The sequence below is a fragment of the Pelodiscus sinensis genome, chromosome 1, assembly GCF_052426305.1.
Source record: "Pelodiscus sinensis isolate ZL-2025 chromosome 1, ASM5242630v1, whole genome shotgun sequence".
In the NCBI taxonomy this organism is placed as follows: domain Eukaryota; kingdom Metazoa; phylum Chordata; order Testudines; family Trionychidae; genus Pelodiscus; species Pelodiscus sinensis.
Window position 1 is genome coordinate 248,802,815 of NC_143052.1, and position 72,089 is coordinate 248,874,903.

Genomic DNA, 72,089 nt, shown 5'->3' on the forward strand with positions numbered 1-72,089 from the left:
GGCTATTTTTACCAGGCAGAGTAAAGAAAGACTTGTGAAGACATGCGTTACGTAATTTTTCATCTTTTCAAAACTTTACTATATGTATATTCACTGTAATTTTTTCCTCCATACTTTACTTAGGTGTCATGAGAGAATATTTTATGTAACATGCACCAGTATTCATATTTTTGTCATTTGCTTATTATTGTTTTATTTTCTGTGTATAATAATGCTTGGTTTCTTTTATGATGCTCAGAACATTTTAGGGAGCAGGAAGAATGTAAAGTATCATTTCCTCCATTTCACAGATAAGGCAAGAATTCCATTTTACAAAAAATCCCAAAATACTCTAGTTTTGAAATTTGATTTTGTTCTGCATGTCACCTTTTGAATGTTTTTTAAGTGAATAAACACTAGAGAAAGATCCTCACCCCAGAATAGCCAATGTCCCACTGCTGAGAGCACTCAGTCAAGGTGTGGGAGATCTGAGGCAAGTTTGTGCCCAGAATCAGGCAGGGAATTGAACCTGGATCTCCCACCTCTCAAGTGAAAGCCTACCCCTCACTCTGGTTTTGACCAGAAATTGTACCCGACACCTGAGAAACTTTTCTAGTGAAAGGTTAGTCAAAAGTGATACATTTCTGCAAAAGATTTTGGTTTTGGCAAACTGTTTTTTTTTTTTTTTTTGACAAAAACTAAACAAAATCCTGGTCAGATATAAGTGGAAGAGACAGGCACATATTTCCACATCAGGCTCATGGCAAAGATGGGAATTGAGTTCAGAGACTATGCCTTCCAGTCCTGTTGACCTACAGGGCCAACTACTTTGCCGTTTTTGTGGTATGACACTCTATCCATATGTGGAACTTTCTACAGATTAAGGAAACAGTCTCTTCCCTCAGGTGGTTGTATTGAAGTGCTAGATCATGCATGTTTGACACAGCCCAGAGTAAGGGATGGAGAAGAAACCATACTGCCTGAGGGGAGCATAAAATAAAATGCTTCTCTAAAGCTGAAAGAAAGCACAGCCATTAGTGACTTCTTTCTTTGCATTAAGTCTTCCCTCCCCTGACTCCACAGTACTACAGCCACAGCTCCTTTTCCTGTATGATCTCTTTGAACCCTCTGAAGGACTATTCACTGATCTCTCTCCTCCCCCCCCCCCCCCCAGTATAGGAATTGCAATTCTGTCTACCCCCAATGTTGGCTAAGCAAGTAGGATGGGATCTGAGATCTGATCTTAAGGCCTTGTCTACGCTATGCGGTAGAACAATTTAGACTGCTATAAATTGATCTCTGAGCGCACTCCTGTTGACACCAGAATTCCACCAAGGTAGAAGAGTAACCAGTATTGATGGAAAAGCAAAACCCCCACCAAACTTACCTTGTGCAAGATGCCATGGTAAACATGTAGATTCTGTGTAGATTTGCATAGCTGAAGTAGATTGATAGTGCCAGTAAGGATTGAAGAAGGCCTAAGGAAGAGCCAAGAAAATTTAATACTTGGAAAGACAAGAGGAAAAATAAATTTACATAATGTAAGATTATGGCAATGTTATCACATGACTCAAATTGTGTTGGTTCATTAGAGTATTTCATTAGCTCTTTTAACTCGGTGTTTCTCCCTTTGTGTGTGTGTGTGTACATAAAAGCCACAATAAAAGAAGATTAAGGATGAAAGTAAAGTACTCAAAGCTTAAGATGTTATCAGTACTGCTACACATGACTGTGAAATGAAGAGAATGATACTTCCCAGCCCCCCAGAGGTGGCAGGTTTGCAAAATTTTTGGTGGTGCCCAGAATGCCCAAAGCCCTCACTCCTCCTCCACTCAAACTCTTCTGCCCCCCCTCCACTTACCTAAGTCTCTGAGGCTATCTCTACACTCACAGCTTCTTGCATCAGAAGTATGCAAATGAAGCGTGGAATATCGCCAAGCCTCATTTGCATACCTAATGAGCTGCCATTTTTGCAGAAGAGGCTCTTGCACCAGAAGGAGCTGTCTACACTGCCCCTTCTTGCGCAATAAAACCCCTCTTGCGTAATGCCGTTACACCAATTATTTTCAGGAATAACGGCATTGCACAAGAGGGGCTTTCTTGCGCAAGAAGGTGCAGTGTAAACAGCTCCTTCTGGCGCAAGAACCTCTTCTGCAAAAATGGCAGCTCATTAGGTATGCAAATGAGGCTCAGCAATATTCCACGCTTAGCCTCATTTGCATACTTCTGACGCAAGAAGCCATGAGTGTAGACATAGACTGAGAGGGGGATTGGGTGGAGGAAGAGTACCAGCTCTGGGATGGAGTTGGATGCTGGGAATAGGCTCTGGATGGGAGCAGGGACTTGGGAAATAGACGGGTGGCAGGCTGTGAGAGGGAGTTTGGGTAAAGCAAGGATGAGGAGTGGAGAGCTGGGAAGCTTAGGTGTAAATGGAGATCTGGGGTGTAGGCTCTGGAAAAAAGTTTGGGGTTGGGCTGCCGGAGAGGTATACAGTACAGGTTTGTGAGGGAATGTGGGTGCAGGACAGGATTTGTGGTACAGGCTCTGAGAGGGAATGTGTGCTGGCTCTGGCCTGAGGCTGGAGGTGGAGGTTCTGGGTGCAAATTCTGGGATGGAGTTTGAGGAGTGAATGGGGAGAGAGAATTTGGGGTCAGGACTGGGGGAGGGTGCAGACTTGGGAGGGAGTGGAGTACATTAGGAGGTATGGCAGGGAGTGGATAGGAAGTACCACACACTTCCCTAAGTGCACCCCGCTCTGGCAATAGCTCCTGGGAAGATGGAGGTCTCCAGTTGCCTCTGCCACCCAGATCCCCTGGACCCTCTGCTACCCCACACAATTCCCTCATGTGTCCTTTCTCCCTGCCTGTTGCCCTGGGTAACTTAAAATACCCCAAGGGGGCCCCACTTAACCTGGGGGAAGGGAGAACCACAGGGGTGCACATATCAGCAACTGGAGTGAATGAGTGGATGGAAGCTGCTCTAACCCTGCTATATGGCAAGCAGCCACCTCCCCCGGTCATTTAAAATTGCAGGAAGTGGCAGGTGGGATGGAAGGAGTGAGCAGGGTGGCAGAGGGGCCAAGGAATGCTGGGGGCAAGTGGCAGCAAGTTATCATGAAGCCCAGCTCCAAGTCAGGAACATTCCTGGTACCAGGGATCCACAGGGCCGCCTGTGCCAGCTTCCAATGGTAGGAGTATGAAGAACATAAAATTAATAACACTCAGTGAAAAAAATTAAGACTAGACATTATCCTCAGCTCCTGACTCTGCGCCCAGTTTACTTTCTGATAACTCAAAGCAAGAGGTAGCTGTAACCACTGCATCCCACAAATCTGAAACTCTAAGTTCTCTCTCTAGCACATACAACAGAAGGGAGCAAACTATGGCCTCTGCTGGCCTTTCTCTCTAGCCCCTGAACGACTGCCAAGGGATGCTAACCCCTGGCTTGTACTCTTCTGTCTCCCCTCCCCTGAAGCCTCATCTTCCTCAGTGCCTGGGTGACACACTCATCTTGCTACCAGCCCCAGTGCTCTGGGCAGCATGGCTGTGAGCTCCTGTGGGGCAGTGTGACCATAGCAATGCCAGCCCTGGTATTCCTGTTTGCATGTTGAGGGGGCAAGCAGGAGAGGTTCCAGGGGGCACTCAGAGGGCAGAGAACAGAGGGGTTTGCATAGAGGCAGTTATAAGGGAAAGTGGGACAACTTTAACTTTTAAGCATCACTACCCAACTCTACATATAGGCTGTGTCTAGACTGGCAAGTTTTTCTGCAAAAGCAGCTGCTTTTGCGGAAAAACTTGCCAGCTGTCTACACTGGCCACTTGAATTTCCACAAGAACACTGACGATCTCATGTAAGAAATCAGTGCTTCTTGTGGAAATACTATGCTGCTCCCATTCAGGCAAAAGTCCTTTTGCGCAAAGCTTTTGCGCAAAAGGGCCAGCATAGACAGCTCAGATTCGTTTTGTGCAAAAAAGCCCGGATCGCGAAAATGGTGATTGGGCCTTTTTTGCGGAAAAGAGCGTCTATATTGGCACACAAAAGTGCTTTTGCGGAAAAGCGTCCATGCCAATCTAGATGCTCTTTTCCGCAAATGCTTTTAACGGAAAAGTTTTCCGTTAAAAACATTTCCGGAAAATCATGCCAGTCTAGACGTAGCCATACTATTTACAGTTGCCGTATTGGTAGAAATATTACTGACTCAGCATGGAGATTAAGGATATTAGTGGTAGTGATGATAACACCAGTATATCCCTTTTCCAGTGACTTTATAGTCCAGTAACTTCTTAGTGCAGGGTGGCCTTTTTATGGGAAACTTTTTCCCAGTCTTCCCTTTTCTGGCCCAGTCCCTTTAAATTCAACAGAATCAAGCAGCTTCAGGCCTAAAGGGGCCATTTGTAACAGATACCTGCAAATGTTTTTCTTCTAGCTAGTAAGTACCTGCTATGTTTCCCCTTTCTTACTGCTGAGGATAGCATTCGCATATGGAGAGCCCACAATAATACTATTTTGAAATAACTATTGCCCAAGGAAAGCAGGAGTACAGATTTTGAAATAACCAGCTCATTATTTCAAAAATAACAGGTTGGTAGTGTGGACACTCCACTCTTATATCAAAATAACCCCCCTTATTTTGAATAATTCACTAGTGTAGACCAGTGCATAGAGACTTGGGGAGAATCTAACTTAGAAGAACCAGAGGACTTGAATCAGCGAGAAAAAGGAGTTACTGCTTTCTTTATTCAAAGAAATATTTAGAGAATGTCACTTCAGTTTTACGGGTACCCTTCATAAATACAAACTTTTTCCTGTTTCTCTCTATTTTTATAGCTATATTTGGCAATACTTTTATTATAAGGTATCTTCCCATATATTGTGTGGACAAACAAACTGAAGCAAACAAACCTAGTCATCCATATAAATCCATAGTGATATATTCTATCACAGATTTTTCTTATATTTTTGAAGTTTAATTTATCATTTTTCAATATGAAGAATCTTTCTTGACCAAAAGGTGGCATTTCAAAGCCATTCTCCATTTTTATTTTTAATTTTGTGCAACACAGTAAATGTAAAAGCAAAATGATAAGTTTTCATTTACAGAAATCTGTCTGTCATCATGTTCATTATTTACAATCTTATTTGATAATCCTAATGTTAAAGTATCAAGAATAACTGTTGGAATAATAACAGAAAAAAGTATTTAGTGAGTGTTTTTAGAACAAAAAGTTTTGTTGTAGGGGGTAACTGATTAGCTCTTTGTGAATATTTTGGTAATCACTGTATGTTCATTCAAGTGTCTGTATTCATTGTTATAGCTGTGTTAAACTCATAATACTAGAAGGTATGTCTACACTAGCTCGCTAGTTCAAGCTAGGTAGGCAAATGAGGGCAACCGGAGTTGCAAATGAAGCCCGGGATTTAAATATCCCAGGATTCATTTGCATCTTCCCAGGCACCACCATTTTTAAATCCCCCTTAGTCCGAACTCCGTGCCCATGGCTACACACGGCACGGAGTAGGTAGTTCATTCTGCGGGCACAGAGTTAAATCCCAGGCTTCACTGGGTGTAGACATACCCAGCGAGACAAAGAGGTTGAGATAATACCTTTTGTAGGATCAACTTCTGTTGGTGAGAGTGACAAGCTTTGGAGCTTACAAAGAGCTCTTCAGATCAGTGAATCCTAAAATGTCTAAATCCTGAAAAAATCTTGAATTGTCCAGCCACACGGAAACAAGAACAGGAGAAAGTCTGGAGCTTGGGCTCTCACAGAGTTTTAGAACCCAAGTTCCATCCCAACCCTGAAAGTCCACAGTGGAATTGTTATCCCCACTAAGCCAGATGACCCAGCTCACCCATGGCCATGCAATTGTTCTTTTGTACCAGAGTAGACATACCCTTTGTTGTTGTGTGCTTTTTAAATTTTTTTTTTAACAATGTGAACTAAATAGAGAAGCACTTGATGGAAGGTTTATGGGTAATATAATAGAGCATGATGAAAGCTTTAAGGCAGGCTATAAGTTAGAACTGGTCAGAAACTTTAATTTCTGTCCTATGGGAAATTTCCAAAAATGTTCTTGGATTAGGAGAAAAAAAATTCAGAAATGCAAAATTGCAGGTAAAAAGGAAATTTAAAAAATCAGTTTTTTAGGAAAAAGAGAAAACAGAATTAAAAATAAAAGTCTAAGCGGGGAGTAAATTAGCTATCTGGTTCGATAGCTGACTTACTGGATCACCTATCACAAGGGCTGTCTGGTCAGTCAGGGTACATCTACACTGCGGGTTAAAGTCGAGTTAAGATACGCAACTTCAGCTTCATTAATTGCATAGCTGAAGTTGAAGTAGCTTAACTTGTTTTTTGACACTGTCCACACTGCAAGAAGTCGAAGGAAGAGTGTTCTTCCTTCGACTTCCCTTACTCCTCGTGAAATAAGGTTTACAAAAATGGAAGTAAGAATCCTGTTATTTTGAAATTGGCATCAGCTGTGTAGATGTGCACTCTGTTATTTTGAAATAAGTGTGCAGTGTAGACATAGCCTCAGAGAGCACTGGGAGCTCATGTACATGGATGTAACTTTACTCATGTGTATGAGACTGTGAATAATTAGCAAGTTTTGTGTTGGGAGGTAAGAGATTTCAGAGATTTAAAGGATGGGACAGTGCTTAAGATATCAGATTTGGGCAGGAGGTTAGTGGGAGGAAGGGAGAAATCCCCGAGGGCTTTTTACAGTTTGAATCCCTTGTATATCACAGATTTGATGCCACTGGAAGAATATAGTTAAAACACTGAGTCTAATTATACCATTTTGCTAGCTGGTAAGAGGCGTATAGCTATATCCTTGAAACATGCATTGAATGGAGCCTTGGAGTATTGCCGTAATATAAACATTTTATTAATTTCAATAATACAAGATTTTAGTATGATGGTATATCACATTAATTGTATCTCATTACTGTTGCATATAATGTAGCATAGTCTTGTATACTAACTGAGCAACACATTAGCCGATAATTATCAAAATATTGCCATTGTGGATTTAAACAACATATCTTTTATACAGTAATTCAAATCCAATGTCCTGGGATTTTGGTAGAACCATCTTACCTACCATGCTCGTGTATGGGCTGACTATGTATTTCATCAATAGAGAAAGTGTGCATAGATTTTAACCTTATGCTATTTTGAAAATAGCTGAAATGAGCTATTAAAAATAAATACATTATTCAATAAGATTACATAAGACATGTGAATATTATTGGAATGTGACTTGCTTAGAATTGTTAACTGTAATAAATGCAAAAATATCACAAACTCATTTTGGAAGTTAATCTATTTGTGCGTGTGCTGGAAACATACTTCTTCAATTCGTCTGGTTTCTTCTTGTCTGCCCAAAATCCTCTTTCTCTCTCTCTCTCTCTCTCTCTCTCTCTCTCTCTCTCTTCCCATGGACTACATAAAGATTGCCTCTTGATTCAGGAACAATTTACAGCCTTTATTATTCTGTGGTGACCATTAAAATGACAAAAGTTAACAAATGTTAATGCACGGGTTAGATCTGAGTGACATAATAGTTCACATATCTCTGATACCATTTTATGGAAACAGTAGATAAACATTGACTTTTAATGGTTGACCTTGGAGTAGCAAAATTTAGATAAATCAGTATATACCACAAAACTACTAGATCACGTCTGTCCGAACTTCACTGTCGGCATGTGGCCCATTCTGCTGTGTCTTGTTGGTTTTTGACACTTCTAAATGTTACAAAATTTGACATCCTTATACTTGTTTGCTATTTCATGGCTGTATCTTTTTCATTATTCATTTCAAGCTACGTTAGCACTGTATTCTATTAAAAAAACTGGCACTTAGATATTTTAAGATTTCTTTTTTAATTTCATCATCTGGAATTTAAGATGGTGTATATTACGTCAGAGTAGTAGTAATGCTCTGACTCAGATTCGTTGAAAGGTAGTTTTTCTGTGAACTTGTTTAATGTAATTGCTCAGTTAATATTCCTGAGAAATAAATGTATTATATGTGTTCATACATACACACATGGACACACAATAATATTTAGTTTATTATTCAGTCTGAAAAGGCTTCAATTCCCACTTATTTGTAATCAGTTTGTGATAGTAGATGCCCAAAATATTGACATTGGCTATTTTAACTACTGGTAAAATAGATTGTGCTATTGCAGGGCTTCTGAGAAGTAAGCTCCAAATGATTTTGAGAGCTCCCATTTCCCATAGCATATACATCAAAGCCAACTTTATTTTTGGGGGGAAGGAGGGAAGAGAGGGCAGTGTTTACAAATTTTAGACGGATTTCACTAACATGTAACACGCATATTTCTACTGTATATGTCGATCTTTGTAATTTGACTTTTATTTGCATGACAATGATCTTCCCCCAACACACATACCATTTTCTTTACTTATAACTTTCTATTTAACTATAAGAAGTATTGGTTCATTATTTGTGAAATGGAAAAGGCTCATTTGAAAAAATCTGTGTTGTGTCTTTAATTTAGAAACTGCCTCAGGGCCCTATGGGGTATATTAAATCTGTCTCATTGCCATATATCTTGGTGTACATTTTACTTGAAACCAGGTGTTTTGTATATTGAACTTTTTAACACTGCGGGGAGGTAAGTATTCACAGCTGGAGTTTTATGCTTCGCACATTTTCATGTTTCAGAACAAGAAGCAACCCCTAGGAAAAACTCCTCTAGCATGAAAAGAAGCAGAACAAAGCGCTTCTGTATCTGGTGGCAGGACATGGATATGATGAAGTCACAGATATAGGACTTACATATAAAATAGATGCTAGAAAAACTGAGACAAAAAGTTGCTAGCAATCAAAGTGTGTAGGTTTGCAGATCAATCACAACCTATGTGGTTGTCACTGTGGAGTGGAATTCTAAAAATGAATTATAGGTACAAAAGCAGGGAGACAGTCTTTGTATTGTAGGCTAAGTTTTGAGTGTTTTTATTTTTAAATAACATTGGAAGCCAGCATGCATTAGTTGTGAGTCACTGAGTGAATCTTTTAATATGGGTATTGTAAAATGTTATTTGCCCTGTATCATTTAAGAGAAACAAATATGTTGACTTAGGAAATACAACTTTTTTCCAAATGCATGGAAAATTTCAATTATCTTTAACAATATAACAAAGATAATTGTCCTCCCTCTTCCCCTACCAGCTCCCAAAGCAGTAGTTTACAGAACAGCACCTTTTCTTTGCCTCAAATACATACATACATTAAGGAAGTCCAATGAGTTTGATTTATTTAAAAATAAAATCAACTGTTCTTGGTGGCATTGTATGTTTTTGTTTGTTTGTTTTGTTTCTGTGGAATTGGTTTACTCAAATGAAAATGGATTCCCAACAGAAAATATATCCTAACAATAGGCACCATATGGTAATTTGACAGTTGAGGGAGAGGATTTTTGTTTTTTGGTGGGCAAGAGACTGACTCCTGAGGACCCAGTAACTGATCAATCACTGTTAGAATCAATGAGTTCATTGCAGAAGTCTGAGCTTCGAGTCTTTGGTACATCAAATTGACGCATTTCCCTCTGTGTTTGCTTTATATTGACAATGAATATAATTGTATTATTTCAAAGACTTAAGTAAATGACTTCATACAAATTTTAAGAGTGCAAGTGTCAATTAGGTTCTTCTTATCTGCTGGAATGGGAAAAGCTTCTGGCAGTGTGAAAATCAAATCTTGTGAGCGTGAGTCAAATGATGGAATTCCACTCATCAACTATAATGGTGTACTTACCGAGACTGTGGGAAGACTGCATCTCTTGTTGATGTCTTGATCGGATGCATGGAATAGCTGAACACTTCCTGACAGATGTCATTAACACGAGACACTATTGGATTTCCTGAACAGTAAACGTAATACACAACTAGTTAAAAAAAGACTATCCAGTAAACATCAAGCAGTAAATGTCATGGTTCAAAAGTGATGCAGTGGCTGGTGATGGGGAATATGGATGAGGTACTGCAATGTTTGTTTTATTTTTCAGTAATTTAATCCAACATTTTTGTCTCTCAGACTCTGTGCTTCCATTTTCATTTGGAATCTGATCTAAAGCCCATTTAAGCCAAGTGAGAGCTGGGTTAGGACTCGCTCTCAGGAGAAAGAGACTTTTTATCAGTGCCAGCTTTTCTATGGAAAAACTTCCAATGGCATTGTTATACTGGTTTGCTGCTGTTCCTGGATGTTGCAGGCACAGCAGGAAATTGGCTTAGGGGAGGGAGGGAGCAAACACAATGATAAATAGTTGTGTGGTCAGTATTATTTCTTCTGTCATGTAGTGATTTATTACCCATAATATTTTACACAAATGGAACTTTTAAAAATAGAAGTGGAGGATGTAAAATGAACAATTTGATCTTCTTATGCTAGAATAGAATTGAGTGCAACTCCACTGAGGACAATGGATTAATACCAGAGATTAATTTGAATCCATGTATAAAAGACTGTTCTTCCTACAATTCAAGTCAAAAGCAAAATTCCCTTGTGCCCTGAGGTTCAAGAATAAGTGCAAAGTCCAAAAACTTCAACCTCAGTCTTTCTATTGAGTGACATCTTCATACATAAGAATGTAAAAATAATAAGGAAAAATAGGAATGTTAACAAACATTTGGATAGACTGAAAATAACTTTATTGTATATATCACAGTGGTTCTCAAATTTTTTGGGCTCCAGAGCCCTTTACATGCGTAAAAATTTATGCAGCGCTCCAGCGGTCCACTGATTGTATGTGTTGTACCTATCGATGTTTCCAGTTTGTCAACCTCGCGGAGCACCTGGAGATGTCTTGCAGAACCCTGGGACTCCACGGAGCACAGTTTGAGAAACACTGATATATCATAATGTTTGGATACAGTGGTTTGATTTGCTGTGACTAGTTAGAGGATTTTATATCAGACTACAAATTCAAAATTTCAATAAAGATGAAAATGACCCTATTGATAGACTCTCCATTAATATTTAACCTTTGCTACTGTCTTGAAAGAGGCTTGTCCACAGTTCAGAATCAGTGGCCACTATTTTCTGCTTTAGATTGAACCAAGAGCTGCAGCCTCCTTATTTACTGATGGGCTAGAGGATGGATTTCTTACTTCCTGTCCTTGACAGTGATCTCTGCATAAAGTCCAAGCCTTCAAGGTTTGTGTAGGGTGTGTATATACAGGGTGGCTACGTCTACACTGGCCCCTTTTCCGGAAGGGGCATGTAAATTTCAGCAGTCGTCGTAGGGAAATCCGCGGGGGATTTAAATATCCCCCGCGGCATTTAAATAAAAATGTCCGTCGCTTTTTTCCGGCTTTTAAAAAAGCCGGAAAAGAGCGTCTAGACTGGCCCCGATCCTCTGGAAAAAGTGCCCTTTTCCGGAGGCTCTTATTCTTACTTCAAAGTAAGAATAAGAGCCTCCGGAAAAGGGCACTTTTCCCGGAGGATCGGGGCCAGTCTAGACGCTCTTTTCCGGCTTTTTTAAAAGCCGGAAAAAAGCGACGGACATTTTTATTTAAATGCCGCGGGGGATATTTAAATCCCCCGCGGATTTCCCTACGACAACTAGTGAAATTTACATGCCCCTTCCGGAAAAGGGGCCAGTGTAGACGTAGCCGGTATGTCTCTGTGTTGGCTTCAGCTAGAGTTTATAAATCTGAGGGGTAGCCGTATTAATATGTATTTGCAAAAACAAACCAAAACAAGAAGGCCTATGAAGAAAATGTATGCCCTAAAAAATCTGTTAGACTCTTAGGGTATGTCTACACTACAGAGAAGATTGAAGCTGTCACTGTTGATCATCCAAGGTTCAAATTAATGGGTCTAATGAAGACATGCTAATTCAAACTGAGAGGGGCACTCAATGATGGGAGTCCTGCTTCCACGAGGACTAAGGGAAGTTGAAGGGAGAGTGTTCTCCCTTTGACTTCCTGAAGTGTACTTACTTACTTACTGCCCATTACGCCAATGGCGCATAGGGCAGCAACAAAGTCCTTCCACTTCTGTCGGTCGCAGGCCAAAGCGCCTATTGTTCCCCAAGTGTGTGGGGAATGCAGGGGCAAGATTAGAAAGGCAAAGGCACAAAATTAGATCAAACTAGCTACAGGCATAAAGGGAAACAAGAAGACCTTTTATAAATACATTAAAAGCAAGAGGAAGACCAAGGACAGGGTAGGCCCACTGCTTAGCGAGGAGGGAGAAGCAGTAACAGGGAACTTGGAAATGGCGGAGATGCTCAATGACTTCTTTGTTTCGGTCTTCACCGAGAAGTCTGGAGGTGTGCCTAACGTAGTGAATACAAGCAGAGAGAGGGTAAGTTTAGAAGATAGGATACACAAAGAACAAGTTAAAAATCACTTAGGAAAGTTAGATGTCAGCAAGTCACCAGGTCCTGATGAAATGCATCCCAGGATACTCAAGGAGCTGATAGAGGAGGTATCTGAGCCTTTAGCTATGATCTTTGAAAAATCATGGCAGACAGGGGAGATTCCAGAAGACTGGAAAAGGGCAAATATTGTGCCCATCTATAAAAAGGGGAATAAGAACAACCCAGGAAATTATAGACCGGTCAGTTTAACGTCTGTCCCAGGAAAGATAATGGAGCAGGTAATTAAGGAAATCGTATGCAAACACTTGGAAAGTAATAAAGTGATAGGGAATAGCCAGCATGGGTTTGTGAAGAACAAGTCATGCCAAACTAATCTGATAGCTTTCTTTGATAAGATAACGAGCCTTGTGGATAAGGGAGAAGCGGTGGATGTCATATACCTAGACTTTAGTAAGGCATTTGATACGGTCTCGCATGATATTCTTATTGATAAACTAGGCAAATATAACTTAGATAGGGCCACGATAAGGTGGGTGCATAATTGGCTGGATAACCGTAGTCAGAGAGTTGTTGTTAACGGTTCTAAATCCTGCTGGAAAGGGATAACAAGTGGAGTTCCTCAAGGGTCTGTTTTGGGACCCGTACTATTCAATATCTTCATCAATGATGTAGATATTGGGATAGAGAGTACTCTTATTAAGTTTGCAGATGATACCAAACTGGGTGGGGTTGCGACTTCTTTGGAGGATAGGGACATAATTCAAAATGACCTTAGCAAGTTAGAGAAATGGTCAGAGGTAAACAGGATGAGGTTTAATAAAGAGAAATGCAAAGTGCTCCACTTAGGAAGGAACAATCAGTTCCATACATACAAGATGGGAAGCGACTGTCTAGGAAGGAGCATGGCGGAAAGGGATCTAGGGGTCATAGTGGACCACAAGTTGAATATGAGTCAACAGTGTGATGCTGTTGCAAAAAAAGCAAATATGATTCTAGGTTGTATCAACAGGTGTGTTGTAAGCAAAACTCGTGAAGTCATTCTGCCGCTTTACTCTGCACTAGTTAGGCCTCAGCAGGAGTACTGTGTCCAGTTCTGGGCGCCACATTTCAAGAAAGATGAGGAGAAATTGGAAAGGGTACAGAGAAGAGCGACAAGAATGATTAAAGGTCTAGAGAACATGACCTATGAAGCCAGGCTTCATGAACTGGGCTTGTTTAGTTTGGAAAAAAGAAGATTAAGGGGGGACATGATAGCGGTTTTCAAATATCTAAAAGGGTGTCACAAGGAGGAAGGCGAAAATTTGTTCCTCTTGGTTTCTGAGGACAGGACAAGGAGTAATGGGCTTAAAGTGCAGCAGGGGAGGTTTAGATTGGACATTAGGAAAAAATTCCTAACTGTCAGGGTGGTCAAATATTGGAATAAATTGCCAAGGGAGGTGGTGGAATCTCCCTCTCTGGAGATATTTAAGAACAGGTTAGATAGACATCTGTCAGGGATGGTGTAGACGGAGCTTGATCCTGCCTTGAGGGCGGGGGGCTGGACTCGATGACCTCTCGAGGTCCCTTCCAGTCCTATTATTCTATGATTCTATGATTCTAAGTGTGATGATGGTCTTTTAATTCTTGTTCTACCATTCGGCGCCAGGTTGTTTTTGGTCTTCCTCTCTTTCTCTTCCCATCTGGTTTCCAGTGAAGTGCAATTTTCGTAATAGATCCATCTTCTCTTCGTAACACATGACCTATCCATCGCCAGTGTCTTTTCATAATTATAGTGGCCATGTCTTCTTGTTTACACTGAGACAGTAGATCTTCGTTGGAAATTTTATTTGGCCAAAATATCCTGATTATTCTTCTAAGATTCTTGGTATGGAATGTAGACAATTTAGTAAGGTCTCGTTGTATCATGAAGTGTGGACAGCGCCAAAAGTTGAGTTAAGGTACTTCAACTTCAGCGACACAATTAATGTAGGTGAAGTTGTGTATCTTAATTCAAACTTATTCCATAGAGTAGATGTACCCTAAAGTGCCATGGAACTAGAGTTTATACTTATTCAGGCAAATAGTATTCAAGTCATGCAGCTCCTTCCTAAAGCAAAACTCTCAGGCTATGTCTACACTGCCCTGTATGCAAATGAGGTAATGTGTGGAATATCGCCATGCCTCATTTGCATAATTAATGAGGCTCCGTTTTTGCGTATGAGGCTTTTGCACAAAAGTAGCCGTCTACATGGCTCCATTTTTGTGCAAATCCCCCCTCTTACTCAAGAGCTGTTCTTCCGCATTTTTTTCATTTATGCTCTTGCATAAGAGTGGAATTTTGTGCAAAAAGGAGTCGTGTAGATAGCTCCTTTTCTTGCAAAAGCCTCTTGCACAAAAACGGAGCCTCATTAATTATGCAAATGAGGTATGGCAATATTCCACACTTTGCCTCATTTGCATATTTTTTGCGCAAAATTGGGGGTAGTGTAGACATAGCCTCAGGTATTTCTGCACTATAGAATAAGGTTACATTAATATATACAATTTCAGCTATGTTAATTGCATAGCTGAAGTTGAAGTACCTTAACTCGGCTTTTGTCCACACTTTTGGAAGCAGGACTGCCGGCACTGACCAGAGTGCCCCTCTCAGTTCAAATTAGCTAGACCCACTAATTCAAACCCTGGAAGATCAACTGTGGCAGCTTTGATCTTCTCTGTAGTGTAGACCTGCCCTCACTGAATTATAAGGAAGTTTTGCTTGCATAAGGGCTGCAAGACCAAGTCCTAGTTAACTTATAATGAATACTGAGGCCACCCAACTGTTCAGCTGCATGGGTATAAATCTGGAATAATTTCATTTGCTGCACCAGTGTTATTGATATCACTGCAAAAGAGAGCAGAATTTGATCCCCACATTTTCCTCATCCGTATAGTATCTGAAACTGTATTTTGTAACAAATACATGTTCTGTAGGAATTACTGAAGTCTGAGACACCTCCCATTCTAAGCTCTTTTTTATAGATTACAGTGATTTGTAAAGAGGTATTAATAATAAGCCCAAATGTACTTGAAACTGCAGCAGACTTGTATTTGAGTGATTCTTATACACTAGACCCTGAGAGCAAAATAGGCACTTAACAAAATCCATAACAGGAAATAAAATGGCTTCTTTCTGACATGGGTTCAGCTCATTAAATCTCCAGCAGTCTTGTTACCTTAGCAGAAGTGATATTTTATGCAAAAATTACTGTCGATACCTTGGTAAATATCATGGGTCTGTACAAAAGGACAGCTTCATCTGCATAAGACAATGGAATGTTTCCACAGCATCTGACCCAGAGAGCTCTGCATGTGGTTTTCTGAACAAACAAATGGTTGAACTGTCTGAGGGGCACCATTTATTAGACACTGAACATTGTCTGTTCAAATCTTCAGATATAAGAGCTTGTGTCAATCATTCACAACTGAGTAAGATTACCAAGATAAGATGTCTAGAGTGCTAAAATTATTTTTTCAACTATTTTCACACATCTAAAGATGACTCCAAATTTGTCTGAATTTTGGATTCTTGCCATAATTATGCCGCTTTTGTTCACTGCCAACATCTAGGATTTTCTTTTACTTTGTTACATATAATAAATACACACACTGAATATATATATTAAAATTAAAGTTAGTGCTGATTGCAAAGAATAAGCATGAAATCTTCACCGTGTGGGGTGTTTATCTTGCTCCAATCATGTTTCACTTTAGATGGAAATCATTTGAATTTTAGCTACAGCGTCTCAGCTTAACTGGATTTTTCATGCCTGCTTTAGTTTCTAGGAAATCGGTGACATTCATTGTTCAGAGGGGCAGTTGATCTTTTTGAATCATTATGTCCTTGGAATTTAAGATTTCCACTCCTGCAAAAAGGCATATTTCACCCCGGTAAAATCACTGTAGCTGAGTGCTATGGCCTGGTAAACTCCCTAAAGATAGAATATTAATAGGCACCAAAATTACACCTCCAAAATAACTTATTGTGAAGTTTTATATATGTTTACAGTGTCATTACCCTATGTACAAATCTTTTAAACATTGTATGTAACTAGTTTAGTGACTTGTTGCTATATCACTTTTTAAGGTCAAAGCAATGAAAACATGCACTAGAAGGACTCTTCAACATAATCTATTGACTACACTTTGGCTATATCTAGACTACTAGCCTCTTTTGAAAAAAAGCGTCTAGACTGCAACCAGTACTTTTGAAAAAGCAAGCTGCTTTTTCGAAAGAGAGCACCTAGGCAGTCTGGATGCTCTCTTTCGAAAAAGCACAGTTTGCATTACATAGCACCTTTTTTCAAAAGAGCACTTTCGAAAAAAGGCATTATTCCTCATAAAATGAGGTTTTCTGCGGTCGAAAAAACTGCCGTGTTCTTTCGTTTTACTTTCAAAAGAACGCAGCAGCAGTCTAGACACAGGGGAAGTTTTTTTCAAGACAAGGCCACTTTTTTTTCGAAAAAACCCTGTAGTCTAGACACACCCTTTGTGATAGCTTTGGTAGGAATGGAAGGTTTCCCAGTTAATTTCTGAACTTGGTTAAATGGGTCTGGAAACAGAGTTCATGACAAAGTAATGAGCTTGAGGAGGCTTTCCAAACAGTACATGTGCTATATTGAATCTCTCTATTATAGGCCAAAGGTCAACATTAAGTATTTACTATTGGATACACGTGCCATCTTGTTGGGATATGATGATTTCAAGATTTCATAACCTGGTTGGTGAAAGGACTAAAAAGCTGTTTACTTTTTAAAAATATATCTTTTAAAAAAAACACCAGAATAATATTTGCCTACATGGTATACAGAAGACAAGGTATGTGAGGTAATATTTTTTATTAGACCAGATTCAGGTTGTAAGAGAGACAAGCCTTCAAGCTTACACAGAGCTCATCCTCATATATGGGAAATGTTTGGAGAATGCACTCTGAGTACATTTCTCAGACTTGAAGATGAACTCTTTGTAAGTTTGAAAGTTTGCCTCTCTCACCAACAAAAATGGGTCCATTAAAAAAATATTACCTCACCCACCTTGTTTTTTAATAGCCTGGGACCAACATGGCTACATCAACACTGCATACATGCTATGTGTGCCTCACTGGTCCTGTAACTATAAATATTGCCTACAGTTAATTGCAAAAAACACTTCAGATGAAATGAATGTTGCGAATTTCCAGGGCTACAAGTATGAAAATGCCTTAATTTAATACATTTTATGAGCTGAAAAACTCTGCTGCCCCCCCTCCACACACAATCTTGGCATATGACATTGTATTTGTTAATATATTTTTTCTCATAATGAAGTGAAATACAAAATGGAGAGCACCCACAGATTTAATCATATATTCTCTAAATTATCAACAATATAGCAAAATAGGTTTGATTTGATTCATGTTGGTTCTTTTCAAAATATTACACTGAATGACAGTCTTAACAACAGGAAATAAAACTGTTAAGGCTCATTAAGGGAAACATTTAAAGAACTATAAGACTGAATTCTTAAATTATGAACAGAAAATAATTGTGTTTGACATGTTTTAATCTGGATCTGAGACAATCGTGATTTTTTTCCAGTCTGAAAATTTACATTGCAATTTGTCCAGGTAATAAAGAAAATATGGAAAATGAATTTTGTATTTTTTAAATTTCTTCTAAAGTAGAAAATTACAAACTAAAACCTTAGGTGGTATAAATCAGCATAGCTCTCTTGAATTTAACAGCTATATTGATTTCTGATTCATGATCTGGCCCTATTGAGCTTATAATCATAGTTAAAATGTGCATCATTATAATCATAAGAGACAGCTGGTGAAAAGCACTGACTGTCGGTGGTAATTAATCCATTTTTTTACATAAACTTATATTAGACTGCAGTGTGTCTTAAAATACAGTGTGAGAGGTTATGATGTTCTACAATAATTCATTCTAACTTACATTCTTAACAAGGTGCAGTTCATTTGTAATTGTAGCTTGTTTTGCATTGGAATGAAAAACATACTTTCAGTAATCGGCCCATCTGCCTTTCAACAGTTAACCTTGGCTGTGGGTCTGTGGTGGTAGAAAGACTTCCTGGAAATGAAAGGGTTGAAGGTTCCCAACCCCTGCTCTGCTCACTTGTCTTAGTACCAGCCTGTTCAACACAGGAAGTAGGTGGAGATGGCCACAAAGGAGATCTAGGTAGTGAACCTGAGAGATGTCCTATCGGTTTCCACAGGCAGACTTTCTCCCTTTATCTGTCTTCCTCTTCCATGACTTTACTCTAGCCTCCATCTTTCTTTCTGATCCAGTTTACCTACATGATCCCTGTCACAGTTTTTGGGAACTGTATCAATTGATTTAGTAAGGATACCAATTTTTAGGCCACTAGCTCTCAGGTGGGAACCCAAATCAGTCTTCTTCTGCCTGGAAGTAGTCCAGGTTACACAGTTTACTATCTATACTGAAGTTTCCAAGCAAGCCAAATTGCTTTACATTGCTTTATTTTCTCCTCAGGGACTATAGTTACCTACCTACAAGCATGTTTATTCTTAAGGTAAAAACATTACAGAGAAACCATGGAAATAATAAAAGAGCCTACAGACATGTCAATAAGCTTGCCAAAGATCACCCCAGCTCCAACAAGGGCCTGGATAGGAATCAGTCCTTTAGACTGTACCATAGGGGCTTTCTGTGGTTATAAGGTTCATAACTGCTTTCTCTCAGAAAAAGAACACCTATGAATAGGATGGTCAGTACTTTAAACAGTTTGACCCCTGATGTTGAAGTGATCAGCAGACATAGGTGCTCAAGATGGAACTTCAAAAGGCTGAGTTCTTACATAATCAGAAGGGGGTACATTTGAACACAGATCACCTAGAAATTTCTTGCAAGCCCCTCTTAATTTTAAAAGTTCATTTTTGTCTTGTACTTTGTTCAGATAGTCCTTTTCAGCTCATATCACTTCCCAGAATTTACAGTCTCATATACGTATCTGCATTTTAACTGAATATGGGAGCTCTGGAGCTCTGAGAGTCAGCCTCTATTGCTTCAGCCATCTCTCAGCTCAGGCCATAAAGCAATGTAATTCTTTCGCTCAGTAGGGGGTCTAAATACCACTACATGGGACAGCACACCACATCCAATGAGTGGGTTACATGTGCACTTCCTGATTCTTGTGACATTTTTAACCCTGATTCTCCTTTCATCAGAGTAGAATTGTCTGATAAAGGTGGGGCTTCATTTAGAGAACTGTTCAGTGCAGAAGCTTAGTTGAGAAGGCAACTTAGGAGCAGTTCTAGTGATGGTGATTGGCATGACAGAAAGGAACACAGCCTGTCTTAAAGAGTTGGAATGAGTTCAAAAAATGATTGTAACTACAGTCTTTATTCCTTGAGTTTCAGTCTTGTCTCACTTGTTTACCAGGGGATGCACCTTGTTTGAAGTTCTGTACACCCTGTAGCAACATCTAGTGTCTGAATAATGTATTGCAAGTAAACATAGTAGCGAGTGACGACCCAGTTGAAAACTGAGTGGGAGAGTTGGAAACTGAGAAACATAGTAGTGGTCCTATCAGTTATCAATTATGGGGGACACCAAACAGGCACTGGAAAAAATGCCACCTTTTCTTAATAAAGAAAGAAAGCATTGTTTCTTCAAGTAAAATACCCTGTCAGATATACAGTCTGAGGAAGAGGGGTAAAAAGTAAAATCATGCCTGAAGAGTTATTGAACCAGATTTGCCAGAATACTGTAATGACTTTATGCCACAGTACTACTGCAAAGCAAGCTTCACCAAAGGGGCACAAAGCAGTTGGAGCATGCAGATGAATATGGCACACTACCAACAGGATGAAAGTTCACTGTATGTAGACATTACTCAATTAAACAATAACAGTTGTTGTGAGAGCTGACACCTGCTGACTTCCTGACAGAACAACGCATGTCATCTTGGTACAAAGCATCAGCAGTCCATTTCATTGTAAAAATCTGATGTCATTGGTTGGTTTGTGATTCTAGAATGAAAAAAATATTTTCTAGAAGTCTCTTTTTAAAATTGTATATATGCTATATTTATAGTCAACCATGGTTATACATGTCTAGAACATTCAGCTGAACAGCTATTTCTCCTGAAGTTATTGTGACTGTTACTGTAGCTGTAATCTCTCTTACACTGTGGGTTATTCCAGAAACCTTTGTATCTTTTTTTTTTCTGAGATGAACTTTGACTTTCAGTTGCTGGGAAAAAAGGAGACAAGGATGAGGATGATGGAATGTCCTCCCACCCTTTTGTTTGTGATAAAATCTTTCCGATGATAAATGTTTGCTCAGGGTGGAGTGTCAGTTAGTAACTGAGGATGGCAGAGAAGCCTGGTTTTCTGCCAGAACAACTGCTGCATTATGCAATTTTTTTTGCTAAAGATATAAGTTCCAGATAAGTTGCAGTGCAGGCCTCAGACAGTACTTGCATGCAAAGTACAATCAATGAGAATCTGCTGTTTGGTTCCCATGCATTTTCTGAAGAAGTTGCTCCAAATAACATCTTGCTGCACAAATCTCTTCAGCCCTTGCTGTCAGCCACATAAAGGTGTGGGGTTTGCTCATTCAAGTGTGTCTTATTTTGCAAAAAATGCTGTGTTTAGGCAGGAAACATTTAATTCCCCCCCCTCCTTCCTCTCTGCCTCCCATGCATATAAGTCACTTAGTGTAGCCTATATGGGATGATAACAATGCATTTTCTTGCTCCTCCCTGACAAAAAGTGACAGAGAGGGTGGAAAAAGAAATCTTGAGAGAGGCTGAGAAAAGTAGGTAGACCTGGAAAGGCTCTGAGGGCTAGATTCACATAGGTACTTATACACCTAAGTTCAGCATTTAGATACCACTGCACATTTGCTCAGCTGCTACCACCTAGCCCACTCTAGACACCTAAGTTTCTGCCACAGATATATATTTAGCCACCTAAATCTTGCTGCTGCCCCCAACCAACAAGCATCTTGGAGCCATAGTGCAAGCTAAAGTCTAGCACTATTCTTTAACATATTCTCTAATGCAGAGATGGGAAACCGTTTTTGGGTTGGGGACCGCTGATCCATAGAAAAAATCAGTTGGGAGCTGCAAACAAGTCCAGCCCTGTGAGTGGGAAGCAAGGTGGCTGGAGCACCAGCACAGGATCCCTAATGCTGGGGGACAGGGGAGCTGAGTTTTGGGGGCCAGATCCAGGCAAGCTGGATGCCACATATGGCTCTTGGGCCTGAGGCTCCCCACCCCTGCTCTAATGTATTTTGACAGTGGGGCCCAACGGAATAGGTGTGCTGAGGCCCCACAGAGAAGACAAGTTAAAGCATTTCCAGTTGTCTTGCAGAATACTCAGTAGCATCTTTGTTTCAAGAACTCACTTGGGACAGGAAACACCGGGTTTTGCATCCTTTCTCTTCCTGATTTAGAGCAGGGTCTCAAAGCTAAATCTTCCCCAGCTCATCTGAGTGCCCTAACCACTGGAATTTAGAAGAATTTTCCTTCTCTGTGGTTCAGTGAACATTTAAGGTGGAAGCCCAGATTATAAATCGTGCTCCAGATTGGGGATGCAAACCTATGTTGTTCCACCCCCCAGATGATCTCCCTAAACACTGGGTTATTGAGCATAATAGAGTTAGCATTCGTCTTCTTCCATAGTTTTGTAAGTATCTGCTAAATGATTGCTATCTCTAAGAGTGCATTTACACAGGACCCTAACCTTAAAATAAGATATACAATTTGTGCTATGCAAATCACATATTTTATTGCAAATCTATTTCAAAATAGTTTATTTTGAAATTTGGGGCATCTATACAGAGCCAAATTTCAAAATAACATGCTATTTCGATCCATCCCTTAACTCTTGTGCACAAGCTTTACCCGGACACCAAAATAGTGCTCCCGTTATTTTGAAATAGCTGGATGCTTGTGTAGACTTGGGGTAGCAATTTAGGGATACATCTTGTACCCCGAAATATCTGGTCTGTGTAGACGTACCTTAAGTCTACTTGAGAAGGCAGCCTTTTATTTCCAATTTTTTCTCTCTTTTGGTTGAAAAAAATAAAAGTTTAAATGCCCAAAATTTGAAATGAAATATTTCATTTTGGATTAAATGAAATGTTTTATTTGATCCAAACCAAAATGTTCTGATTTTTCTGTTGTGGAAAATTCCAATTTTTTTTCAGTCTCTGGTTGACCTGAAATGACATTTTTTTAAAAATCAGAACTGCCATCAAACTGAAAGAATCAATCATTTATACAACTCTAGAGATCACTGCATCTCTTTCTTTAATTGATGTCTGGTTACTACTATCTTGATGTTATAGATAACTCTACAATTGGGAACAGCTTGATTTTCTGGTGCTATCTAAAAACTGCTGTTTCTGGACATGATGCAACATGTATTTTCAACACTCTCATTTCAATTTGGAAAACAATACTTACCAAAAGATTGGTGTATGTATTAAAGTACCTGGAGGTCACTGAACTCATGTTCAGTCACAGCCAAATCTTCACTGACATACTGTACGCCTCTCTCATTTCTAAAGGATAATTGTTCAGTAGTGTGGTCCAAATGTATTCTAATTCTTCCAGTAGGGAGATAGAATTCTCTGAACAAATAAAAAGAGCTGTCAAAAATGTGATCGCTTCCATTTAACAGCCATATAATGGTTTGAATGAAAACATAAGTACCTGTCTATGAGAGTGGATTTTCTTTAGACACTAAACCTGAGAGTTATTTTCTGATCATCCCAGTAATATCTCTAAGGCAAGTAATTGGCCATCAATTTTAACTTCCATGGGGAACTTTATCAACTGATTTTGGTTGTTTAAAACAAGTAGGCATTCTAAGGTGCCAAAGTACACTTGTGACATCTACTTATCTTATCCCTAATTTTAGAGTTAATGTGGTTATGGAGGAAACTCTTATTTCAAATAGCATAACCTCAAAGATACATTAGTGACAACTGGAGGTCTGCTCTTATAATGGCAGCTATCAAAAATTATCCAGAAAAAAGAACAAAGGAATCAACGAAACTTTTCATACCAGGGCAGGGAGCCACAGAGAGAAAGGTCAGTCAGAAACTAGCTGGAGAAACAGAGGTATTGTACCTATGGTTTCCCTTTGCAAATCAATGTTCTTGTCAGGAACTTTTTTTTTTTTTTCATTACATTTTGTATTTAGAAATAACATTGATTATTTACTTTTTATTTCTCCTTTATTATTACTACATGGTCAATTGACTTTATTATTCAACATTCCTTGCATTGGAAGGAAGATACAGTTCTAAAACAAGATAATCCAGTTGTTTTCATATAACACATATGCAAAATATTTAACTGATGATGAGAGTTTTGGGGGGGTTATTTAATTAACTGTGAAATAAATCAGAAAATGTAACTTGCTTTGCATGACTGGAATTAGAACAAGAGGGCTCAATTGTGCCCTATCAAGCAAAATTCATAAGTATGTCAAAGTATTTTCTTTGAATAAGGAGAATAGGTGTATGTGTGTTTTTGGTTAAAATGTGTTTTGTTTCTATGGCAAAAATATTTTTACAAAAACACATTAACTCCATTGTCAGAGAGAAAAAAAACATTTAAGAAAAATACACCCATTAGTTTAGTTTTATTCAATAGTGGAGTATGGAAGGAAAGTTTTGTAGTAGTAAAGACAATGTAAATCATTTTACTTAAAAAGTGTATAGTCATCGAGAATAGTGGGATTATTCAAAAACTACATATGTGCACTTCTCTCACTGGATTTCAGAACTGATACCAGTAATAAACTATTTGCTTTCTTATTTATTTTGGAGGGATTTTTTGTTTTATTTCTTGTTTTTGTTGATACAGTCATTCAAGTGAAAATACATTGGTAGTAAAATCACATAGGTTGCTCTGAGGTCATGAACATAACAGGGAACAAAAATATCTCTTTTAAAATGTAAAGCAATGAAATGAAATTTAAAAAAAATTATCAGGTACATTAAAAACATTAATTTATTCATGAATGAGTCATGTGAGCTGCTCCTCAGGGCACAATTTGTGATGTCACTTTCATTCCAAAAAGCATGGAGAAAAAAGCTCAAGAAATTTTGCACAGTATAACAGAAAACAAAGAATTCATTTAAAATCAATGCTATGGGTGAAATTCATTCCAGAAGAAAGGGTTAAGACCCTGATTGAGTATGGAATTCTCTATATACCCATGAATGTTCTGTAACCAAAAATAAGTAGCTTCATGCTTTATCAGAATTTTGGGGAAAGGAAACTTACTGAAAACTGAGAAGAAGGGTACATGCTGCAGGCATAATACCTCTTATCTTTTAAAGCTGTCTTTTTCCTACTCTGCTCCCTTTACTAACTCCAATTGACTGGATAGAATTTGTGAGTTCTTAGCTATTCTGAAAATCATACCATCATTGTATAATATAAAAATTGCTGCTGCACTAGCTGTTTGCAGCCCACTGCATCAATATACACAATCTAATAGGAATATTTCAGCATTCTGCTGTGAAACTATTTTCTCCAGAAATTTGATTGTATATTACTTCATTGCTATATCTCTTTTTTCAGTGATTTTTGTTGTTGTTGTCTGTTGGAATATGAAAGGGTCATCATATATATAGTAGCCCAATGTCTGTGACTCTGAAATGCTGAAATGCTGGCTGTTCCCTCTGGGTGGCGCTGTTGCCTCCTGCCATGGCGCTTGGCTGACTTCTGCGCCATTCAGCTGGGCCACCACGGAGGAGCAAGCGGCGCAAGCGGTCATTTGGGTACCACGGTTGCCATGGAGCACCCCCTGCATGGGGACCACGGCACCCAAACGGCCGCTTGCACCACTTGCTCCCCCGCAGCATCCCTGCTGAGTGGCACAGAAGTCAGCTGAGCACCACAGCAGAAGGGGAAGGGGTGTGGGGTGTTGAAATATATGGCCAGGGGGCAGGACCTGGCTGTGTACGTCACCGCCCCGCCTCCCTTCACCTCCAGTCGTGGTGCTCAGCTGACTTCTGTGCTGCGCTGCTGGGCCGCCATGGGGGAGACCAAATGGCCACTTGCTCCACTTGCTTCCCTGTGGCATCCCAGCAGAGCAGCACAGAAGTCAGCTGAGTGCCATGGCGGGAGGTGAAGGCGGGCGGGGGGTGACGTGTGGCGTGACAGCAGCTCCAGGCTCAGCCCCCTAGCCGTGAACATCATCGCACCGCCCCCCTTCGCCTCCCGCAGTAGTGCTCAGCTGACTTCTGCGCCGCTTAGCCGGCCGCCACATGAAAGCAAGTGGCGCAAGCGACCGTTTGGGCTCCGTGCTCCCCATGCAGCATGGGGAGTGTGGAGCCCAAACTGCCATTTGGCCTCCACGGTCCCTCGAGTGAGAGGCAGGAGTGGGAGAAGAGAAAGAGAGAGACAGAGAGAGAGACAGGAGAAGGAGGAGAGCTGAGAGAGAGGGGGGGAGGCAGTAGGAGGAGTACAGAGAGAGAGACAGACGGAGACGTAGTGAGAGACCGGAAGCTCAGGAGAGAAGACCGATGTGGAGGAGAGGCTAGGTCTAATTGGCTAGTTTTCTTATAGTCTCAGATGGGTAGCCATGTTTGTCTGTATCTGCAAAAACAACAAGGAGTCTTGTGGCACCTTACGGTATGTCTACATGCTAGGACAAAGTCGAATTAATATACACAACTTCAGCTACGATAATTGCATAGCTGCAGGTGATATAGCTTAACTCAGCTTTTGGCTCTGTCTATATTGTAGGAAGTCAAAGGAAGAACAACTCTTCCTTCAACTTTCCTTACTCCTCATGAAAGCACGGTTACCGGCATCTATTGAAGTGCCCCTCTCACTTTGAATTAGCTGTCTTAACTAGAACATTAATTCCAACCCTGGAAGATTGACAGTGGCAGCTTCAATCTTCTGTAGTGTAGACATACCTTAGATATTAACAGATTTATTAGGGCATAAGGATCCACTTCATCGGACAAACTGGAATCCAATTCATCTGATGAAGTGGGTTTTACTCACAGAAGCTTACATAAGAACATAAGAACGGCCATACTGGGTCAGACCAAAGGTCCATCTAGCCCAGTAGCCTGTTTGCCGACAGTGGCCAGTACCAGATGCCCCAGAAAGGGTGGACCAAAGACAATGATCAAACGATTTGTCTCCTGCCATCCTTCTCCAGACTCTGACAAACAGAGGCCAGGGACACGATTTCTATCCCCTGGCTAATAGCCTTTTATGGACCTAACCTCCATGAAATTATCTAGCATCTCTTTAAACTCTGTTATAGTCCTAGCCTTCACAGCCTCCTCTGGCAAGGAGTTCCACAGGTTGACTACACGCTGTGTGAAGAAGAACTTTCTTTTATTAGTTTTAAACTCCTGCTACCCATTAATTTCATTTGGTGTCCTCTAGTTCTTCTAATATGCCCTAATAAATCTGTTAGTCTCTAAGGGTATGTCTACACTACAGTGTTATTTCAAAATATCCACACAATGAGGATACACACAAAATGCATTTTGAAATAGATTTTTGCTGTTTTGAAATAGCATGTCCACAATGAGGGGACTCTGAATCTCATTTAAGGCTGGCCAGAACCAGGTCTGGCAGGGCATCAGGTCAGGAGTTACTTTGCATGGCTGCTGCCTGAGGCTATCTGAGGTCTGTGCTTAGAGGGACCCCTCCTCCCCCGCCCCCTGGACAGCCAATTCTCAGGCTTCCCTGCTTGTTTGCCTACCTCAATGAGGGACAGCAAAGCATTTTGTCTCTGCGTGCTCTGGTTGCCCTCCCTCAGGACACCACAGCATTCTGCAACATGGAGCAAGAGCTGCCCATGGGCAATCTGGTACTTCTCTTGGACATGGTGCTGCAAGCCTGGCTGCACTTTCTGCAGGCTGCCATTTGGGAGGTCTATCAGGGGGCTGTTAGTATCCAGGAGGCCCTGCGGGAGAGCTTCCACCCTGAGGAGCACTAAGAGCCTCCCTGGTCTGCCCCACTGGGGGCTTGTGTCTCATTCCTCCCTCACGTCCTTCCACTTACCCCTCCCTAAGCCCTCTTCCTGTATTTTCATGAACACAAACTCTTTATTTAACAAAACTGGGGGGGGGGGATGAAACTCTAGTGATACTGGGGAAAGGAAGCAGGAGAGGAGAGGAGAGGAGAGAGAGTGAGAGAAGGGAAGGGGAAAACCTGGGAGGAGGGAGCTGGAAGGGGGAAGCAAGGGGAAGACGGGAGAGGGGAAGCTCAGGGCTCAGGGTTGGGGGTCTCGCCGGACCAACTTGATTTTCATGCGAACCTGCTCGTGGGTTCACATGTGGCCTTTGGTGGCCAGAATGGCAGCTATCCTGCCAGAGATAGCCATGATCCTCTGTCTAGTGTGGAGATCATGGATGTTGGGGGCATCCGCCCCAAACCTGAATAAAGTCCATGATCTCCACCCTGGATCAGGAAGGCACCCACCTTCTCCAGGCCCTGGCAGGAGTCTACCCCTTTAAGTAATCCGGGGGGGGAGGGAGGAAGAGGAGTGTTCTTGGTTGAGGCCAGAGTGGCCATCAGGGCACCCTGGGAATGCTGGAGGCCCCCCATTTCGAAATGTGTCTACACAGCACTTATTTCAAAATAGCAATTTCGAAATTGGTATTATTCCTTGTAGAATGAGGTATACCAATTTCAAAATAAGCCTTCCTCTATTTTGATTTAATTTCAAAATAACGGAATGGCTGTGTAGACACTAGGATAGTTATTTTGAAATAACAGCTGTTATTTCAAAATAACTTTGATGTGTAGACATACCCTAAGGTGCTTTAGGACTCCTTTTTCATTTTTTTATAGTCCCTCTCAAATCATTACTGATTTATAATGTTGAACACACACAGCAGAACTATTATACCAAATATTAGATTCCAGTGATAATGTAAAAGACTTAGGGTAAAATTTTTCCAAGTGTTTGCATCTCATTTTCAAAAGAGACTTAGGCACTTAACCCTAAGTCTCGCTGAAAGTCAATGGAATTTAGGAGTTTAAGTGCCTGGGCCACTTAAGCTAAATCAGTTAGATGCTTTTGAAAATTTTACACTCAGTGATTTCATTAGAAATGTGACTATGCCATATGACAAAATTTGGGGGCACTATGCCTATGATCGATACAGACACTAATATAATGAGGCCTAAAAGAAACAGAACATTTACTGTAGGCAGACAGTAATATCCAGCAATGAAAACACTATCTGGTGACAGATTGCATATATTACCATGTTTCACCTATAACAACACAGTAAAAGTAACAGATGTCATTTGCCATGCAATCTGAATCATTCTCAGTACCTTTTCCTGCCCAGGAAGCAATAATTTATTATAAGAGAAGCATGTATGTAATGAGTCTGATTCTTCAATGATGACAAGTGTACACTGATTTCAGTGCACTGATTTAAATGCTGTTGCTTTTGATTTTTGCCATTGTGAATGAGCAAACAATTTGGTTTCATTATGTTTAAAATTATATTTATTTGTTTACAGTCTGGCATAATGACGTTTGTTTTTATCATATAGGTACTATACAATCTGGCTGCATCTAGACTGGCAAGTTTTTTTGCAAAAGCAGCTGCTTTTGCGGAAAAACTTGCCAGCTGTCTACACTGGCCGCTTGAATTTCTGCAAGAATACTGACAATCTCATGTAAGATTGTCAGTGTTCTTATGGAAATACTAGGCAGCTCCCGTTTGGGCAAACATGGGCATGTTCCTCAAAGAAACATGGGCATATTCAGGCAAAAGCCCTCTTGTGCAAATGCTTTTGCGCAAGAGACCAGTGTAGACAACACAGTATTGTTTTGCGCAAAAAATCCCTGATCGCGAAAATGGCAATCAGGGCTTTCTTGCGCAAAACTACATCTAGATTGGCACGGATGCTTTTCTGCAAAAGATCTAGACGCTCTTTTCCGCAAATGTGTTTAACAGAAAAACTTTTCCGTTAAAAGCATTTCCGGAAAATCATGCCAGTCTAGACGTAGCCTACATGTTTACACAGAACTAACTACACCCAACCCAGATAAAAATACCATTACACTGCCAATGACTTGATTTCTTCATGTGACATTACAGTTTGAACTTAGGAGTTGTAGCTAAGCCAATCAAGCAGTTATGAGTTTTTTCAAGGCCTCCTACATTCAGCACTGAGAGCTGCTTGGGAAACAGAGGAGGAAGAGTAGTGAAGGTATAGCAATGCAGAGGAATAGTAAAATGGGTGTAAAATGTCACATTTTTGGTCTGGTAGCATTGTGCACCTGCTTTACACGGGTGTAAATGGCTATTGAAAGAGCAAGGCAATAAAAATATGTCATTCATCCTGAAATGGACCATACGCACCCAGGGTGCTGTACAAATTAAATTTGTAGTGAAATCTATCACCAATAGATCACCAGTATGGATTCAATGTAGGGACATATTCTCAACACTGTCCCAAGACCTATGGCCTTAAATGGGATTCGACCCAGGATGGCTATCCCCTCCCACCTGCTCCCGTCACCTCAGGTGTCTTTCTGTTTTTACTGTGCTAGATTGATCAGAGCTAACATGGGCATGCCTCCTTGAACTAAGCTACATATTGCCTCAGGAAGGTCAAACATTCAATAGGCATAGGTTATCCAACTTTTCAGACAAACCTTCTTCGGACCATGGTTATGGATGTATTGGCAAGAAGTGAAGTGAGACACTTAGGCTGCGTTTAGACTGCAAGTTTTTCCGCAAAAGCAACTGCTTTTGTTGAAAAACTTGCCAGCTGTCTACACTGGCGGCTTGAATTTCTGCAAGAACACTGACTTCCTACTGTCTGAAATCAGTGCTTCTTGCGGAAATACTATGCTGCTCCCATTCGGGCAAAAGTCCTTTTGCACAAAGCTTTTGCGCAAAAGGGCCAGTGTAGACAGCTCAGATTTGTTTTGCGCAAAAAAGCCGGGATCATGAAAATGGTGATCGGGGCTTTTTTGAGCAAAAGCACGTCTAGATTGGCACGGACGTTTTTCCGCAAAAAGTGCTTTTGCGGAAAAGCATCTGTGCCAATCTAGATGCTCATTTCCGCAAATGCTTTTAACGGAAAACTTTTCAGTTAAAAGCATTTGCGGAAAATCATGCCAGTCTAGACGTAGCCTTATGCTGTTGGTGCCTCTGCTAAATCTATGGATGAGTAGGGGGCTTTGATGCATTGTGTGGCCCATGCAGAACCTTAATTCAGTTTAAATGTAAAAGGAGAAGCAGTATTTAATTAGGAATGGAGGCTATTCTCAAGGGATTTCTAGATTAAAATTTTTCATCTTGTAACTTGAGTTAATTTACTGCCTAGGCTGAGCCATGACCAGAAACATATAAATAATTGTGTCCTGGAACAAATGTTTGTGGAGTGTCTAGAGAAGCATTTTAGTTAATTTGAGTTAATGGGCAATCAATTAACTCTAATTATTATAAAACCAAAAATGATAGACAAAGCCAAGAGGATTAAAGCAGATTTGAATAGTAGTCACCATTTTGTAGGAGGTATAGGGAAGCTGCAATTGTGAAAAATAGGAATAGGAGATACTGGAAACCAGCTTTAGACATAGCTCTGGGGCTTAGAGAACAGGATTATATAAAATTAAAAGTGCCAAATGCATGGTTTGAAGACTCTATTTTTGCATTCTGGAATTTTTCATGATTGCATTAGAACACCTTAGTGGAATGGTTGTATCTTTATTTAATGTTACTTATACTTATGCTACAGAATTTGTTGTTGAAATCTGTACAAGTTTAACTTTTGCAAAATTACAGTGTATAACAACACACTTACTTTGGTAACAGTCATTACTTGCAAATCGCAATTATAAAGGTTTTAATGATAACACTGTGCATACAGTTATCAGAAACAGGGTACACACATTTCACATGTAGCATGATAGATAGTTTTATAAAATAATATTAGTAATAGATCTGTCATTTCACAGTAACAATCCTGTATTTAAGCATTTAAGTGCGTTTGTACATTTCTATTTGAGCATAAACAGCTATTTTATTTGTGAGGCACTTCCTCGTGGAATAAGTAAAAGTAAACACATCATAACTAATTTTACATATTTTAGAACAAATCTTTTAGCATTACTTTTGTTAATGTCTTATTGAAATGGCAAAAAAATAACCTTGTTCCCATATCTGTCTTCCAATTAATGCTTAACTGCTTCAGGATCTTGGGTTTTTTTGTTTGTTTTGTTTTTGTTTTCCTTTTTCTTTTTCCATCTTTGCTTGAATTTTTGTTATTTTACTTTTACTTATGGGGATTTTATTTTTTTTGCTATTTTAAGGTTCTCATCCTATCAATGTCATTTGTATTTTCCTGTTAATCTCTAATAAACTAAAGTGTTTCATTATATTTTCTGCATTTGTAAAATAATATTGTTTGAAGGACACGGTGAAATACAATCTTCCCCACAGTGGAAGATAATAGACAAAATGGAAGAACTCAGTTTCTATGTCTCAATCATTTTGCTCGAGGTGTTAATTTGCCAAGGTACACCTAAATTACTTCTCAGACTCCAAGTATTGTATTCTGTTATTGGATAAGCATTTATGAAGAGCTTTAAAAATATCACTAGTAAATGTTTACTCAGTGTATCATGTTTGATCTTTTTTTGTACAATCTTTACACCAAAGCTGGAATCTATTTTCAATGACTACATATAAATGCAGCACACGCTCTGCGGCCTAACAGATGCCATCTGTAAAAGCATTTACTTTAAATTAGTGGAATAAGTAATCAAAAGGGCTTTGTACTTAATGCAGAACTTTTGGTGACTATTAAATGCTCATTAGAGGGTGTTTTTGCTGTATGACTGTCAAAATCAGCAGGACGTTTATGTTAGATTTCCTGAGTGGGTCAAGATTGAATATGATTTTACAACTTAAATAACATAAATGAATGCAGGTTATTTCAGCATATCCAGATGTTCTTTAAACTCCCTACCCCTAAAAGCAAAACTTACAGCCAATTTAAATTATGTGGCAATATTACAGTGCAGATTTTGGCTTCAAACATTTAACAATTCCCTTAAACATTCTATTGGTTTGTACCTTGGACCATTCACAAATGAAAAGATGAACATTACTGCATAGTAGATATGTTTCTTTTTAGACGTATTAAAAATCTGATGGTTGAAATAATCCTGTCAGAAAAAGGCTTCTGTCAGGTCTCTCTTGTTTGCTTTTCAATAGAAGCAGATAGTCTGGCAATATGGTTGGTTAGTAGTATAAATAATCTCAACTGCATTTTATTTAATTTCTAAACTAGTTAACTACTGGAAACTTGCTTTGAATGTATGTATGTTTGATAGTTTATGTAGATATGTATTCAACTTTGGTATAGCTCTAATGTCCATGTGATCACTTTGACTTAAATTAAAATACAATGTTGGTGTCTTCCATAAGTTATATAATCAGTTGTACAGTACTATTGGCTTGAACTGTTCTCCAACCTACAGTCTTTCCTAGTTACCTTACTATGGAAAGCAAATATCATTGTCTCATTGCCAAGCCATCCCATTATGAGACAGATTTTTTTCTTGGTGGAACAAGGCCCAGACTATTCAAACCCTAGAGTTCCCTCATCTTCTAGAAAAAAGGAGACCTAATGAGTGAGGTGGCAGGCAATGCTCTCCCTCTGGATATGGATTGTGGGAGCACCTTCTCTTTTTGCTCAGTCCAGCTTGTATCTGGTGACTGTTTACATGCCTTCTCTCCCTTCCTGATATTTTCATTAGCTAAGCTGTTTCAGGAAAAGATAGCTGATGGAAGCACACTTTGAGAACCTTGGTACTTCTGACTGCTCTGGGCTTCACTGGAGAAAGAGGCAAACTGGCACTCATTCCACTATGCTGCAAACAACTCAGAAGCAACTTTTTCTCTGAAGTTCCAAGATGACACTGTCCTCAAAAGACACTGTGTATGTCCATGCTTAGCACATGATTCTAGGTATCTGCTGTGTTAATTTAGTTTGAATATGTGGGCTAATGATATTAACATGACAAAGACACTGTCCAACATTAAAAAGTCTTAAACAAGGTCCAGGGTTTTGTATGCAGACACCTCAGCCTAATAGTGCTCTGGCAGTCTTTAAACATTTTATTAAAGATACAGAGAAAAGGGGGAAAGAAACAGAAAGAGAAGAAATAAGGTAGAAAAGCAAAAGGTCACATGTGGGGAGTAGTGTAGAGAGAGACAAAGTCTCACATCCCAAGTGTTAATTCAGAATTTAGCCAGAGTTGAACAAAATTTTATGTTGAAACTCCTTTCTTTCTTTCTTTCTTTCTTTCTTTCTTTCTTTCTTTCTTTCTTTCTTTCTTTCTTTCTTTCTTTCTTTCTTTCTTTCTTTCTTTCTTTCTTTCTTTCTTTCTTTCTTTCTTTCTTTCTTTCTTTCTTTCTTTCAAGCATTTTTGTTTTCAATTCTAGACCTGACCTAGATGTGCAATTGCTTCAGAAGGGCAGCTGAGTTAGTTTGTCACTGGAAAAACTTAAAAAACAATAAATAGTCTTTCAGCATCTTTGAGACTAAAAAAAACATGTACATGGTATCATGAGCTTTTGTGGACACATCCCACTACTTCATCTTATTAGTCTTCTGAAGCTGAAGTGGGTTGTTCCCACAAAAGCTCATGATACCAACTAGGCTAAGTCTACATTGCAGATTCTCGTGCAAGAAAATATGCAAATGAGGCACGGCAATGAATATCGCCACACCTCATTTGCATACCTAATGAGCCACCACTTTTGTGCAAGGGTCTTATGCGCAAGAAAGAGCAGTCTACACTGCTCCTTCTTGTGCAAGAGCCATTCTGCCTGAAAATAAACAGCAGAACAGATCTTGCGCAAAAGCCCCTTGTGCAAAAATGATGGCTCATTAGGTATGTAAATGAGGTGCGGAAATATTCATTGCCACACCTCATTTGCATATCTTTTGCGCAAAAATGCGCAATGTAGACATAGCCTAGATATTTTGTTAATCTCTAAAGTGCTTCAAGACTTTGGGATGTGCAATTGTGTGTGCTTGCATGTCAATCAGGTTGTGATTTAGAAACCCTTTCTTTTCTTTTCTTAGCCTTCTTTCAAGCCATCAGAATGGCAACAAGTTACATAAATCGTCTTAAAATGTCCACCATCATGGAGTCTGTGCCCAAGTATCTGTCAAATTATTGCTTTTCAATTGTGTTGTACAGGTATCTGAGATTCAACTTTTGTCCTTTTAAGTTTTTGTCTGCATACAGATTTGAACCTGTTATATTAAAAGTGTGTGTTTAAGCTTATTTAGTTAAAATGGTACAAATTTATGTGTAGATTCTGCTACAGGCTGAACTTCTCTTCTCTGGGACTCCCTGGTCCAGCAACATCCATGGTCTGGCAGGACCACAGATGTTGCTAGACCAGAGAGCCTTAGCACTAGAGGTTGAGAGTGACTAGGACCCCAGCAGGTCTGGTCCACAGCAGTCTGCAGGGCCCATGACTTGGGGATAGATAGACCCAGAAGCAGCTGCCACCACATGGGGACAAGGTTACGGAACCCCAGAAGCAGTTGCCACTCATTGGGAGGCAGGGGCAGGAAACCCTGGGAGCATATCCTGCCATGTAGTGCTGGAGGCAGGGAGCAGAGTCCTGGGGGCAGCAAGCGAGGCAGGTGAACCAGCAAATTCCTTTGTTCAGGACCACTTGGATCCCGCAAGTTCTGGACCAGGGAAGTTCAACCAATATTTCAATTTAGCAGTTCTCTTATTTTAACATAATCCACTAAAAATAAAACAAAGCAAAATAAAAAATGAGAAAGATTAAGTTAAACGGAAAGAAACCATTCTTACTCCAAAATAAGAATGTTTACACAGGATTTTGCACTAGTCTAAGTTGGTGCCACTGTGGTGTGTAGACAAGACATAAGCGGAGCTTCACCATAACAGTGACTGTAGTTTGCACAAAACAATATATTAAACCAGTTCAAGCTTCTTCTTCTTCTTCTTCTTCTTCTTCTTCGTCACTATAACGATCTAAGTTCACCCAAAGTCAATTTATTTGAGACTTATTTTGGAATACGTTTGATTATTTAAACTAGTTGCTGTGCTTTCAAATGTCAGATGATTTGTTTGAGGAGGCAAGATGGCCTCATGCTTATGGTGCTGACTCGTGAATTGGGAAAAGTGGATTTAATTAGTAGATGTGGTACACTAGACGTCCTATGCTTTATTGGACGAGAAGGTAAACCAACTAAGTCCTGACCCAAAGCCCTTTGTAGTCAATGGAAAGACTCCTACTAACTTCAATGGGCTTCGGATGAAGCCATTGACATCTGCATCAGGTCCCCATCCATAACATAGGAATAATAATGCAACCCTGCTTCCCAGGAGTGTTGTGAAAATAATTAGTATTTTTGTGACATTCAGATCGCACAGTCATGGGTGGTGTGTGCTTGTGTGTAGGTGTTTCATATAAATAGATCTGGTAGGATTTTAAATTACCTATCTTTTACAAGTTTAATATATGAATAAAAAATATCTGAGTTGGCATGAGATGCAACTTTTACAGTTGTGATATGGGGAACAAGAGAAATCCTGACTGAGAATATTTATAAGCATATGTCTACACTAGGAAATCATTTAGAAATAACTTATTTTGAAATAATAACACCCAAAATAACTATTTTGAAATAGCATGTACAGGGAGGCCTCAAAATTAGTCTGAGGCAGGCTTCCTTAACGTGAACATGCTATCTCAACTGAGAGCCTCAAGAATCACTGGGGAGTAATTACTTTGAATTACTCTGGTGAGTAGTTATTTCAAAATAGCGTCAGTGGAGTGTCCACACTACTGCTATTTCAAAATAACTATTATGAAATAAGCATTATTCCTAATGGAAAGCAGGAGTTCTTATTTTGAAATAAATGGCCCATAATTTTGAAATAATGGGTTTGGTAGTGTGGACACTGTTATTTTGAAATAAGGGGAGTTATTTTGACATAACTCCCTAGTGTAGACCAGGGCTTAGAAAGAACAACACTTGTAAAAAAACCTCACAAAACCCCACAGAAACCTGTTATTGGAATGTGAGCATGGAAGTGGATAAAAAAACCAGAATATTTAATATATAAAACAAACAAACTAATTAACTAATAAACAGGGTTTTTTCTTAACTTTTCCTAAAATAAAGTTAGGAGTTACATATGAGCAGGGCTCGCCGAGCTGCAGCGAGCCCCGCTCGCCAGCCACGCTGTCCAGCGATCTGCGCATGCGCAGATCGTTCTGTGCATGTGCAGATCACCCGAACCCAGCTCTTCTGGGTTGTAATCTACTCGCCCTGAGCGAGTAGATTACATAGTTTGTCGAGCCCTGCATATGAGGATGGTCTTGCTCTAGTGAAATAGGCAAGAGGAAAATGAGAGTAGGAAACAGCTCATTAAAATATGACTCCAGAAAGAAGAAGTAGGGTGCAATCCTTTCTTCAAAAGAGAATAAATCAAGACAGACAAATCTTATATTTGTCACAGTAGTAGCTTTCCAAAAGTGTTAAATGCAAAGCTGTTTTTTTTCAAGGCTAGAAAAAGAGAAGCCACATACTTCGAACAGTACAGTCAGTGTCCATTAGTTCCTCATGGGGTGATTGGTTTTGATCACTTTGCTTTCATAAGCAGTGCCACAGTTTATTATTGCCTGTCATTTAGTTTGTCATTCCAATCGTAAACACCACTTCAATGTGAGACTCATATTGAAATGTGGCGGTATCACCACATAATTTCCTTTACTGAATTCTTTAAATTGCTTTCAGATTCTTTTAATGTTGCAAACAGGAAACAAAGAGTGTTTTTATAAAAGAAAATCCTTCCATTTTATTTCACAGGTATTATAAGCAAATTCTTTATGTGCCATTTAAATTCCAGAGTGAAAGTATTAAATTAGTGCAGTAAATTTCCAAAACTCAGAGCCATTGTGCCTAAAACTTTTCCCATGAGCAATATAACAACTGGGTAGGAAGCCCAAATTGAATGCATAGATGACATAAAATTATGAGCAGGACATTTGAGTAAAATATATAATGTTTATACAGTTTAGTAGACTTTACCTCATAATGAACCAGATTCTGATATTCTTGCCTATGCTGAATAGCACCTTCTTCCAGAAATAATCATATTAATTTCAGTGGGTCTATTTGTAGAGCACTAAATTACTCTAAATGAGCAAGGGTGTCAGAATCCAATACAAACTGAAGAGTATCCAATGGTCTACTCCTTATAAATAGAAAAAAGGAGCACACCTTACATAATCTGTTTAGTTCCTTTTTTTCCTCAAAGACTTATCAGGCCTGTAACAGGCAAGGGGAAGGAAAAACTTAGACCTGATTAATTAATTTCAAAAGACTGCTATTTAATTTGATTCCTGTGTTTTATAACTAGGCAAATACAACTTAGATGGGGCTACTATAAGGTGGCTGCTTAACTGGCTGGATAACTTTTCTAAGAGAGTAACTATGATTATGGTTCACAGACATGCTGAAAGGGCATAACAATTGGTGTTCCACAGGGGTCTGTTTTGGGGACGGGTTCTGTTCAATATCTTCATCAACAATTTAGAGGATGGCATAGAAAGTAAACTTATTGGGTGCGTCTAGACTGCCAGCTGTCTACACTGGCCACTTGAATTTGCGCAAGAGCGCTGACATTCTAATGTAAGAATTCAGTGCTTCTTGCACAAATACTTTGACGCTCCCGCTCAGGGATGAGCCCTTTTGCGCAAAAATACTCAAGAGGGCTAGTGTAGACAGGAACCTTAATTTTTGCACAAGAAAGCCCGATGGCTAAAATGGCCATCAGAGCTTTCTTGTGCAAAAGCTCATCTATACTGGGCATGGATGCTTTTGCGGAAAAGCACTTTTTGCACAAAAGCATCTGTGCCAATCTAGATGCTCTTTTGCGGAAATACCTTTAACGGAAAAACTTTTCCATTAAAGGTATTTCCACAAAATCATGCCAGTCTAGACGCAGCCATTAAGTTTGCAGATGATACCAAGCTGAGAGGGGTTATAACTGCTTTGGAGGATAGGGTCATACTTCAAAATGATCTGGACAAACTGGAGCAATGGTCTGAGGTAAATAGGATGACATTTAATGAGGACAAATGCAAAAGTACTACACTTAGGAAGAAACCATCAGTTTCATACACACAGAATGGGAAGTGACTGTCTAGGAAGGAGCACTGCAGAAAGGAATCTAGGGGTCATAATGGACCACAAGCTAAATATGAGTGAACAGTGTGATTCTGTTGCAAAAAAAAGCAAACATGATTCTAGGAGTCATTAACAGGAGTGTTGTGAGCAAGACACGAGAAGTCATTCTTCTGCTCTATTCTATGCTGATTAGGCCTCAATTGGAGTATTGTGTCCAGTTCTGGGCACAACATTTCAAGAAAGATGTGGAGAAATTGGAGAAGGTCCAGAGAAGAGCTACAAAAGTTATTAGAGTTCTAGAAAATATGAGCTATGAGGCTGAAGGAATTGGGCTTGTTTAGTTTGGAAAAGAGAAGACTGAGATGTAACAAGATAGTGATTTTTCAGGTATAAAAGGATATCACAGGGAGGAGGGGGGGGAGGAATTGTTCTCCTTGGCCTCTGAGGATAGCACATGAAGCATTGGGCTTAAACTGCAGCAAGGGAAGTTTAGGTTGGATATTAGAAAAAAGTTCCTATCTGTCAGGGTAGTTAAACACTGGAATAAATTGCCCAGGGAGGTTGTGGAATTTCCATATCTGGAGTTATTAAGAGCAGGTTAGACAGACATCTATCAGGGATGGTCTAGACAGTATTTGGTCCTGCCATGAGGGCAGGGGAGTGGACTTGATGACCTCTCGAGGTCCCTTCCAGTTGTAGTACCCTATGATTCTGTAGTTCACATGCTGATCCAACTCTTCAGAGACTATAAACCCCCATATAAAAAGGTAATGCTTGATATTAAATAATGAGTAATGTATAGAAGCAGGGGATGTTTTCCAATAAATGTTCAGTTACAAGAAAGCTGACAGCCTTGCTGGGCCCCTGGACAACATGGCTCCATACTCTCAGAAGGGTTGGGTCCTTGGATGGAAGGAAAGGGCCAGTGGGCAGCCAGTCCTCAGTGCTGCCTTGGATGGCAGCATGCCTCCTCTAACCCTCAGTTCTGCCCAGAACACACCAGATCTGATGGTTATTTAAAGGGCCTGGAGCCTGGGAGCCTTTTGAATCACCGGGCCCTGGGACAGTAGCCTCCTTTCGTCCCCCACATTATCAGGCCTGTTCAGTTATCTCTGATAGGAGGGATGGTCTATCCAGAATCTGGATTATCCCTCTCTTTATTCTTCATCAGCTTGGTATGTGGAATACCAATGACATTGCTAGCAATCTTTAAAAATGTTTATGGTATAAAAATGGCATGTTCCATTGGACAGAATGAAGAACCATGCATTCCTTGATATCGCTGATCACAATGCTCCTTTCTGACAAACACTTGTATGATATGAAAGCTTGTTGCTTGCTTTTATTTTGTTAGAGTCTAGCAGAAGTCTCTCAAATTTTGGTAAAATAAGTAAAACGAGTGACAATCCTTATCCATGCCAGGAGAATCAAATAGGAAGGGAAGTGAAGAGAGAAAAACGGTAGCGAAATGAAGTTATTTTGTAGTTTCTGCAGAAGGTGAATAAGGTGGCAGGTAAGTGCCACAAACATGCAGAGGTGATGTGTATGGGGATGCCCAGATTTCTTCTTGATTCCTCTTGGAGGAGGAAAGAGAGGAGGGGAAGGATGAGCAGTGATATACCGATACCACTTACTCCCACACACCCAGTGTTCCTCCATGACTCCCAGGGGCCAATAAGGAGGAAAGTGACAAGCAATACCAGCGTTCCCTGCATTCACTTTCCCCACCTGTGCAGTGAGGTCAGCATTAGGAGCGGCTGCTCTCTTGCCCTCTCCTTATGCAGTCACTTGGATGGGAGTGTCTCACCCGCACTCCTTCACAGCCCCCTAGAGGAGTATGGAGGAGCAGTGATCCAGGGGGCAGCAAGTAGTAATGACAGCTGCTCCATGAATCCTGATCAGTTTCCCTTCCTGCGTGCAGAAAGGCCATGTAGGCGTTAGGGGCACAGGACCGGTGTGCAAGGAATACAAGTTTACCCAGGGCAACATTTTGCCGAAGCCTGCCTTGTAGAAGCTCCTTTGTAAGACAGCCCAAGCTCCATTCTGGGTTAGCATATTCACAACTGAGGGCACTGCTTATATGGTTAGTTTTATTATTTTTATGGTGTGTTAGGCTTGTATGGTGCATTAATGAGATATACAAAGACAAGATCAGGACCTGAAAGAGATTACAATATAGTTAGGATGGGTAAAGATATCAAAACACTGTGGCTAAAGGCAAAAGTGGTGTGACAATATGAGGGAAGAGTTAGAAATGTTCTTCAGTATCCATCTCTGTGTAAATACACTCACAGGGAGCAATCACTCAGCTTTTCCTATTGCAGTATGTTTTTTTCTTCAATTTTCAGGGAAGAGCTTATGAAATCTGGGCAATAAGTGAGGGAGGGAATAAGGAGTTTGACTATTTGTAGTGGAAAAAGAGAACTCACAAAGACCAAGTCCTGCCCTGACTTATATAACATGAACAAAACCCCCACAGAATCACTGCAAATGCTGGCCCATAGAGATCATAAGAAAGACAGGAAAACTTGAATTGGTAGAGTTTATTTTTAGTTCTTCTCACACTTCACACAGAAACTTCTAAGAAGCTAATTTGGATATATTCCTCTAAAGCAGTCCAGGTCAATTTTGAGTCTAACACAGCAGTTAGGGAAGCACTTCCTTTTTCTGGAAGCGGGGATTTTAAAATGTGTTGAGGTAGTTACTAAATTGATTCTCTCCGGAGGAAAACAGGCTTCAATTACCAGCAAAATTGGTCCTCCAGGGCAAGATTAAGATTGTAGTTGAGGGAGTGTGAGGAAGTGCTAAACTTGGCCTGTATTGATGAAAGGCTTCATGTTGCACAGTTAACTGTTCTTAACCTCCATGGGGTCAAAATGACAAAGAACAAATAACTGCAGAAAGATGACATAGTATTTAGGTCCCAAGAAAATTAAATCCGAAGAGTAATTTTGCATTATTCTTCTAGTTAATGTCGGTTATCTCCCATTTTTCCTCTTTCTCAGACCTCAGTGAGCATTTCAACAGGACTCATATTCAAGGAAAGTGGAGTGAGTTAAGATGAGTTTGCCACATAAGACAGCCCAAGCACTTTTTTTCAGGGATTACTTCAGGAGGAAAATCGCTTTTTGAAATTGTTTTGAAGAAGAAACAAAAGTTTCTAAAAAGTTTATACCTTAAAACATACTAATTTATTCACCTTACTGACCAGGACATCAATGCATGTAGTTTCTTTGATAGACTATGTTGGCTTCTTAGGAAGTTTGGCAGTCTTTCTGGTAAATGCTTGTAAATCTATATTTTCGGAACATTTAATGGTTTATTATTTCAATCCATTACAAGCAGTTATTAAGGATAGGTTATTTCTCCTCAGCTGATGTGCTAATAGTTACATTATATGAATCTATAGTGTGAGCAGTTATCATGACAAAACACACAAGGACTTTTCTGAGGGAGAATTGTGGGGAAACATTAATGAAAAATATCATGTAAACCACTATTCAGTATTTTTAAGGGTCTCCATTTGTGGCCAGTCAACAGAGGATGTGAGCGCCCCAGTTAAAGCCTGGGTCTTCATCTCAAGCTATCATGGTTCCCACCCCTTGCTTCTGGAATTGCTCAACCCACCATCATAATCACACATAGGTAGAAAAAAATATAAAATGTTAAACATCTCTGAATGTCAACTGACCGGGGGTTAAAAGAATACTTTGAGCTTTTGGTTCACGAAAGAGTGTTACATAAGATCTTTAATGAAAGCAAAGACCATGCTGGCCATTAATATCATTAAGTAATGTGTGAATAGCTGTATCACACTGCCTGGAGCAGAGATGCTGGACCTATGGGTCATGGAAATGCTGCTGCACCCTGGGCTTGAAATTGAAATAACAACAATAATAAATAGTTTTGACCTTCACTGTAAAAATTGTTCCAGCACCACTTTTCTGGAGTTGTTCATCAGTGTGAATACCAACTTCAGGACATCCTGTTCAGAAGTAGGTTCCAAACCCAAACTGGTTGTGAGTTCTATACTTAGACTCTGCCTAACAAGTAGCAAGTGGAAATTAGTATATGAAAAGTACTAATATAGCTTTTCCATGAACTCACAAGCAATCTCCTGGACCATTCAGATATTTCTTACATTTTAGACTCTCTGATAAATGGTCACTTTATACCAAACATCATAAAATATTCACATTACTCCCAGTATCAAAAGATACATTAATTAATCCAGGTCAGGTTCCACCTTAAATATCAAACCAAAGACAATGCTTGTAGATAATCCTGTCACAAACTAACTAACTAAGGATTTATTAAGTGACTGCAACAAAGTAAAGAAAAGCAGTGAGAAACAAAAAGGCATACTTTAAAAATCGGAAGTTAAATCTTAGGGTGAGTCTATACAGCACCCTTAGCTCAAAATAATCTATGCAATTTGCGATATGCAAATTACATAGCTTGTTTTGAGTATATTTCAAAGTAGCTTATTTCATAATTTGGTGCTGGGTATCCAACACAAATTTCAAAATAACTCGCTTTTCTGAAATTCCCCTTAAATCTCATGGAATGAGGGTTACCGGGGCATTGGAATAAGTTGTCCGTATTTTGATATCTATTTCAAAATAATGGGTTGCTTCAATAGACAAAGAATAGCTATTCTGGGATACTTCTGGTATCCCAAAATAGCTCCACAGTGTATATGTGCCCTTAGTGAGGAAAATAAAAAGGAACACAAATGGTAGTAAAGTAAATATAAAAATATAATTAGAAAGGCCAAAAAAGAATTTGAAGAACATTTAGCTAAGGACTCAAAAAAGTAATAGAAAAAGAAAAATATTAAGTAAATCACAAGCAGGAAGCTTAAAAAAATGGGACCACTGGATAACTCTCGGAAATCAACCGGAGTAACCCAGTCACTGCTTCTCAGATACAGTTCAGTCAATCAACTCCAATGGATATGTTAAATCAAATTCAAATATTACTTCCCATTTGGGGAAACCTTATACTGCTAGATGGTGCTGTCTTGTATGAGAGGTCCTTTGCTTGAGATGGTAATGACCTCTTTTTTGTGAATGGATTGGAAGGGGAAAAGGATGTTGACTCAATTGCAATGGCAATTGATTTTAATGGGTTTTCTGTACCAGACTTCTGAGGACGTGTACATAATGAGTGCCATCTTATCTCTGAGAGATCTAATAACGTACTATATAAGCCAAAAATCTACATGTCTACTGATTTTCATAGTTATTTACACATATTTGAAACACTACTTGCTTCTATTTTGGCAGAAATTTATGTGCAAATATGAACAAAATCTGGATAATGGAAATTTAAACAAAAAAAGTTGTTTGGACATTTTTAGCTTTTCTTTTAGCTGTGTTATGAATTTTGTTTTATGTTTTATGGGTTTTGGGATGAGCCAAGATAGAGGTCAAGAATGAAAGGAAACTCTTTAAAAATATAATGATCCCTCTAGCCATCTGGGTTTCCTCTCAACTTGCTTGTCCATGGTTAATTGCCCTGGTAGTTTACTGGTGTTGTGATGTAAAGTTTAGAACTAAAACCTGTATTATATGTGGACATTTATAGCCTTTTAAATCTACCTTACTGTGGATCTAGGAATATGTTTGGAAACCTAAGACAGACTGGTTAATTTTAACTGATTTTTGGGTACTCCAGGTTTACAAACCCTTACAGGTTAGAAATTAATCTGAGCCTAAATTTTTTTCTGAATGCTCTTGCAATTGCAAGACGTGGATCTAAGAACCCCAACAAGAATGCTTTACAAATCACAATACAATGTTTTTGTAGCATATAAATATTATATTCATTTTTTAAATATCAATCTTTTCAGATCATTTCTATATTAGTAATATGAGAGGTAATCTTTTGGCAATATACCGCACAAATTACTGTTTCTCTTCCATGACCGGATGAATGTAACTCTAGTCATCAGCTTTCTGGTGCAAATTCTTCTGGTTACACATTTAAAATTCTACAAATATTCTCTAACATTTATTGTTTAGAATTCCTGCAAAGATGGGCAAAGCAAAGTCAACATTAGGAGGGAAAATTCAGGGAAGACTTAAGTTATTTGTCAGACACCAATAAAGTTACAGGTTAAACCTCTAAACTGCAGGACTCTCTGATCTGGCTGGACCATAGACGAGACAGCCCCGGCTAGGGACTCAGCTAGCGGTGGGGAGTGCAGCCCTGGCTGGGGTTGGCAGTGGGGAGCACAGCACTAGCTGGGAGTGCAACCGCCTCTGAGGCTGGCAAAGCACAGCCCCTCCTGGGCCAGAGGCAGTAGGGCCAGAGCCCAGGAGTGCAGCCCGGACTGCCGCCTGGGAGCACAGTTCCCAGTACAGTAGGGAGTGCAGCCTCAGTCCTGGGAAAGGAGTGCAGCCCTTCAAGTCTGGGGCCAACAGGGTTGGTGGCAGGAAACATTGCACTGGCAGGGGCTAGGAGCAGAGGCCAATGGCTCCAGGAAGGAGCCTTGATCTCCCTAGGCCTGGGAAACTCCATGCTTCAGAACTGCTCAAGTCCTGAGGGTGCCATACCAGGGAGGTCTGACCTGTATTTTTATTAAAGAAGATATAAAAGACATGAAGAAATAATTTTTTAACATAAAGAGCTTTGTTGAACTTGGAGGACTTCACTATGCTATATTTGAACATTATTTCATTCATATGTTACTGGTGAGCACAATTTTAACACATGTTGCCTTACTGTTTGATTACTTTATGTATTTGCACAGTACATGTTCTGCATTTTTTATTTCTGTCCAAGTATTTACAGACTGGATTAATGTCTGTCTTTAATCACTTTGAATTTAAAATGCTTAGTTTATAGGACCAAATTACTGATCCCTTGGAAAACGCCCATTGAATTCAAGGGAATAAGAGTTTGACAACCTCCCCCACCCCACCACCAATGAAGAATAAATGCCACATTTGTAAAGGAACTCATTTAAAAGGAATTGTGAAGGAACTTTGAAACTTCAGATATAGGATTATGGTATTAATAAACAAAATACTTCTTTAAAGATTTATGAGTTAGTTCTTGAGAAATCACTGGAGACATGGTATTACTGAGACTTTCCTGTCTATAGAACATTATACTATTCCTCTCATGTTCATCAGCATAAGTGATGCATAGATACAACAATGCAATCAGTGCTTCTATGAAACAATTTGTAGTTTCTTATTTTATGAATGCATCCCCATTTGTTTCTTTATGTGTGATATGTTCTGACCAGAGACAGGAAGGTTACAATATATCTTTGTCCACCTAAGTGTTCTGTGCTGGTATTTACTATAGAAATTTATACAGTAATGACATTTCCACCATACCTTCATCTTTAGGACTTTAACAGATGTGTAAATCCTTTAAATAATAAATACATAAAATCCATATTTTAATCTCTCTGAATGTACTTAATTTCATATTGCATTGCCAATGTCTAACCCAGGTGTTGATTTTAAAATTCTGCGGCAAAAAAAAAAAAAAGAAATCTGACTATTATGAAATTCTGAATTATCTTATTTTTCATAATTGTTGATTCTTTTTAGACAGCAGACTCCTGAACGTTTCCTTTCCAATTGACCATGCAGCACATGTAGCCTGCAAAGGCCGTAGCTTCATTTAGAATTTTATTTTAAACAAAGATTTCTAAATGTGTGTTTCAGCAGCTGTCTTGTCAGGTTTCTGAAAGGGAAAAATTAAAGCTACTATATTTATTCCAAGTCATCTTTGCAACTGATCTTGCATGAGAGTTAATTTTATTTTCTGTTTATCAGGAATAGGGCTTATCAAAGACACCGTATGTAAGTAATTATGAGAAGCTATCACACAGATGGTGGATAATAACAAGTAGCTGTGGAGGATAATTTCTTCCTTTTGACAAGTAAAGAAAAATGGCATTTGAATTTTCACTTTAAAATGATAAGACTTAGTGCTTGGCAAAGCAGTAGGCTGCTTCCACTTTCTTATGAGAAGAAGACCTAATGTCCATATGAACTTGTCCTTTCGAATGCTACACATTACCTATAATCTATGTAATATTTTATTAACCATTCCAAACACCTGGATGATTTCTTTACTTTTATGGCATGATCTTGCCAAGCCAAATTTGGGATAGCACTTTCAATCCCCAACCTATCTATTTTTCCATTCTTTTCACTGGGAGAGGGGGGAGAGAGGAGATACAAACTTATCTTTGCTGTTGCTTAAATGTCAACTTTCTTACATAGGTTGAACCTCTTTAGTCTGGCAGTTTCTGATCTGGCAACATCCATGGTGTTGCCGGCAAGAGTAAGGTCCAACACTGGGTTATCTAAGTACAAGAACATGCTGCACAAGTATCTGTCAAACACAAGCTGTTTATTTCCTGACAGTTTTCAGCTGTGCGCCTTAATAAAAAGAACAACATGATAGGAAAAACAGTGCTTTACATCGCTTCTACAAGTTGGGAACCCTGTTTCAGCTGTGGATGTCTAGACTTCCAAGGCACCGTTACCAGAGTCCATCGGTGAGGTTCAAATTGATATGATGTGGTGCAGCTTTAAATACAATGTCTCTATCTTGTTTGGCAATTTGAAAGTTTCCGGGGGTTACCAATCACTTGTTACAGTATGGCTCAGCCGTACTGCTTGTCCTTTGACCTTGTTTGCATGACTAGTACATCTGGTTAAGCAAAATTGTTATGTGATCTTGTTCTTTTCCTCTGCTCTTATCTATAACTAGTTCTTGCTACAATGGCACCACTGCTTATCTTAAATGGCATGCATTCCTAGAGGCTTGCTTCTGGCTCATCAGATATAGGAGAATGAGGGGAAATGCAGGCCTCACCACCCGTATACTTCACACGTACAGAGTTCTTCCACAATTAACCCCTACATATGGTCCTGCATGATTTTAGTTAGCCAGATGGATGTGACTAAGTTTCCTGTAGTCCCATAAAGTTTATTTACAGCTACCAGTCCTGGTTCTCAGTGTTCCATGCTGTTATTAAGCTCTAATTTATCTCTAAATGTCTCAAAGATCCCAGTAAGCAATGGAAGCATTGGTAATGCTACTAGACAATACTGACCTCATGCAGTTCGGCAAATTCTCTGGTTCAACACCAATCAGGTCCCAAGGCTGCCAGATTAGAGAGGTTCAACCCGTACCCAGTTTACTATGGACCTACCAAACAATTTCCAATCTCTCAAAATGTTCGTATATAATTTTATGTTTCTTGAATGCTATTGTTGCCAAATGTCAGAAAGTTAAAACCGAGACAGCAGATGTGATCCCATGTCTAAGATAATTTCTATGGCTAGAGTGTGTTTAGTAATTATACAGAGATAATTTCCATTATCTCTTTTCCATAATTAAAGTCTTTTCCATAATTAAAGATGAGACAAGCCTTCAACTTACACTCCCCCACTATTTTGTCCGCAAAAGAATGAAATCCGGCCAAACCAAAAACAAGCCGAAAAGAAGCCATTACAGGACATTTCTGCCAAGTTTTAAGACAAAGCTTTTGGGAAATAAAGAGGTTAAAAAAGAAGGTGCTCTTTTTATAAACAATCTAACTTTTTAAGCTATTATAACTCAAACACAGTTTAGATATTTATTTTACTTATTTTGCTGGTGATCAAAGTTGCCTTTGAGATGAGGTGGAGAATTATTTATCAGTTTTGGTTTTTACATTTGGGCTGTGTCTACATTGGCATCCCTTTCCAGAAAAGGGATGCTAATGAGACACTTCGGAATTGCAAATGCCGCGGGGGATTTAAATATCCCCTGCGGCATTTGCATGAAAATGGCTGCCGCTTTTTTCCGGCTCGGAGTTTTGCCGGAGAAAAGTGCCAGTCTAGATGGGCTCTTGTGGAAAATAAGCTCTTTTCCGGAAGATACCTTATTCCTACAATAAGGGATCTTCTGGGAAAGGGCTTATTTTCCGCAAGATCTGGTCTAGACTGGCGCTTTTCCCCAGCAAAACCCTGAGCCAGAAAAAGCGGCAGCCATGTTCATGCAAATGCCGCGGGGGATATTTAAATCCCCCGCGGCATTTGCAATTTCGAAGTGTCTCATTAGCATCCCTTTTCCGGAAATACAGCCATACAGTATATGGAATTCCAAAAGGGGCAGGCCCTTGGGTGGAAGGAGAGGGACTTGGAATTAGCTTCCCACCCTAAAGCAGTTCATACTCATGTCTGCCCCACAGATTCTCTATCTTTCTTGAAATCTCTCTACAGAATATTCTTGTATCCATTAGTCTTACACTGGTGACATCCATGCCAGCTCCCTTTCCAGACATGATCTGCACATATTTGATGAACCTTGACAAGGGATAGGCTGCTGATGTGCTGAGATCACTCCCTATCATGTTGCCCATTACTCTTCCATTGCTTCCTTCAGCTACCCCATTTGTCTGTCTGTATCTATCTTTTGTATCTTGTTTTATTCTTGGGTTTTAAGTCCATTGGGGGCATAGTCTGTCTTTTTTTGGTCTGTCTTTGAACAACACCTACCTCAGGGGGACAATAGTCTATGACTGTGGCTACTGGATAGTACAGTAAAACAATAAATGATTGTGCCTGTTTAATAATAAGCTGATCTCATGATCTCTCACTTTTGCAATGTTTCTCCTCCCATAGCCCTGCTGTTTATCATCATCACTTTCCATGTTAAGTCTATTTGTGAAGAAAATCCCTAGAGAGAGGAATTTGTCAGTTTTCAGTGCCATCCAAATGGCACGCTATGTAAACACCAGTAATTTTCACTAGAGGAAGTGATTCTGAAGTGACTCAATAGAAGGGAATACAACAGTAGAACAACATAATTTGTACATGTTGGCAATGGGTTCAAACACCAAGAATAACAATCTCTAGCAAAACATAGTGAATTAGAAGTATTCAAAAATATAGGTAGAAGCTTATTTTAAAAAGCATATAGTGTTCATGTACGATAAATTGCTAAATAATGCCACCAAAACAAATAATTCTTTATAATCTCTCTCACTATATAAATGAGTTTTTCCAGCCAGGCGACAGAATGACATCATTGTGCTCTCATGCTCTCTGGCCATGAAAGCCACCACAGAGAGCGGGGTTGGCAAGCATTGTGAGCAGAGGGCACAGCCCCCTCTTTCATATATATATATAGCTCTTAGAATGTGTGTCCTTAGAATGACTATGATATTTTAATATTAAATGAAACAACCAAAATGTAGAATGGGTAACCTGATTGATAGGATTGGAAGGGGAAAGGAAAATAAATTATATTTACCAGGTCACTAACAACACACTTATGGTGCATCTATGTAGCAGCATTATTTCAGAATAATGACCATTATTCTGAAATTAAAATGTGAATGTCTACATAGCAATTCTGTTATTTTGAATTAGTTTTGAAATAATGGATAGCTTATTTGGAAATCTGTAAACCTCATTCCATGAGGAATAATACCTATTCTGAAATAGCTATTTTGGAATAGCAGTATTGTGGATGCTCCACTGATGCTATTTCAAAATAGCTCCTCCTGAGGGCCATTCAAAGAAATTACTCCCCAGTGCTTCCTGGGGCAGTTGAGGCAGCACATCCATATTAGGGAATCATGCCTTGCACTAATTTTGAGGCTTCCCTGTAGAGTAGATATTCTATTTTAAAATGAAGCAATTTCTGAGTATTTCTTCTGGAATACCTTATTTCAAAATAAGCATGCGGTGTGTACATATAATTAGATATACATGCATTAACTAGATCAGGTCTGAGGAACCTCCAGCCTACATGCCACATACAGTTTGTCAGCTTTGGACACTGGCAGTTCTCCTGACAGTTTGTTTACCTGAGCGTCCACAGCTCTCAGTGGCTGTGATTTGCATTATTTTACCACTTCTGGAATACTATCTCCTGTTCTTGTATCCACAATTCAAGAAACTGGAAATTTTCAGAGAGGAGCCATAGGAATGATTAAAGCTTCAAAATCATGTGTTACAATGATAGACTGAAGGAGTTCAATGGTAGTTGGGAGGTAGGTGGGTGTCTGCAGATGCAAAGGCAGTGCACAGAGTCTCCCTGGCCACTCACCATGCATCTAGGGCAGTGGTCTGCAACCTTTTTAACCACAAGATCACTTTTTCAATTTAAGTGGAATGCTAGATCTACCTGAAACCCAAATACCCTCACTCCATTTCCTACCCGCCCCTATTCTGAGGCCCTGTCCCTGCTCCACCCTTTCTCTGAGGCTTCACTCTGATCACTCCATCTCCCTTTCTCCCCCATCTTCACTCACTGTCACCAGGCTGGAGTAGGGTTTGGGGTGCAGGCTCTGGTCTTTGGCCAAGGAGATTGGAGTATGGGAGGGCTCTGGGCTTATCCCAGGATGGGGGATTGTGGTCCAGGAGGGGTGTCAGGGTGCAAGCTCTGGGAAGGAGTTTGGGTGCAGGAGCACTCACATCCGGGGCAGGAGGTGGATGGAAGAGGACGTTCAGAGCAGGGAAAGGGTTCAGGAAGCAGGCTCTGACTAGGCACTTTTTAATTAAGATGGCTCCTGCATGGTAAAGCAGTGGGGTTAAGGCAGGCTTACTCCTGCCTGGGCCCTGAATCACTCCTAAAAGCAGCTGGCATGTACAGCAATGCTCCATGGCACCATGTGCTGCCCCTCATCTACAGGCACTGAGCACACTGCTCTGTTGACCACGGTTCCCCCTGATTGATTAATGGGAGCTGCAGGAGTGGTGTCTCCAGGCAAGGACAGCACATGGAGACCCCTGCTCTGCCTTTCTCAGGGGCTGCAGGGACATGCCAGCCACTTCCAGGAACAGCAATTACCAGAGGGATAATTACGTCAGCCACAACAGGTTAGGCATTTTAGAACTCACTACTCTAAGAATTACATTTAAGCGTAAGAGAGAAATGAAAATTATGAAATGCCCAGACCAGGCAAAACCCAAAAATAATCCACGTTGCAAGCAGTAAAAGAAGTAGCAACAACCCCCACACACATGTTGGATCTGGAACTGAGAGTGAAGGACAGTATGTTTGTGAGAATGACAGACACACACACAGTGTGTGAGAGTGACAGAGATTTATATTGCCAATTTCTCTCTATCCCCTTCTCTCTGTGTGGAGGCTGGGTACTGGAATGGGGGGAGGAAGGCTACCCTGACATCAGTGCTCCCTTTCTTCTCCCTCCCACAACCTGCACAGCAAGCAGGAGGCTCCCAGAGGGGCAGCTCCAAGGCAGTGGGAAGGAGCAGCAAGACAGTGGGTGAAGGGGCAACAGAAATTCCAGCGCTTGGTAGCTTCCTGGCAAAACCAGTCCGGATCATCCTGATCTTCTGGTTTGTGACCACTGATCTAGGGGCTGCTGGGACCTGGAAACTGCTTCCTAGGATCTGCCATTGGGATTCCACGTCACCAACTGCTTCCCCAGCCTGGATTCTCCTCCCACACCTAAACTTCCTCCTGGAATCTGCACCCTGCAACCTCCACACACACCTCAACCTCCTGGCCCAGCTCTGAGCCCCATTCTGCTTCCAAAGTCCCTTCCCCTGACCCCACCTTAGAACCTACTCATCCAGTTGGAGCCCTTACCTCTTCCTGTGCTCTGAATGCGTTGTCCCCATACTGAAGCCCCCCTCCTGTATCCAAACTCTTCATCTCTGGCTCTGCACCAAAGTCTGCACCCCCAGCCAGACTTTATATACCTCCTGTAAACCCAATTACCTCCCTGAGCCCAAGCACCCTTTCTGCACTCCAAATTCCTTTACCCATAGCCCCACCTCAGACCCTGCATCCTCAGCTAAAGCCTCATACCTTTCCACATTCCGAGCCCCTATCCCAGCCTGGTAAAAGTGCATAAGGATGGGAGAGAGCAAAAGATGGGAGGAGGGGGGATGGAGTGAGTTGGGGAAAGGCCTCAGGGGAGCAACAAGGCAGGGATGGACCAGCATCTTGGGGCAGGGTTGGGACAGGGGGAGGGACAAGGCTGTTCGGTTTTGTGCAATTAGAATATTGGCAATGCTAAGCCATGAGCACAGCTGTACATGACTACTAGATATTACAGCAGGGAGCAAGTCTGGGTGGGACTTAAGGGGCAGCAGCAGCAGAGGGACTCCAGTGAGAGACACTAAGGGTATGTCTAGGCTACATGGCTCCGTTGACGGAGCCATGTAGATGAGTTTACTAGACATAGGAAAATGAAGCAGCGATTTAAATAATCGCTGTTTCATTTACATCAAAATGGCCACCGCACTGTGCCAATCAGCTGTTTGGCAGCACAGCAGGGTAGTCTGGACACTCCACGGTTGACAACGGAAGCCATTGTCGACCGCTCTGTTATGCCTCGTGAAATGAGGTTTACCAGAGTAGTTGACAAAGGCTTTTGCTGTCAACGGCAGAGCATCCAGACTGCCCATCTGTGCCACCAAACAGCTGATCAGCACAGCGCGGCGGCCATTTTCATGTAAATGAAGCCGCAATTATTTAAATTGCCGCTTCATTTTGCTATGTCTAGTAAACTTATCTACATGGCTCCGTCGACAGAGCCATGTAGTCTAGACATACCCTATGTGTCTGTAAGACACTGTAAATAGAAGCCCATGGCTGGCACATGCCTGCAGACTCAGGCTCAAGGGCTGAGGCTTTCAGTGCTATTTAATTGCCAGGCAGACATTAAGTCTTGAGCTGGATCCTGGATTCCAGGCCCTTACAAGGTGAGAGGATCCCATATCTCAGGCTGTGGCCTGAGCCTGAATGTCTACAACACATTGACTGTCAATGATAGAAACTCTCCAAGCTACTATTGCTTGAACAGGAAATTGATGAGAGAGAGCACCCCATGTCCTAGACCTGATGTGCCCTGATTCTTGATTGGACTGTCCCCTGGATCCAAACAAATGCCACTGCTGCTCACTTTGGACTGTAACTGTTTAGGGTTTATGTATCTAAGGCATTTGCCACCTTTCCCTTTCCTACCAGCAGTACACTCTTTGGCTTTGCCTTGTGTCTGAAAATCTCATGGAACCCACAAGCCTAGTTCCTACAAGGCCCAGCTGCAGAAGCACTTCCTATGCTTGCCTCCAAGTTATTGTATGCTTGGCACCCTGCTAGCACTCTAAGGGTATGTCTGCACAAGCTCGTTAATTTTAGCTAGGTAGGCAAATGAGGCGACCAGAGTTGCAAATGAAGCCCGGGATTTAAATACCTCATTCCACGAGGAGTAACGGTTAATTTGAATTAAGGACTTAGTTTGAATTAACGTTTCACTGCCACGTGTAGCCACGCGGCAGTGAATTCGGGCTAGTGAAATTTCAAAATGGCGACCAGACGTGAACATGCAAATAAAGCCTGGGATTTTTAAATCCCGGACTTCATTTGCAACTCCGGTCGCCTCATTTGCCTACCTAGCTAAAATTAACAAGCTAGTGTAGACATACCCTAAGAGGTTTAGTGTACTCCAGACCTTAGAAACCCCAATAATTACAATAGACTTTAAATGTCCTTTCTCTGAACATCTTTGATTTAGCCACCACTCCTAGAGCAATGGTACTGTAACATGTATTAGAACAATCATCACAGACAGAAAAGCTGAGTGATGGAGGAAAGTACTTCCAGAGTCATTAACAGTCATTGTGGAGTGTAACCAACTTCCAGTAAAAATGTTACAATATTCATCTTACTTAAAATGTTTTGAATTAAATATAAACCATAGGTACATAGCCGGGGCCTTAAACAGATACAAAACACCTATGATTCACAAAAGTCAATGAAGAGCAACATAAGCTAGCCAATGGGCAAGGACAACAAGAAGGATGTGTGCTAAGTTCTGCTTCTCTCATAGCAATAAGCACCTACATCCTGGCTGCAGGGAAGTGTCTGTCATTGCTTGAGATTTTCAGCTCTTCTTGATGTAGGCAACCATGCTGTCTGAGAGGGAAGAGGTGGTTGTGGTGCTCACCTTATAACATTTAGCCCACTTCAGTTCTCCCTTATCTGCTAGAAGTGAAGGTAAGATCTGAACGGGGTTCTCCCACCATATTTCATGTGAGTAGCATTATTTCTTCATATAATATAATATATAATATAATTTCTTAATCTTCGCTGGTACACTTTTGTTACAAAATGTATTTTTTCAACCACTTCAGACATAGCAGTTTTCATAATATTACTACAGGTTGAACCTTCCTGATCCAGCACCCTCAGAACCTGACTGGTGCCAGATGAGGGATTTTGCTGGACCAGGGAAAGTCTTAAATTCAGGAGTGATTGACATTTTATCCAAAAAGAGAAAATGGTCAGTATTTGCCTGAGCTTCTATAGCTCAGTAAAAGTACAATAGTATAAACTTTCTGTCCTATGATTCTGGGCCAATATATGGTGCAGCCCTTTCCTCATCTGCCCACTGTAGGATATGCATGTTTCCCAATAGATATAAAAAAATCTGGACCAACTGCCAGTGATGGTAATGTTGTCAGAAGGACAAAAGGAGAGTAATCTCACATAATTGTCACTTACTGTTACAGAGCAAAATGGCCTGAGAATAATTTCAAAACCATTTATGGGACAACTTGTTGTGCGGTTCATATCTTTGTATATAATAAATTTGTCATATGATGGAACAGATTGTATTACTTCTGCCAACTGCTGATAAAATTAATCTTTCGCAGCATCTGTAGTTCTTCAGTGTGAGCATAAGTTGCAATGATGGACAGCTGCCCACAGTAATACCTCAACCTGACATATAGCAGTCAATCAAAAACAGGATGCCACATTGAGATTTATTAAAAGATGATCAGAGAACAAGTGCCACTATGTTTATGTGCCTGGCTCCTTGACAGTATAGTATGTTTGTGTCCTCCACAGAATTCTGACCACAATTCATAAGCCCCACCTGACTTATATCAGCAACTTCAACACTGCATTTTTCCACTCTCAAATTAGTGAAACCTGGTACTCAATCTTGATTAGGATTAGTATATTCCTGGGGGCAAATTTGGTAGATTTTGTCAAATCAATAATGCTCATTTTGGTGTTTGGCTTAAAGTGTGGACCATGTTTTATTGGATGCCCCTAAGGGTGTGTCTAGACTACCTAGTTTTGTCGACAAAAGTGGACTTTTGTCGACAAAACAATACCAGCGTCTACACTACCGCGGAGTTCTGTCGACATAACGTCGACAGAACTCCGCGGTTTTGTTGACGCTGGTATACCTCATTTTACGAGGCAAAACACCTTCTGTCGACAGAGTTCTGTCGACAGAAGGTGTTATTGCCTGTAACGTTGCGTCCAGACTACGGAGTTCTGTCGACAAAGCAGCTTGCTTTGTCGACAGAACTCCATGTGTCTGGACGCAAATTGTCGACGGAAGTTTTGTCGACAGTATCTGTCGACAAAACTTCCGTCGACAAAACGCGGTAGTCTAGACGTACCCTTAGTTTGCTCTATCTCCTCTAGACAAGGAAGATGTTGACTGGTGATTTTTGGAGTCCAACCCCTTTCCTATAAACCTTTCCATGCATAACAGATGGTTTCTGATTATTTTAGCTCATCAGCTTTCCCCACCATTTGGGGATATTTTCCCTTCTTCACTTTAGTTCAGTATTGATACTCACTTGCAAGGGATTCCTTGTCAGATACTTCTGATAGGTGCCAGCAAGAACCAAGACTCATTTTGGCAGGGGTGACCCACTATGAAGTAGCACAGCAGATACTGCTGCTATTTCTGCTACCTCAGCAGAGCTGCTTAAACCAATAATCCATTCTGAACCTAGAACTTTTTATGCCATTGGAAGTGTTGTCTCTGATGAGTTTTATAGCCAAAATCCTGATCATTTGTGGCACTTTTCACAAGAGTAAAAACATTATCCCCTAAGTCCTGGCCAAATCTGAGAATTTATTTTTCCTTTTTTATTACAGCTCTTTGACATACTGCCACTTTGGGCTGGCCAGCAAACAGGAGTTGCATGTCATGGAAAATTTAGAGATTTTAAAGTTTGTTTTTGTTCCAATGCTAAAATGTTATTGAATCCAATGGGATTTTCCCCAGATTAAGAAGTAAGGATGATCTGAAATGGCAGATGAAATGTCATTACAGAATTCTTAATACAGCATGGCTGTGTCTACACTGGCATGAATTTCTGGAAATGCTTAAAACAGAATAGTTTTCGTTATAAGTATTTCCGGAAAAAGAGCGTCTACATTGGCAGGATGCTTTTCCAGAAAAGCCCTTTCCCCGGAAAAGCATCTGTGGCCAATGTAGACGTGCTTTTCCTGAAAAGAGCCCCGATCATTATTTTCGTGACTGGGGCTTTTTTCCGGAAAAGACTACTGGGCTGTCTACACTGGCCCTTTTCCGGAACAGTGTTCCGGAATAAGGACTTATGCCCGAGCGGGAGCAGCGTAGCTTTTCCGGAATAGCGGCTGATTTTGTACAGTAGAGCGTCGTTGCTTTTCCGGAAATTCAAGGGCCAGTGTAGACAGGTCGCAGCTTATTCCGGAAAAGCGGCTGATTTTCCGGAATAAGTGGCCTAGTCTAAGTCAATTGTTTTTTTCACTGTTCCAGTAACTTCAGAACACTGTCTGTTATTTGCAACTGGGAGATGGTGTGAAGAAATTCAACATGTGCAACAACAGAAAAACTTCAGTTCATGTGAGCTGTTAGATAAGTCACACATATCTCAATAACAGAAGCAAACATTCTGAACAGATATGTTTGAACTAAAGTGTGACACCTTTCTTCTGCTCATAGGTAGAGCCCTACATGGATGCAAATGTCTACCTGTGGATACAGATATCCACAATAGACATCAGAATCCACAGGTTTGCAGGGTGTTGCTTCCAATAGACACTGCAGTCAATGGAGAGAAGTGTGGTCCCATCAAACCTGGGAGCCAGCACTCCATGATGGCAGAATGGCTGTACTGCCTCCAACCATACTCCCGACCACTACATCTCCTTTCTGATGTTGTACAGTCCTCCTGGCAGCAGGGCTGTAGGTGGTACACATGGAGGGCTGGGAAGAGATGCCAGTGCAGGGTGCTTACTCCCGGGCACAACAGGACCATGCTCTCCATTGGCCACAGTGTCTCTTGGGAGTACAGCTCTGGAGATCTATATATCCAAATGTCTATCCACAGATGTCTGCATCCATGGGTAGACATTTGCATCAATGTGGGGCTCTACTCATAAGGTATTTGTGGATCGTGTTTGAGATTGCTAAACTGATCCTTGGTAAATCAGTAACTTATATTATGAAAACCTCTCAGTTTAATAAATAGGCATTTAACTATTTGTGCTTCCAATATGCAAGTCCAAGGCTACTTACAATTACAGAAATCCTATTGTGAATAATCAATTTGTCACCAAAAACAAAACCTAACATTGACCTTGAAGGTATAATGAACCAAGCAGGCATTGCATGCCAGTTTGCCACATAAGAAACAGGGAGTAGACTTATAGCACAGTAAAATATAAGGTTTTATACTTTACAATTGTGATACCATTTTTAAATGATGCAGAGCAATAGAGGAATAAATAACACATTCGCTCACCTGATTTACTTCTTGGCAAACAATTCTCATGTTTCAAGAGAAGCTTTTATGGAAATAAATGAGGCTGTCTTACAAATGTATAGTTTACTATCAGAATATACAATTTCTGAGATTTATTATTTCAGTTTCAAAAAATAGCTTGTAGGACAGAAGGCAGCATTACCTATCCAAAATGCATTCTGTTATTCACAATAAATTCAATAAAAGCAATAAAACAAGCAGTTTACCTTTTACACTTCAACAGCCTTATCAATCCCAAACATAAACGATTTAGCAGGCAAGGGAAGTATCACTCTGACTATACTTCTGACACAGACCAGTGCATGGACTGTTCAGATCATCTGCAGTGATAGTCAGAACTGCATGCAGTTCTGATAATATAATAGCATAATAGCTTACATTAACATAGGGCCTTTCATCCTCAAGATTGTCGAAGTGCCTGACAAAGAATCATCCCAAGGCTGTGTAGTGCTGAGTTTCTAAGGTACATAGCACGGTCTAGTCATTTATACGGGCTTGTCTCCACTACGAGGAGATGGACACTGCAGCAATCAATCCACCAGGGGTCAATTTAGCAGGCCTACTGAAGATATGTTAAATCAACTGCAGATTGCTCTCTCATCAGCTCTGGTACTCCACTGGAATGAGAAGTGTAAGGTAAATCAATGAGAGGGTTTCTCACATTGACCCACAGTGGTGTAGACACCACAAGTAGTCGACCTAAGAAGTCTGAGTTTATGACAGTCCCTCTCCCAACCTGTGTTATGAAAATTGGCTTATGAATATAAATGCACATAACTCAAAGATGCTTTGGAGAAAGTTCCTTATGTATCCTATCATTTTAATGTTATAATCTACTGGATCTGTATATCTTATTTTGGTGTATGCATCATTCTTGTATGTAAACTTAGATATATGAAGTATAAGACTGTTTATAGCTTTAAAAGTGTTCATGAAAACAGTCAATGGTGCTCTAGAAGCCTTAATGACTGGTGATCAACTTAATTACTTGTAAATGGCCTTGTTTGTCCTGTAAGTCCAAAGGTGATTGGACTAGTAGGACATGTGATCGTATCATCTGGTGCTAGAATTCCATTTTGACCTGGTAATTTTTCATGGAATAGGGAATGGAGAACAAAGAATTCCCACTCTAGAGGAAAGGCTATTTAAGCAAGGGGAAATAACTGGGTCTTTGTTTTTGGCTGGTGTGGCATACCCCAAAAGAGTTCTGGATACTGAGTCAGAGTAAAAACATCTATCACCTGAAAAATATGGCTAACAGAAGAACAGCTATTTAGGTAAGAAACTGCTTGCAACAAGTTTTACTGTGTTAGAATAGCTGTGCATTTCTTTTCATTTCAATTTTGTAATTTACTTTGATCTGTTTTCACTTACAACCACCTAACTCCTACTATCTGTACTTAATAAAAACACTTTTGTTTACTATTAAGCATGTCCCAGTATAAATAATTGTTACCTGGGGTGAGTGACCATTGTGCATATTTCTCTTTCATTGATAAAGGGAGCTTACATGAATGAGCTGGCACACTGTCCCATGCCTCGCTGTGAGCCACAGCCAGCTGCTATTGGGTACACCGCAGCGTCACGGTCCTGTGACCGTGGACCCCCACTGAGCCCCTCGCCTGCTCCCGGTGCCTTGGCTGCCTCCCCGCGGGAAGTCCCCACTGTGGCCACACATGTCCCTGGGCTACTGGGCTTGCGGGAGGGATAGTGGGAGGGTGAAGGGCCCCTGAGTGTTGCTGTAAGGATGGAACATCCCCCCACCCAGTCACTCTTCTGGTTCTGTCCAGGAGATATCCCACGCGAGGGGATCTGAGAGCCCAGACTGCCTCTGCCAGATGTGCTCCCAGGCACTGCGTGGGGATGCATCTCGCTCCCTGTCAAACACCAGTGATTAGCCCAAAGCTTTTCACAGTCTCCACCGGCAGGGAGTTCCACAAGTGAATGCAGCACAAGCACCCTCCCGCCCTCCACGGTGCCAGGATACAGACCGGTGCTTACAGTACTGGAGGGGGGTCCCTACTCCAGGGACGGTCCTCCTTGCAAACATACAACACGGGGGCAGGAGGGGAACCGAGTGGTCCCAAGCCACACAACTGTGGGGTCACCTGGGCTCAGGGGTGGAGGGCATGCGGTGTGGGGACAGTGGACGGCCTGCCTGACTAACCCATCCTTTCTTCTCTTCCCTGCAGCGGGACCCAGCACCAGACTCTCCACTGTGGCAGCAGCGGCACTCCCAGCTGGCCAACCCTGGAGGCGCAGGCTCCAGCAAAGGGACCAGCTGCTTCGCCGGCACGTCAACGCCATGGAGGCAATCCAGGCCTCCATCGCGGAGCGGGTGCAGGGGGACCTGCAGTGGCAGCAGAACTGCTGGGCTGCCTTCCTGGATGAATGCCGAGGGATGCGCACCACAATGGACACGCTGATGGCACATATTGTGCATGCCATTCACTATGGCATGGGCGGAGCCCAGGCCCCTACCATCCCTCCCGTAGCACAGCTCATGCCCCCTCCCATCCCAGCTCATGCCCCTGTTCCTGCCCCTGCCCCTGTTCCTGCCCCTGCCCCTCCTCCTATCCCAGCTCCTGCCCCTGCCCCTGCCCCTGCCCCTGCCCCTGCCCCTGCCCCTGCCCCTGCTCCTGCCTCTGCCCCTGCTCCTGCTCCTGCTCCTGCTCCTGCTCCTGCTCCTGCTCCTGCTCCTGCCCCTGCCCCTGGCCACCTCCGCGTGCAGCCTGCCCCAACACGGTCTGCCCAGCGTGGGCAGGCTGGCCCCTGGAGGAGCTCTCGCAGGGGCCGCCCGTCCCAGTAACTGCTCCCCCTTCCTGTCCCAGTTGAAGGTCTCCCTCCACTTCCTGTCCCAGTTGAAGGTCTCCCCCCCCCCCCGTAAATAAACAGTTCTCTATTTTGCTCTTCATTCCTGTGTTGGGTATTGTGTAACTCTAGGTAGTGTACGAAATGATGTGAGATGCCAGGTAGCCACTTAAATTTAACATGGTGGCAAACTGTGGAGAACGAAATCTGTACTCTATCACTGGGGGGGGCCCTTCGTAAGTGGTCAGTGGTTTGTGGCGCAGAAATAAATGCTGACACTTTTCAGTAAATTGTAAACCACAAACTATATTTACATAGATAACAAACTAGTAAGAACGGTTACAAGATGCACACAACAGATAATTAAACATAGTCTAGGCGCAGGGAGGATGATTGTGGTGTTGCTGGCCTCCTCAATCCTTTGGTCCTTCCGGGCCTCAGGAGAGGAACAGCCAGGAGATCCCTCGACGGAAGATGACTGGAATCAGGTACGCTGACTTCAGCCTTCGCACGAACCCCGCATCCTCGTGGCTGTTCTTCGGGACAGCAATGGTGGCCTAAACCCTAGCCTAAGCTAAAAAGAAAAACCCTAACTAAGCCCGACGAATCCGACGAACAGACTCGATGACGGCCGACGTGCTTTGACCCGACACTTTACAATTGGGGGAGAGGTAAGAGGAGGGGGTGGAGAAGGGGAAGGGATGGGAGAGAGTAGTCTGGGGAGACCCAGGCGACCCTACTATGGGGCTTGGGCAAACATGTCCACCAGGGCCTCTCCGATGCGCACCGCATCCTGGCGCGCCTGGCAGACGGCATCTGTGTCGGGCTGTTCCAAGGTCTGTGCCTCGGCTGCCATCCATGCAGGGAGGAAGGCCTCCCCACTGTGCTCTACAATATTGTAGAGCATGCAGCACGCGGCCAGGACCTCCGTTGCATTCTGCTCACCCATCTCGAGACGGGTAAGCAAGCAATGGAAGCGGGCCTTTAAACATCCAAAGGCCAGCTCCACTGGGTTTCGGGCCCGGTTGAGGCGGTCGTTTAACCGGGCCCGGTTCTGGTCCAGCTGCCCTGTGTAGGGCCACATTAGCCAGAGCATCAGGGGGTAGGCCGCGTCCCCGACGACGCAGATTGGCATAGGCACATCCCCGACAGTCAAGTCCCGCTGGGGGAAGTAGGTGCCCGCCTCCAACCTGCGAAACAGTCCAGAGTTCTGGAGGATGCAGGAGTCGTGTGCCCAGCCAGACCAGCCCCCGTAAATGTCCACGAAGCGGCCCCGGTGGTCCATGAGGGCCTGCAGAACGATGGAGCAGTATCCCTTTCAGTTCATGAAATGGCCCGCTCGATGCTCCGGGGCCCGGATGGGGATGTGGGTGGCGTCCAGGGCTCCCCCGCAGTTGGGGAACCCGAGGGCAGTGAAGCCAGCCATGGTATCATCCACGTCGTGCAGGCGGATGATTCGCGGGAGCAGGACATCGTTGATGGCGTGGATGACCTGCAGAAGGGTACAGAGAAACACAAGGGAACACATCACTTATGGCAGGGGTGAGTGTGCGCTCCCTTGGCCCCCCCCTTGATTTCCTTTGTCCTCACACACACACACACACACACATACACACACACACACACACACACACACACGAGGGCCCCCCCTCGCCGCACTCCCCCCCCCACCGGGCCAGTGCAAGGGAGGGGCGGCCCAAACCCATGGGCAACCGAGCCAGGAGTCTTGGCTGTCCCTGGGCCTGGAGTGCAGCACCCTTCCCCCATCCCACTCCCCCTGGGACTTACCTCCACGACGATCACTCTGACGGTTGATCTTCCCACCCCAAACTGCTGGGCCACCGAGCAGTAGCTGTCCGGTGTGGCCAGCTTCCACAGTGCGATGGCGACCCTCTTCTTCACGGGGATGGGTGCCCGCAGCTGGGTGGTGGCTCTCTGCAGCGCGGGGGTGAGCCAGGTGCACAGCTGCAGGAAGGTCCACTTTCTCATTCGGAAATTCTGGATCCACTGGTGGTCGTCCCATCGTCCGAGGACCACCCGGTCCCACCAGTCGGTGCTGCTCTCCAAACTCCAGACGCACCCGTCTACGGTCGGGTGCTGATGCCACACGGTTGCCAGGGCCTCCCTGGTGAGGGAGTCCAAGGCGATCTCTGCATCCTGGTCCATGAACAGCATGGCACCGGCCTGCAGCAGGAGCTGCAGCCACCTGTACAGCCCCAACAGGGGCCCGACCAGGCACATGGCCACCCGTGGCTCCATAGCAGACAGAGCAGGGCAGAAAAAAAAACCCGCAAGCAAAAGCAGTTGGAGCCAAAGGGTGGTGTCCCCAAAACTCAGAGGGCAACCACCAAACCTGCGAAGGGTGTCAGTCCCTGGCAGAGGCCCCAAGGCACGGGAGCAGGAGACCAATGGCTGCCCGGCGAGACCCCTTTAACCACGTGTCTGAATGGCGCTCTGGCCCCACCCCCGGAAAGGTCTGGTGGCCTTTGCCCTCTTCAAAATGGCTCCGAGCTTCTGCTTTTCCGGAAAAGCGCACCGCCAATGTAGACGCACTCTTCCGGAAAAGCGCTTCGTTACGACGATAACTCCGGGGCCAATGTAGATGCTCCTTTTCCGGAAAAACTGAAAATGGAATAGTATTCCATTTTAAGCGTTTCTGGAAAAAGGTGCCAGTGTAGACGTAGCCCATATGAAGAAAGAAAAATGATACTCCAGTATGATTGTTGTGAAATCATTGCATTACTTATCTGTGAATGAAAAACATAATGCTTAAGATTTTACGGAGGGGGGGGAGTAATATTCTACGTAATCTTTTTATTTTAATCATTATTTTTAACATCTGGGGTTTTATAAGTCAAGATTCACTGGACAGCCTAAAAATGTAGCAGCATCTTATAAGACTTCCATTAGATATTTAAAATTAGCTGAAAATTACTTCTAATATGGCTAAGTTCATATACTATTTTTGGTTACATTTTTTCATGATCTATACGTGGTAACACATCGTCATTTTCTACATACGATGGTTGACTTTATGAAAAAGACTGAGGAAATTGTTTTCCCTTGGGGAGGGACTGTTTAATAAATATATTTAGAGATTACTTCATGGTGTGCAATTACAGAAAATTCAATGAATAATATATAGTAAATCAGAAAGACTGAAGACATATCATGACATCATGAGAGATGATTGAAATGGGAGAATGTGGCATAGGACTCACACACTGAATTGGTTATTAGAAATGTAGACATAGGTAGCCTATAACATAATTGTGCTAATAAAACATGAAAAGGAAATAAAACAAGAATGTGTTCAAAGTTGTTATTCAGTACTCAGCTCTTGACTAGAGAGGTGATTGGATGAGAAGAAACTCAAATATGTGTTATTTCATATCTTATTATATAGTTTGCCACTTTGACTGTGATTGAAGATAGTATCAAACTGTGGCGCAGGACAACCCAATGCAACAAAGCACAATAAAAGTGTACAGTATTGGAGACAATTACTTGCAGTTAATTGATGCAAAAACAATGAGGAGTCCGGTGGCACCTTAGAGACAGATTTATTAGGACATTAGCTTTTATGGGTAAAACCCACTTCATCTTGAAAATAATCACAATTAAAATTAATTGTGATTAATTATACTATTAAACAATGGAATACTAATTGAAATGTATTACATATTTTCAATGTTTTTGTACACTTCCAAATATGTTGATTTTCATAGCAACACAGAATACAAAGTATATATTGCTCACTTTATATTATTTTTATTACAAATATTTACACTGTAAACTATAAAAGAAATAGTATTTTACAGTTCGCTTCATACAAGCACAGTAAGACAATCTCTGTTTTGTAAAAGTGTAAACCACCTAAATAATGTAACCAAATAGTGGCTATTACAAAAGTATTTTGTTTATTACATCACTGTACTCAAAAATAAAACAATGTAAAATGTTAGAGCCTACAGATCTATTCAGTCCTACTTTTTCTTCATCCATTTGCTAAGACAAACAAGGTTGTTTACATTTTACTGCTTCCTGTTTCTTATTTACAATGTCACCTGAAAATGAGAACAGGAGTTTTCATGTCACCTTTGTAGCCACAGTTGCAAGATATTTATGTGCCAGGTGTGTTAAACATTTATATGTCCCTTCATGATTCGGTCACTATTCCAGCATTCTTTTCCCCTTTTTCACCCTTAAGATATATTTTTGTTTAAATTTATGAGCAACAGGTAATATCTGTATTGCAGATGCAACAATTGACTAGTATAAATAATAAAATACCAACCATATCTCTGACTGCCTAGCAATGAGTGAAACATAACTCACTGGTGCCCCAATAAAGGCTGCTTAAAATATAAATCAGACAGTGTGTCAATATTGCTACAGTTAGTACATTTTAATTGTGACCAATATTTTTAGAAAGTCTGTGTCTTTTATATATGACTCTTAAATAAATTAGATTGTAAAATGTAAACAAAGAAGTTTCCAGTCAAGTAATGTTAGGGGAAAAACAGGCTTGGGAATGTGGCAATGTCTGGAATGAGTATTGCTGTCAGTTCCAATAAAAAGGACTTAAGTATAATTGCCAAGAACTCCATTACTGAAGTTCTTATAATATGGAATAATACTTATGTACTTGTAGATAAAAATAGAAGTATAAGCACAAGGACTTTCAGCTCTCATAGTCTCTGAAGCTGTCTGGTCAATATATAGACAACCACCTAAATAATGTAAGCAAATAGTGGCTATTAGGCTTGTTCAGTGCAGGGAGCCCCACTGCCTACTTTTTCACCTCTCCACTGGGGTAGGCTGGGCAGGGAGCCTTCCCCCTTCCAGTTGTGGTGATCAATCACAGGTAAAGGGATCAAGGCAGCCACCTTTTCAGGCAGTTGCGAAAGCAAAGTCCCCAGAGTCCTCCACCAAAAAAGTCCTGACAGCTGAAAAACAGAGCCTCAAGCTCTCAAGCCAGGATGTGGATTCTAGGATCCAGCCAGAATCCAGGACACTTGGAAAAGATGTGATAGTTTCAAATAAAAAAATGCTTTGAAAACAAATACTTACTGTAAAAAAGTTACTTGTGCTTTGAGTCCCTTTAATATTTACTAAGTAGATACAAATTTAAAAAAAAAACCAGTCTAGTACTTAAGTTCAAGTATAGAGGATCATTGATGTAAGAAAGTGCCTGGACTGGGATTTTGGTGTTCAAGCATGGATTTATGTACGTATGTGCAAAGGGAATTTACGATCCTACTAACTTTTCAAAGTTGCTGGTGGCTGCTGGCTTTTGGGATTAGGCACCCTAAGGAGATGATCAAGATATGCAGATAGGTGCATAAGAAACAATGGGCAATGAAAGATCAGAGCATCTGAGAGTTTGTCTAAATACATAGGTGCTGGGTTCATTGCTCCAGCACAGTGTTGAAATCTACCTGTGAGAAACTACATATCTACAGAGGACGCAAAGTATAAGAGTAAGAAGACACAGGCAGAGATACGTGGTGCAAATGTTATTATTAATTTATTAAGAGGCAGAATTAAAGCAAAGCAAACCTCAACTAATTTTAATTTCGCATTGACATTAATAGGAGCTTCTGGGTGCTTAGCCCTTTGGAAAGTAAGGCCACTAGCTAAGACAGCTAAATAAAGAACTGGGGGCCTAGTCTCTCCCCGACTTTGCTTTTGTACAGAACCAGACACACAAATTTGGGACCTCTGCCACTATATGCACAGAACTAGGGAACCTACCCCCTCATGTATTATAGTCTTTGTTCCCCTGCTTCTTGCTTCCATTTCTTGTTGAGTACCCTCCATGTCTTCTTAGTATCCTTCAGGCCTCTCTTGTGTCAGCTTCCACCACACCAAGAATTTCCATTCACAGTATCACTTTATACTATAACAAAAGACAGGACTACGCAGCACTTTTGTTTCAGCAAGACCAGACTAACACGGTTACATCTCTATTACTTTATACTATATAGCGAGACTAGTCATCTGAGATGAGTCTACACTACATTGTAGTTTGAAATAAGATACACAATTTGAGCTACACAATCTTATTTCAATGTTATTTTGAAATAGCTTATTTTGAAATTTGGAACTGTCTATACAGCACTTATTTTGAAATGTCCTTTACTACTTGTGGAATGAGGTTTACCGGAATGTTGGAATAGCAAAAGACACAGAATAGCTATTTTGGAATATATCCTATATCCTGAAATAATGCTGCAGTGTAGACAGCCCTGGAGAGTGGTCCTTGGTCATATCAGTCAGTATTTTGGAGGCAGAGGTTCCAATAGCTGACATAGCCACTGAGCATTAGCTAAGAGCTTGTAAATTCTGCATTAGACTGAAAGGTAATTAGCATATGCTAATCCATCTAATTAAAATATGTTAATAATGACATTGTATTGGATCTGCACTTATATCTTACGTAGATATGGTTTTTTTTTAAGAATAGAAATAAATGGTATGTTGAAACATTATATTCCTGGTTGAATGCCTCTCGAACAATGTCAGCCTACTCTGAGGGAGTCTTGATTCAGTTCCCGTTATAGACTGGCCATGGCAGTGATCATGATTGACTGTCTGGAGTTGATGGAGTGTGGTTAAGCTCTTGACTTTGAAGTTTATATCCCTGAACCTTCTTAGGGTATGTCTAATCGCATCACAGTGGTCTTTCGAAAAAGGGTATTTCGAAAGTGAAAGTGCTATCTAGATGCGGTTCTTTCGAAAAAAAAAAACCCTTTTTCGAAAAGATCCAGTACTCATTTTTTTTGAAAGAACCGCATCTAGACTGTGGTTTCACTGTTGAAATACCCTTTTTCAAAAGACTGATATGATACAATTATGCAAATGAAGTGCGGGATATTTAAATCCCTGCTTCATTTGCACTTTCGATTTTCTTAATTTATATCCCTCTTTCGACAGAGGGATGTAATTTAGACATACCCTTATTTATCCAGATTACCCATGATCAGTACAGCCTCCATAAGTCCTCCCTTCCTCTGCTTGGGAATGAAACTACCTCCTCCCCCTTCCATTCCTTTTCCTTCTGCAGAGCTATCTGAGCCTGAATAACATCTTTTTGAAGATGCCAGCTTGAAGAGGTAAAGGGCTACAGCATGTAAATGCTAAGTATTATTGTTATAAACTTACCCTGTACACATACACCTCTTCAACATAATTACCTTTTTATGTTTATTGCCTAGGATGCGAAAAGTGAAGCAGAGCTAGTATCAAAACAAGCAGGTACATGAATACTAAGCACTAAGGAAAGCACAATATAATTCTCCCTCCATGAGGGAAACTAAGAATTTAAAAACTATCCTCTTATTACACTAAAAATGGTTAAAGATCAATAATGAGGTATTATTTTTCCTATAAATACATTCTCATATAAACTTACCAGAGTATATTTTAATGGAATAGCAACACTAACAATATTTACTCAGAGATATTTTGAGTTGATACCATTCTCTACATTATGGGTAAAAACTTAATTATTTAAAGTCAACATATGAGTAAATTAGAAGATTAACCTGCCATTTGTAAAGCAGAATGGCAGAATAATGTAATATGTAACAAATATGTAACAATTCAACAGCTATGTATTGTAAATATAACCAAGTGAATGAAATTGTAACACCTAATGTGAGTTCACAATGTACCACCCTGTACAGTGTTTATAAATGATATAGGATTGGACTACATGAATGTATATGCATCTACTCATTGCATTTTGTTATGAAAAACCAGGATATAAGCATGTCCTATCTCAAGATGGAGTCCAAAACTCCATTTTGAGTTAGTAGAATTCTATAGACATCCATTACAGATTAAGGTCTAGTCACGTCCCACAAATACTTGTTTACTTATTCAGTTAAGTTTTGAAAATAACAACTAAGATTATGAATATACATGAGCTAAAAGTGCCAGCCAATAATTTTAAACTATGCTGAAAAAGCATCTTCTGTTAACCAATCAGGTCGCACCACAGAACTAATGAATATTAATGAACCCAGACTATATAAGCCTCTGCCGCGCAGCAGTTGCTGTCGCGTCGGGTTCATCAGGGTTCGTCGGTTCTGTCAGGATAGGCTTAGCTTAGCTTAGGAGAGAGAGTGAGAATTTATGGAAGTGGTCCTGTAAAGTCATTCTTCTGGAGATGCTAAAGGAAGGTTATGCTAACTCCATTTAAGGGTTAATATAATGCTTGAGTTAGGCTGATGCAAGGTCAAACCTTTCTTACTTAGGTTAGGCTTAGGTAGTTTAGTGTATTAGGTAGTTTAGATACCGTCTTTGAGTTTGTTCGGTAGGCTGTGTCGGTCCACGCATGTCGGCCATCATCGAGCTTGTCCGTCGGGTGCGTCGCGGTTTAGATAGGGTTTTCTTTTAGGATAGGGTTAGAGTAGAATAGTAAAGAGTCATCCATAGCCTGATCCCGCTGCACCGAAGCGCAGGAAGATGATCCGGAGGCGATACTGCTTCATGGAAGGTGAACCAGACGTCGCCGAACTCAACCTGTCTTCGTGGGATCTCATGTTCCTCTCCTGCGGCTTCACATTAGCCAAGGGATTGTAGGTCGCCAAGCACCGAAGATCATCCACCAAGGGATGCCTGGTAGTCCCTCCCTTAAGGCTTTAATTAGCCAAGAGGTCATAGGTCACCAGCATCACCCCAATCGCCCTCGCATCGGAAACTCTGTAATCTTAGTTACGAGACCTTTGGGGGACTGCCCCTCAAGGCTCATTCTAGGTGTATTTTGTTAAGTTTTTATTTTTAAACAATATAGCCTAGTGGTTATCACTTACTTTTATGTTGTTAAGTTTTTATTTATACGCACCCTATAACCTTGAGAAATTATACTCCTGGGCTATGTCTAGACTGCAAGCCTCTTTCGAAAGAGGCTCTTTCGAAAGCATCTTTCGAAAGACCCTCTTTTGAAAGAGAGCGTCTAGACTGCACGGAGAAATTTCGAAAAAGCGGCTTGCTTTTTCGAAAGAAAGCATCCAGTGAGTCTGGATGCTCTCTTTCGAAGAAGCCCTATTTACATTGAAGAACGCCTTCTTTCGAAAGAGGAACTTTTGAAAGAAGGCGTTCTTCCTCGTAAATTGAGGTTTACCACCATCGAAAGAAAAGCCGCGTTCTTTCAAATTAATTTCGAAAGAATGCGGCTTGAGTCTGGACGCAGGGGAAGTTTTTTCGAAAAAACCCCTGAGTCTGGACACAGCCCCGGTGATTAGATACAGTAGAGGGTCCGCACCTAAGATACCATCCCTTAGCGGATGAGACCAGGTTACGGTTTAATGTAACTATGCAGAGTAGCTAGTCTTCATGACACTTCTCTAATCTGTTTCAAAGAGATACAGCGTAACACATTGCTTGGGTTTTTAACTCAAATATGTTTTTTTCTTCATTTAAATCATTATTTAGAGGTGGGGCTGGGAATGAGGGATTCAGTATTTGGGCTGCTCCACAGAGAGAGGACTACCCATCCCTCTACCACCCGAGCATCTTGGAGACAGGTGAGAAGTGCCTGTTCAGAGCTGCTGCATTTGCAGCTGCCGTGGGCACGGCCAGAGAAGGGGTGCTTGTTTCCCAGCTGGGGAACAAACAGACACACAAACAAACAATCTGAAATATATAGTAGATAGCTGTCCTTTCTCCACCTTTACCCCTTGCTGCCCCAATGGAGTTATAGCTGTCCCAATCTCCATCTCTCATCCCTTGCTGTCCCCATGTGGTCATTCTGCAGTATAACTGTCCCTCCTGCCAGATACCTCCCTTTCCATATTATAAGAATCAATCATATTCCACACGCATCCCATTATCCTGACACAACCAAACCCTGACCTAGCTTTAAGTTATGATAAGAGGAAGCTGCATACCAAATTTGGTGGTCCTAGCTCCAGGGGCAGCCTGTGAGCCTAGGCGAGCTATGCAGCTGCCTAGAGCGTTGCTGGCCCGGGCGCCCCGTGATGACGTCACGGCCATTGATGGCCGTGCAGGCAGGGGCACCAATTGTGCTGCCCTGCCTAGGGCACCAGCTTCTGCAGCTGGCCTTGGGCCGCTCCTGCCTAGCTCTTATCTGTTTAGGAGGAGTTCTTGAACAAACAGACTCAGAGATGGACAGACATACAGACAGATGCACATTTCTAAAATATATAGTAAGATTTCTGACTGTTTATATAAATATTGTTCTATTTGAGAGAAAGGTGGTAAGAAAAGAAAAATAATTTTCTAATTATTTCTTTTTCTCCAGCTAATTAAGGGATTGATTACGAGTAAACTATTTCTTTAGATTTTATTAAAAATGTATATGTATTAAATTATTTATGAGCTTCTGTATGATTGCACAGAACACAATTAGACGTCCTAGTGCTATTTAAAAATATATGCTCATAAATTTCCATTAAAATAATAATTTCTATTGAAAACAAGAGGTTTTTAAAAATCACAGACTTTCAAAGTAACCTCATTATTATTGTACCCACTTTGCCTGTCAAATAGGCTAGTTCCTGAAACCAAAAGATAATCCATAAATTTTGTACAATGTGAAGTTTACCCATTCAGCTGCCTTTTTAAATTGTAGATTTTTTTTTCATCTTTCTGCAGCGGTGATTCATCAAAATGTATTGTCAGGAGGTTGCTTCATAATTTGATTCTTTCCCCTATATATTCATCTCTTGTTATCATTGTCTTTTGAAAAAACTGAGGTTTTTCTATTCTATAAATCATATAACACAATAAGGTATAGAATGAGAGGTATAATCTGTGTATTGTAAGGTGCCCAGAAACACGGGCATCTCCATGTATCAGGATACCTTGAAGTGAGAAATTTATGTTGTAAAATATCTTCTAAAATAAACATACTGGGAAGTGAGCAGGTTAGTTCATTAGCTTTTCTCTTCAAATTTTAAATAAGTATTTCATGATTTTATTCCAATTCACACTGCAAAATCATTATGGGCATGATCCAAAGATCACTAAAGTCAGTAAGTGAACTTCAATGGGCTTTGGATCAAGCATAACATTATTCTGTGAGAGTTTCTCAGTTGAGATCATGACTAGTGATGTAAATCAACATTACAGCGCATTGGCAGGGTTGTTTGAGGAAGCTTGTACTGCACATCACTTACTCAGCTT